The 69444-nt window shown below is 53.1% G+C and overlaps 3 protein-coding genes across 4 annotated transcripts; 1 reads left to right on the top strand and 2 right to left on the bottom strand.

Moving 5' to 3' along the window:
* Positions 1-16678: 16678 nt before the first annotated feature.
* Positions 16679-30327, top strand: EXTL1 (exostosin like glycosyltransferase 1). Its single transcript, XM_047082549.1, has 11 exons — positions 16679-17451; positions 23754-23844; positions 24132-24239; positions 25055-25174; positions 25754-25886; positions 26110-26216; positions 27201-27290; positions 28133-28219; positions 28606-28766; positions 29816-29987; positions 30157-30327. The coding sequence occupies exons 1-11, from the start codon at positions 16679-16681 to the stop codon at positions 30325-30327; spliced, it is 2013 nt and encodes a 670-aa protein (XP_046938505.1).
* Positions 30328-33872: 3545 nt separating this feature from the next.
* Positions 33873-40227, bottom strand: SLC30A2 (solute carrier family 30 member 2). 2 transcript variants are annotated; one of them, XM_047082230.1, is made up of 8 exons: positions 40178-40227; positions 39301-39521; positions 38381-38527; positions 37514-37667; positions 36612-36768; positions 35772-35877; positions 34500-34634; positions 33873-34018 (listed from the first exon to the last, which is right to left on the bottom strand). In XM_047082230.1, exons 1-8 carry the CDS (start codon positions 40225-40227, stop codon positions 33873-33875), a joined length of 1116 nt encoding a protein of 371 aa, XP_046938186.1. The 2 variants fall into 2 exon arrangements, with proteins under 2 accessions (XP_046938186.1, XP_046938187.1); XM_047082231.1 differs by lacking the exon at positions 38381-38527.
* A 14005-nt stretch (positions 40228-54232) lies between these two features.
* Positions 54233-65298, bottom strand: TRIM63 (tripartite motif containing 63). The gene is made up of 9 exons (XM_047084782.1): positions 64626-65298; positions 63709-63881; positions 60731-60899; positions 59867-59962; positions 59121-59354; positions 58349-58371; positions 57872-57996; positions 55253-55324; positions 54233-54288 (listed from the first exon to the last, which is right to left on the bottom strand). The coding sequence occupies exons 1-9, from the start codon at positions 64782-64784 to the stop codon at positions 54278-54280; spliced, it is 1062 nt and encodes a 353-aa protein (XP_046940738.1). The 5' UTR covers positions 64785-65298; the 3' UTR covers positions 54233-54277.
* Between the last annotated feature and the right edge of the window lie 4146 nt (positions 65299-69444).

Genomic DNA, 69444 nt, shown 5'->3' with positions numbered 1-69444 from the left:
CTCACTCCCGGCCACCTCACTCCCGACCTCCTGACTCCCGGCCACCTCACTCTCGGCCACCTCACTCTCTGCCAACTCACTCCCGACCTCCTCACTCTCGGCCACCTAACTCCTGGCCACCACACTCCCGGCCACCTCACTCTCGGCCACCTCACTCTGCCACCTCACTCCCGGCCACCCCACTCCCGACCTCCTCACTCTCGGCCACCTCACTCCCGACCTCCTCACTCTCGGCCACCTCACTCCCGACCTCCTCACTCTCGGCCACCTCACTCTCGGCCTCCTCACTATTGGCCACCTCACTCCCGGCCACCTCACTCCCGACCTCCTCACTACCGGCCACCTCACTCTCTGCCACCACACTCCCGGCCTCCTCAGTCCCGGCCACCTCACTCCCGGCCACCTCACTCTCGGCCACCTCACTCCCGACCTCCTCACTCTCAGCCAACTCACTCCCGACCTCCTCACTCCCGGCCACCTCACTCCCGACCTCCTCACTTCCGGCCACCTGACTCCTGGCCTTTTCACTCCCGACCTCCTCACTCTCGGCCACCTCACTCCCGGCCACCACACTCCCGGCCACCTCACTGTCGGCCACCTCACTCTCTGCCACCTCACTCCCGACCTCCTCACTCTCGGCCACCTCACTCACGGCCTCCTCACTCTCTGACACCTCACTCCCGACAACCTCATTCCCAACCTCCTCACTCTCGGCCACCTCACTCCCGGCCTCCTCACTATCGGCCACCTCCCTCCCGGCCACCTCACTCTCTGCCACCTCACTCACGACCTCCTCACTCACGGCCACCTCACTCCCGGCCTCCTCACTCTCGGCCACCTCACTCCCGGCCACCACACTCCCGGCCACCTCACTCTCTGCCACCTCACTCCCGGCCTCCTCACTCCCGACCTCCTCACTCACTGCCACCTCACTCTCTGCCACCACACTCCCGGCCTCCTCAGTCCCGGCCACCTCACTCTCGGCCACCTCACTCTCTGCCACCTCACTCCCGACCTCCTCACTCTCGGCCACCTCACTCCTGGCCACCACACTCCCGGCCACCTCACTCTCGGCCACCTCACTCTGCCACCTCACTCCCGGCCACCCCACTCCCGACCTCCTCACTCTCGGCCACCTCACTCCCACCTCCTCACTCTCGGCCACCTCACTCCCGACCTCCTCACTCTCGGCCACCTCACTCCCGGCCTCCTCACTATTGGCCACCTCACTCACGGCCACCTCACTCTCTGCCACCTCACTCTCGGCCTCCTCACTATTGGCCACCTCACTCTCGGCCACCTCACTCCCAGGCACCTCACTCCCGGCCACCTCACTCCCGGCCACCACACTCCCGACCTCCTCACTCTCGGCCACCTCACTCACGGCCTCCTCACTCCCGGCCACCTCACTCCTGGCCACCTCACTCCCGACCTCCTCACTCCCAGCCACCTGACTCCCGACCTCCTCAGTCCCGGCCACCTCACTCTCTGCCACCTCACTCCCGGCCTCCTCACTCTCGGCCACCTCACTGCCGGCCAACACACTCCCGGCCACCTCAGTCTCGGCCACCTCACTCTCTGCCACCTCACTCTCTGCCACCTCACTCCCGGCCACCTCACTCCCGACCTCCTGACTCCCGGCCACCTCACTCTCGGCCACCTCACTCTCTGCCACCTCACTCCCGGCCACCTCACTCCCGACCTCCTCACTCTCTGCCACCTCACTCCCGACCTCCTCACTCCCGGCCACCTCACTCCCGACCTCCTCACTTCCGGCCACCTCACCCCTGGCCTTTTCACTCCCGACCTCCTCACTCTCGGCCACCTCACTCCCGTCCACCACACTCCCGGCCACCTCACTGTCGGCCACCTCACTCTCTGACACCTCACTCCCGACCACCTCATTCCCGACCTCCTCACTCTCGGCCACCTCACTCCCGGCCTCCTCACTATCGGCCACCTCACTCCCGACCTCCTCACTCACGGCCACCTCACTCCCGACCTCCTCACTCACGGCCACCTCACTCCCCGCCACCTCATTCCCGACCTCCTAACTCACGGCCACCTCACTCCCGGCGTCCTCACTCTCGGCCACCTCACTCCCAGGCACCTCACTCCCGGCCACCTCACTGCCGGCCACCACACTCCCGGCCACCTCACTCTCGGCCTCCTCACTCTCGGCCACCTCACTCCCGGCCTCCTCACTCCCGGCCTCCTCACTACCGGCCACCTCACTCTCTGCCACCTCACTCCCGGCCTCCTCCCTCTCGACCTCCTCACTCCCGGCCACCTCACTCCCGACCTCCTCACTCTCGGCCACCTCACTCCCGACCTCCTCACTCCCGGCCACCTCACTCCCGACCTCCTCACTCTCGGCCACCTCACTCCCGACCTCCTCACTCATGGCCACCTCACTCCCGGCCAACTCATTCCCGACCTCCTCACTCCCGGCCACCTCACTCCCGGCCACCTCACTCTCTGCCACCTCACTCCCGGCCTCCCCACTCCCGGCCACCTCACTACCGGCCACCTCACTCCCGGCCACCTCACTCCCGACCTCCTCACTACCGGCCACCTCACTCTCTGCCACCTCACTCCCGGCCTCCTCACTCCCGGCCACCTCACTACCGGCTACCTCACTCCCGGCCCCCACACTCCCCGCCACCTCACTCCCGACCTCCTGACTCTCGGCCACCTCCCTCATGGCCACCTCACTCCCGGCCCCCTCACTCCCGGCCTCCTCACTCCCGGCCTCCTCACTACCGGCCACCTCACTCTCTGCCACCTCACTCCCGGCCTCCTCACTCCCGGCCACCTCACTACCGGCCACCTCACTCCCGGCCCCCTCACTCCCGGCCACCTCACTCCCGACCTCCTCACTCCCGACCTCCTCACTCCCGGCGACCTCACTCCCGGCCACCTCACTCCCGGCCTCCTCACTCTCGGCCTCCTCACTCACGGCCACCTCACTCACGGCCACCTCACTCCCGATCTCCTCACTCCCGACCTCCTCACTGCCGGCCACCTCACTCCCGGCCACCTCACTCCCGGCCACCTCACTCCCGGCCACCTCACTCCCGACCTCCTCACTCTCTGCCACCTCACTCCCGGCCACCTCACTCTCGGCCACCTCACTCTCTGCCACCTCACTCCCGGCCACCTCACTCTCGGCCACCTCACTCTCTGCCACCTCACTCACGGCCACCTCACTCCTGGCCTCCTCACTCTCGGCCACCTCACCCCCGGCCTCCTCACTCCCGGCCACCTCACTCCCGGCCACCTCACTCTCGGCCACCTCACTCCCAGGCACCTCACTCCCGGCCTCCTCACTCTCAGCCTCCTCACTCTCGGCCACCTCACTCTCGGCCACCTCACTCCCGGCCTCCTCACTCCGGCCACCTCACTCCCAGCCACCTCACTCTCTGCCACCTCACTCTCTGCCACCTCACTCACGGCCACCTCACTCCAGGCCACCTCACTCTCGGCCACCTCACTCACGGCCACCTCACTTCCGGCCACCTCACTCTCGGCCACCTCACTCCCAGGCACCTCACTCCCGGCCTCCTCACTCTCGGCCTCCTCACTCTCGGCCACCTCACTCTCGGCCACCTCACTCCCGGCCTCCTCACTCCCGGCCACCTCACTCTCTGCCACCTCACTCACGGCCACCTCACTCCAGGCCACCTCACTCTCGGCCACCTCACTCACGGCCACCTCACTCACGGCCACCTCACTCTCTGCCACCTCACTCCAGGCCACCTCACTCCCGGCCACCTCACTCCCGGCTACCTCATTCCCGGCCACCTCACTCTCTGCCACCTCACTCTCTGCCACCTCACTCACGGCCACCTCACTCCAGGCCACCTCACTCTCGGCCACCTCACTCACGGCCACCTCACTCACGGCCACCTCACTCTCTGCCACCTCACTCCAGGCCACCTCACTCTCGGCCACCTCACTCCAGGCCACCTCACTCCCGGCCACCTCACTCCCGGCTACCTCATTCCCGGCCACCTCACTCTCTGCCACCTCACTCTCTGCCACCTCACTCACGGCCACCTCACTCCAGGCCACCTCACTCTCGGCCACCTCACTCACGGCCACCTCACTCACGGCCACCTCACTCTCTGCCACCTCACTCCAGGCCACCTCACTCTCGGCCACCTCACTCCAGGCCACCTCACTCCCGGCCACCTCACTCCCGGCTACCTCATTCCCGGCCACCTCACTCTCTGCCACCTCACTCTCTGCCACCTCACTCACGGCCACCTCACTCCAGGCCACCTCACTCTCGGCCACCTCACTCACGGCCACCTCACTCACGGCCACCTCACTCTCTGCCACCTCACTCCAGGCCACCTCACTCCCGGCCACCTCATTCCCGGCCACCTCACTGCCGGCCACCTCACTCACGGCCACCTCACTCCAGGCCACGTCAGTCTCGGCCACCTCACTCCCAGCCACCTCATTCCCGGCCACGTCACTGCCGGCCACATCACTCCCGGCCACCTCACTGCAGGCCACCTCACTCTCGGCAACCTCACTCCCAGCCACCTCATTCCCGGCCACCTCACTGCCGGCCACCTCACTCTCGGCCACCTCACTCCAGGCTACCTCACTCTCGGCAACCTCACTCCCGGCCTCCTCTCTCCCGGCCACCTCACTCTCTGCCACCTCACTCCTGACGTCCTCACTCTCGGCCACCTCACTCCCGGTCACCTCACTTCTGGCCGCCTCACTCACGGTCACCTCATTCTCGGTCACCTCATTCCTAGCCACCTTTTGATCCAGGCACAGCCAACTGCTTGGGGACATAACATTCTCCAATCCTGCCAAGCCCTGTCACCCTCCTTGCCTTTTCAAGGCCGTGTCCTCTGCTGAAGCACAGGTTGAACCCACTGTGGGTCATCCCTGGGCCCTCCACCTGATGAACTCCAGCAGTGACAGGCCAGCACTGATAAGATTCTCGTTAGTGTTGGGGCCCTGGGTGACTCAGCCTGTGAAGCTTCCAACTTCAGCTCAGGTCGTGATCTTGTGATCTGGGAGTTCGAGCCCTGCATCGGGCTCTGTGCTGGCAGCTCAGAGCCTGGAGCCCGCTTGGAATTCTGTGCCTCCCTCTCTCTGCCCCTCCCCTGCTTGTGCACTCTCTCTCTCTCTCTCAAAAGTAAATAAACATTTTTAAAAATTTTTAAAAATCACGTTTGTGTCAAGGGCTCGGCATACAGTCTCTCATTCCACTGATACCAAAACTCTGTCAGACCTAAATCTACAGCTAAGGAGACGTCCCCCAAGGCGGTCACCAGAACACTGGGCTGAGAGGCACAGGGACTATAGAGCCCAGAGGAAGGAGGCTAGGCTGAGGGCGCTTCCTGCAAAGGAAGGGGCTGGGCCTCCGGCCCACCTCACCTGGGAGGGGAAAACTGGTGAAGGCATCACCCTTTCTACTTCCTGGCTCCTTCTCTGCCTTCAGGAGTGTACTTGGCCTTGGCAATGGCCTCCTTCCCAGAATTTCTCATCAAAAATGGTTCTCGGAGGCTAAGCCAGTTCAGGGATGCCCAGAGGCCAAGAAGGTCCTGAATTCCCACTTTCAATCTTTTCTTCCTGGCCCCCAGCCTTGTTATCATCAAGCCCATCAAATGTCTGGTAAAGGCTCGCCAGCCTGCAGAACATGAGCTGGCCTGGTGGGTACCAAGTTCTTGGCAGGTTTGGGGAAATGGGGTTGGGGAGGGGTGGAACCCTTACCAGCAATGCCTTGTCAGTCCTTTCTTAAAATCCTTTTAGGACGGCTTTTGGCCTCCTCAACTGAGCTCACGGCCCTCACCAGAAGCCCTTCATGATCTGAGTCAACGTCCTTCAGCCAGTCAGATTCACTCTTCCTTCTGCAAAGTGACGGCCTGGTCCCCAGACGTGCGTGTGCTCAGCCACCTGCGTGTATTTCCGCTGTTGCCATTTGTGTCCGCCGCACCATTCCTAGCTGCTTCCCGTCCCGTCTTCCAAACCCGGCAGAGATGTCACTTCCTCTGGGGAATCCTGGCTGAGTCCCCCTGTGCTCTGGGGTGCTCCCCTAACACACGCCGACATCCGTGTGACAGGTCTGCCTCCCCACACGGCCAGGGGCTCCTCGAGGACAAGGATGTGTCACATTCACCTCCGCGGGCCTAGCACCGTGCCTGGCACAGTGGGTGTTGGTTAAGGGAATGAGCGAATGCGTAAGGGACACCCAGAGCAGGGGTTAGAAACATGAATGCCTTTGGGGGTCCAAGCAACTCAAGCGAATTGGTGTCAGATGCTAGGGAGCGGGAAGGACGGTGGCAAAGGAATTTGAATTCGATGAGAGAAAACAGGTGAGTGAAATTCAGCCTCTGTTCACAACAACCACCACCACAACAACAGCAATAGCTAATTACGAACTTAATCTGCACCAGGAAAGAGGGTGCAGTGGTTCAGAGTGTGGACTCTGGAAATGGGCTGCCAGGTTTGGGGCCCAGCCCTCCTGACTGTTAGCTCTGAGACTTGGGTCATGCCACTTGACCTCTCTCTGAGCCTCGCTCACCTCGTTTGCAAAACGGAAATAATAATGACACCTACCTTACGGGGTTATTGTGAGGATCCAAAGAGCGAAGACATGGAAAGTACGTGGGGTGGTGCCTGGAACACAGAAAACACCCAGGAAGTGCTACTGTTATTATTCCGTGATGGCCAGTGTTCAGAAGAAGGCCTCTCCGGGGCGCCTGGGTGGCGCAGTCGGTTAAGCGTCCGACTTCAGCCAGGTCACGATCTCGCGGTCCGTGAGTTCGAGCCCCGCGTCGGGCTCTGGGCTGATGGCTCAGAGCCTGGAGCCTGTTTCCGATTCTGTGTCTCCCTCTCTCTCTGCCCCTCCCCCGTTCATGCTCTGTCTCTCTCTGTCCCAAAAATAAATAAACGTTGAAAAAAAAATCTAAAAAAAAAAAAAAAAAAAAAAAAAAAAAAAAAAAAAGAGAAAAAAAAAAAAGAAGGCCTCTCCATGAAGGCGACGTGTACACAGAGCCCTGGATGCTGGAACCCTTGCTGAGCTCTGGGAGAAGAATGTTCTAGGCAGAGGGAAGAGCCAGGGGGAAGATCCTAAGGTAGAAGTGGCTTTGCTGGGTCTGAGGAGTCGAGAGAAGGCAGTGAGCTGGAGTGCAGTGAGTCAGAGAGGGGGGCCGGAGACCGGGTCCTGCACGAGAGGCAGGGATTAGGTCACGTAGGGCCTTCGAGGCCACGGAAGGAAGCCTGGATTTTATTCTGTGTCACGCGAGCCACCGGAGGAGTTTGTTTTAAAACAGAGGTTTTAGGGGTGCCTGGGTGGCTCAATTGGTTAAGCGTCCGACTTCAGCTCAGGTCATGGTCTCATGGGCTCGTGAGTTCAAGCCCCTCGTCCGGCTCTGTGCTGGCAGCTCAGAGCCTGGAGCCTGTTTCAGATTCTGTGTCTCCCTCTCTCTCTGCCCCTCCCCTTGCTCGTGCTCTGTCTCTCTCTCTCTCAAAAATAAATAAACATTAAAAAAATTTTTTTAATAAAAAAGAGGTTTTATTATTTAGGTATGGCAAGGCCAACAGATCAGGAGACACCTAGGACTGAAGACACGGTTTGTTTTACTCACAGGTCCTAAGAGGAGGGGGAACACGTTGCTACAAGGGATCAGGAAGCAGAGGGAGCAAGGGAAGAAAACTGGGCAGGAGACTTTACTGTGGTTTCTGTGGGAGGAATAGATAAGGGAGGGGAAGGTGGTTTAGGATTGGCTAGTATGAATAATGCCCGCAGGCTCTGAGACATAGGGGCCATCTCCCGGTTGTGGTGGTTGTCGAGTACCTGGCCGTGGGGTGAATAGGGCAGGGGGATAGTGGCCCTGAGTGTGAGAGCCCTTGAGGAGGTGTCTGGGAGTATGGGCTCTGGATCTGTTGGCTTGCATTTGAAAGACAAGCTTGAGGGGCACCTGGGTGGCTCAGCTGGTTGAGTGTCAGACTGGCTCAGGTCATGATCTCTCGCTTGGAGAGTTCAGCCCTGCATCAGGCTCTGTGCTGATAGCTCAGAGCTTGGAGCCTGCTTTGGATTCTGTGTCTCCCTCGTCCTCTGCCCCTCCCCAACTCATGTTCTTTCTTTCTCTCTCTCTCTCTCTCTCTCTCTCTCTCTCTCTCTCAAAAATAAAAATAAACATTAGAAAATTTTTTTGAAAGGTAAGCTCGAGAGTGAGTTGTTTTTATCTCCAGGAATGGGCTAACCTTGGGAGGGGCAGCAAGGCCCCAATGTCAAAGCATCAAAATACAGAAAATAAGAAGACATGGTTAATATAGCCAAGGAGGGATGGGGTTTACACTTTAACAAGGTTCTCTGGCTGATGTGAGGAAATAGTATTTTAGTGAGACAAGAGGAAGGAGAGGCCAGAGCCTAATGCAATGATACACACACACACACAAGAAATTATGGTGGGCCTGGACTAGGTATGAGCAGGAGGTGGGAGCCAGGCTGTCAGGGTTTGTCAGGGACCTGATGGACATCTGATGAGGATGCTGTTTGGATTACAAGAGGCAACCTTCTAGGGGCCCATCCTGTCCTTCTTTCCAGGATTCACGCCTGCGTTTCCTCCCCCAGTTATGGTCTGTACTATCTCACTCTTCTGATGTTAATGAAGAGACTCTAGGAAATGGTACTTCCAGATTAGAGATTGAAATGTCCAACACAGTGCCTGCCACATAGTAGGTACTCAACAAATAGACAGTTTTTTCTTCCATCAGGGAGAGTATAAAGCCCAGCAGTCGGACAGATCATGGTTTGGTCCTGTCTCTACAATCTACTAGCTAGGTGACCCTAGACAAGTGATTTCATCTCTCTGCATCTCCTTTCCCTATTCTGGAAGCAGAGATTCGAGCACCTAGCTCTTCTGGGGGTTGCAGGGACTAAATGAGGCGATATAAGGGGCCCAGCCCTTGCATGCGCTCCCATCAATTACAGCGATAATTATCATGTCATAAGGAATGTCAGTGTGGGCCAGGCTTCGGAGGTGGGGCCAAGATTCCCAGAGAAATGGGACTGAGCCCCCTTCATTTCCTTCTTGAAGCCTGCCTCCGGGCCTAATTCCTGCCCTTAGCTCCTAGTCCTCTTCTGGGCACCTCCTCAAAGAGCCAATAGAAAGCTGTGTTTACTCTGCCAAGCTGAATCCCTGGGGAGGGAGGAGAGGAGAAATAAATCTTCCTGCCTTGGCTTTGAAAGGCAGCCTGTTAATTACCTAGGGTTCCAAGCAGCCTGACTGCTTTGTAAACACTTGCCAAGCTGGCCTGTCGATTAACCCCTTGGCACCCAGGACTGAGGTGGAGGAGTCTGGGTGTGGGTAGCTCTGGGTGTGGGTGGAGGGAATGAGGCAGCTGGGCATGGCTTTGGAGCCTTCAGAGAGGGACTAATTCAAGTGAACCACTCAGGAGGGTGGAGGGGCGCCTGGGTGGCTCAGTCCGTTAAGCCTCCAACTTTGGCTTAGGTCATGATCTCGCGATCTTGCAGTTCGTGAGTTCGAGCCCCATGTTGGGCTCTGTGTTGACAGCTCAGAGCCTGGAGCCTGCTTTGGATTCTGTGTCTCCCTCTCTCTCTCTTTCTCAGCCCCTCCCCTGCTCACACTCTGTCTTCTCTCAAAAATAAACAAACATCAAAAAAAAAATTTTAATAAATAAATAAAAACAGGAAAATGGAATGGAATGACTGTGACCAGGGTTTGATGTTTCCTTTTCTAGGCCTGTCCAGTCCTGGCCTGCCATCCCCCAGCTCCTACCCCAAGACCCCTGTCTCGGGAATACAAGCCCCAAAGGAGTGGCCAGGGCTGAAAACTCGGCCTGAAGTTTCAGGCAGGGACAGTGTCCTGTTTGTGAGAGGCTGGACCAGAATGCCTGCTCACCTCAATCCCCTGTGGCCTTCTCCAGCTAACAGACACCCACCCGAGGGAAGCAGAGACCCACCTCCCAGGAGGCAGAGGACCCAGACCCTGGGCTGTGTCCACGTGTGGCTGGTTAGAAGGTAGCCTTGGCTGATGAATTATTCTGTGAAGCAGGGGTTCAAATCTAGGCTGTTACTCACCAGTTGTGCAGCCTTGGGGCCATCACTTCACCTCTCTGACCTTCACTAACCTCACCTGTTCAATGGGGAGAACAGACGCCCATCCTAACAGTTTCACTATGAGGCTCAAATGAATTCATGGATCCAAAGAGCTCGGGTAGGGTCTGGCACATGGCAAGCAAATGTACCGGCCCCTCCCTTGAAGTTCCTTGAATTCCTCCCTTGAATTTTACAGAAGAGTAAAATGAAGTTCACTGAGCTACCAAATTAAAGTCTTCCAAGTGCTAAAAAAAAAAAAAAATGATCATACCAATGCATAGCGAGTGTATGTCAAAGTTGTATTTCACTTATTCGTAAGGAAACTATAGGATGAGAGGGCTGGTTCCAGCGACTTACTGAGGATCGGAGATGAAGCACAGAGAATGCTGGAAAAAGATTGCTAGTCAGATTCTAAACTGGCAAATACCCTGCAGGGCATGACTTATAACCTTTGGAATGATCTCTATTGGTCAGAAATCATTTGTTTCGCTATTTGTATTGTATTCGTATCTTACCTGTTTTCTACAACTTAGTGTCTTTGCTATCATGCTTATAAAATGTCTGGGTCCAGGGGCGCCTGGGTGGCTCAGTCGGTTAAGCGGCCAACTTCGGCTCAGGTCATGATCTCGCAGTCCGTGAGTTCGAGCCCCGGGTCGGGCTCTGTGCGGACAGCTCGGAGCCTGGAGCCTGTTTCAGATTCTGTGTCTCCCTCTCTCTGACCCTCCCCTGTTCATGCTCTGTCTCTCCCTGTCTCAAAAATAAATAAAACGTTAAAAAAATTAAAAAAATATATAAAATGTCTGGGTCCAGAGACATGACCTTTGGGGGCTTCTAGGATGATGTCCCAGGGGAACGATGATGGTTCATGCAGTCTCCTCATTGCCTCAGCTCCAGGTTTTGTATATGTTTCCTTACAAAGTCAAGTGTTCACCGGATGGGAATTCCAAACTGCCAGAATTACTTCTGAATAAGAATTCCAGATCTTTTTGCTCTAAACAGCTAGTCCTATTCCTATGTTAGGCTGTTAGGTAAGAAACTGAGGTCCGGGGGCGCCTGGGTGGCTCAGTCATTTAAGCATCCGACTTTAGTTCAGGTCATGGTCTCGCAGTTTGTGAGTTCAAGCCCCACGACGGGCTCTGTGCTGACAGCTTGGAACCTGGAGCCTGCTTCAGATTCTGTGTCTCCCTCTCTCTCTCTGCCCCTCCCCCACACGCACTCTCTCTCTGTCTGAAAGATAAACAAACACTAAAAAAGATTATACAAAAAATAAATAAAAAAGAAAAAAGAACAAGAAGAAATTGAGGTCCAGGGTGTGGACTTGTCCAAGGTCACGCAGCTATACCTGGGGGAGTGGCAGAGGCCAGCTCTCACTGACTCCCATCCCCAGTTCCCCTGGGCAGCTTCCCTGACCCTGCCCCAGGTCTGGGTTCCAGGTCTGAGTTCTCCACGATAGGCAGGAATTGACTGTATCCTGGTGGGGCCTGAGGGGGAAACCCACTTTAGCTGGAGCTGGATGGATATCATAGAGTCCTGAGGGGATTCACCATGGTTTGGGGGTTATCTGTGCTCAAGCAAGTGAGAGCTGGGACCCTAGAGCCTCTCGTGGCATCCATCCCCCAACACTTGTGAATTTTGCAGTGAGACACCCAGAAAGCTCAAGGCTGGAGGAAAAAACAGCAACAGACAAGAAGCAGCAGATGGGTTGCCATGGTGATCACCTCCTGGAGCTCCAAGTCTCTTTCTTTCTGAACAGAGATGGGGGCGCAGGGGAAGAACATGGGCACAGGAGAGAAAGCCCAAGTCCTGGCCCTGATCCACCCCGGAGGGACAGCTTGGTGTGTGCCAACTCACCTCCCGCTGGGTTGGAGGAGGACGGAGGAGACCATTTGTCAGCTGCCTGCTTTGTGCCAGGCATGGTGTGTGGAAGGTTGTCCATTCATGATCTCATTTAATCCTCTTCCCAGGAAGCCTTTGAGGAGTGTGCTATTATCAGCATTTTATAGAGAGGGAAACAGCAGCACAGGGAGGTGAAGCAACTTACACGGGAACGCACAGCTTGTTAAGAGCACCTGAGCCAATGCTCCAGACCCCTTCCTCTTGGAAGACTAGATACATCCCACCTAGAAATTTCAGGTCCGTTCCAGAGAAGGAAAGACGGGAGGGAGGCAGAAGCAGGGGGCAAAGAGGGAATGCTCCAGATCAAACAAGGTGGTGCTAGTCCCCACTTTCTGCCTGGGCACTTGGCCAGTATGTTACCTGGCACCTCGGGCAGGAAGCAAGCCCACGCTCAGGCAGCCCCCGGGCAGCGTGACACCACCATAGCTACAAAGCAAACACAGCAGTGCTCCAGCTCCGGGATGCCATCCAGAGCTCGCTTCGACTCCAATCCACATCAAGGTCTGCTTCAACCCTGCAGAAAACAAGACTTCTGCCTTCTCCCAGAAGCCTCCCCTCGCTGAACCAGAGCGCAGGCCTTCTCCCTCTCCTCCTCCTCACTGCTGTCCCTTCCCTCCTGCCCTGTCTCACCCCCCATCTCCCCAAAGTGTCGGCCACTGTGCCATTGACCAGAGCCCAGCTATGGGACAGGAGCTCCTGGTGGCTTCGATGAGCTCTGAAGAGCTTGGTGGAGGCCCCAGAGCTTTTGGAAGAGCCCAGCGGTATATTTTTAGCATGAGCCCAGCTCAGTCCTGCCTGCCAGGATGCCCTGCCTTCTCTTCCTCCATCCAAGCTGCAGGGCGACCATGTGAATCGCAGGCCAGACGAGCCCAGGGCCCAGCCAGTCTGCGAGCCTCCCTCGCAGGGCCGAAGGTAGGAGTCAGCTTGCGTGTGTTCGCAAGTGTGGACACAGGCAGAAGCCAGCCAGGGTGCCCGGGCGGGGGGAGCAGGAGCAGTCGTCCCCTACCGAGCCCCGCACCAGCCGGCCCTGACCTCCTAGCCCTGCCAGCTTTGTCCGCCCATCCATTCATTCACTCATTCAACAAGTATTTGTTGGACATTTATTACCTTAGTGCTGGGATGAGGAGCATGAGTGAGGCTAAAGCCTCAGAACTGAACTCCTGACCTTTTCCCCCAGATTGGCTCCCCACTCAACCTTCCCCATCCCCGTTGATGGCAGCTCCATCCTGCTCATGGCTCAGGCCAAATCTCACATCCAGTCCATCACCAAATCTGTCATTTTGCCCTAGCTCGAAATATGCCCAGAATCCAACTACTTCTCACCCCTGCCACCCTGGTTCCCAGCCACCGTCAGGGCTCCCCTGTGTGGCTCACCTGGGCCACCGGGGCTCCCCGCTCCTGTCTCTGTCCCGACGCCAGCTTCTTCCCTGAAGTCCGAGAGGTGTCACAGAGACAAGTCAGACCATGCCTCTCACGTAGCATGTACGCACCCCGCCCCCACCCCAGAACCTGTGCCCTGGCTTCTCCCCTGCTGCTGGAGTGACCTGACCTCGCACACGCTCTCCACTCACTCCCTCGCAGATGCCAGCTTTTCATCCAGCCTTCCCTGTTGGTCCCATGTAACTCTGCAGCCCCTCCCTTTCTCCATATTTGTTGCCAAATAACAGGAGATATTTCTTTTCGTTCATTGCCAATCTCCCCACCCTGGAATGTGAACTCCATGAGGGCAAGATTCTGTCTGCTTTGTTCCCTGCTTCTAGATCCTGCCTGGCCCGCAGCCAGGGCTCCTTAAGTAGTTGTGGAATGAGTGAATGAATGAACCATAAAAAAAACAAAAGTGGTCCCTGCCTCCACTCTTGCCGTTTCCTGTCTGTTCCCATAGGGGTAGCCACAGTGGTTTTTCTAAAAAAACATATTTTGTCTGTCAAGTCTTAGGGTAGGAGTCACTGCCTGAGATGACTTCTCTGACCCCGGCGTTTGGCAGCTCCTCTGTGCACTCCCTAAGTCCCCCCTCCCCTCGTTCTGTAATTGCCTGCATCCTGGTATTTCTCAGGGAAGGTGCAGTTCTGCAAGAATGGGGGTGTACCTGTCTCACTCAGGAGACGGGTACAATGGCTAAAGGAATGGACTGACTGGATCCAAAGCCTGGCTAAGATGTGGGAATTTAGGCACGTCACCTAACTGCCTGGGCCTCTGCATTCCCGTCTGTAAAATGGGGACAATAGCAGTACCTTCCTCAGAGCCCCCCTAGGAGAGGAATAAATGAGCTAACACACTTGCACTCAGAGTTGTGCGAGGTACAAAGTAAGCATAATATGAATGTTAGCCGTTATTGTTCTTTGCCTGGCACAAAACCTGGCCCATGTTTAGTAGTCATTAAGTATTTGTTCGATGAATGAATGAATGAATGAGTACAGGGATAGAAGGATGAAAAGCGGCATGAGAACCTAGAGTAATCAGACCAAGCCCCAGGAAAGTCAGGAGGTTTCCTGCAGGAGGGGAGCCTTTGGCTGATTCCTGTAGGATGAGATGGAGTTAGCTGAGTAAGGTGAATGGCAGGGGCAGCAGACAGCAAGAGCAAAGGCCTCTCTCCTGTGGCAAAGCCTGATGCGTGCAGGGAAAGTCAGTCCATCCCTAGGGACAGACACTGTGGGCAAAGAGGCCAGGTTTCCCCTGTGCTGGCCATTTTGGGGACATTCTTGGGTGAATGAACCGTGTTCTTCCCTCAGACCGGCTGCGCATGGTGGCTCTCCGGTCAGATCAGTGGCCCTCTCAGATCAAAGGAAGACCAGCAAGGAAAGGAGGCTGCCACTTGCGGAGGGACCCCATGGGATAGGCCTGGATTTAACCTGCCAACCATCTCATGGTGAAGATCCTTACTTTCATCTAGAGATAAGGGGACAGAGGCCCCGCCTCATCCAGCTGTTAAGAGGTAGAGGCAGAGTTCACTCCAAGTTGGCCAGTTCCCTGTGGCCTCCCTCCCAGAGGGTCAGCCTGGGGTTCCTGGCAGCCAGGGTCTGTGTCTCCCTCTTCGCCTCGGTGATTCTTCAGTGGGTGACATCACCCATTCCTGATTCCCCTTTCAGAGCACAGACGAAGAAACTGAGCAAGGGAACCCCTCAATGGCTGTGGACTAACAGACAGTCAAGTTCAACGTCAGGTAAAACTTACCATATGGACTGGAAGATGAGCACCAAGACCTCTCCTACAGAGCTCTAGACAAAGGCAGACCTGGGCACCTGTGAGAGGTGCCAGGAGTGGGCCCCAAAAGGCTGCAGCTAGATGAGATTGAGAGGTGGTGCTGAAGGAGGAGGGACCGATCCTGGGAATCCTTGAGAGCATCTTACCCAACAACACCCACCCCTCCCATCCTCCCCCTGCCTCCCCCCACCCCTTCCTGCTTCACTTTTCTCATCTGTTGACTTTCTCATCAGCTGATTTATAGACTTCCTGCAAACATACCCCCAGCTGGGGTGGCCAGGGGGAAGCTCTAAGGAGTAGGGTCAGGAGTTCAGGGTTCAAATCCCTGCTCTGCCACCTCTTAGTTTAGGAAGATACCACTCTCCTCTCTGAGCTTCACTTTTCTTCACCTGTAAAGAATGACAACCTCTTCGACCTCTTCCTTGGAGGGGGGATGTGTGAATTCAGAGACTCAGGCTGTGACAGCCTGAGGCAAACTGTGAGGTGTGGGTCCTGCTGCTGAGGATTATTGGCCATTGAGGAAACCGGTTTGGAAGGGGTTAAGCCGAGACCCTGCCTCCCAGGCAGGAGCGAATCCAGGCTGGCAGGGGAGGAGCCAGGCTGGGAAAGAGATCTAGTCGGGGCCAGATGCAACCCTGAGAGGGACCGGGAAAAGACACCGGCAGGGCTGCGGGGGGGCCACGGGACAGGGGCGTGGGGCAGGGTCCCTGGCCTCTGCACCAAGATAGCTCCAAGCCAGAGGGTGCAGGACCGGCTGCTAGGGGTGGGGGAGGAGGAGTCGAGCTCCCTGAGCTGGGGGGGACAGCGGCAGGGTGGGAGAAGACTAGGACCCAGAGCACTCCCGGCCCCCCAGGCGGAGGGCACTGCTTCAGTCGGCCTTGACCTCAGTTGACCCTGATAGCCCACATGGGGCGCAGGGTCTAATTTTAGCTCCAGCCACTAGGCCCACAGCCCAGAAGTGCCCGCCAGTGGGCACAGGGGCGGCCAGGGCTACTCAGGGGCCACTTGGGCAAGGGGAGGATTGGGGAGGCCAGCCTTGCATGCTGGCCAAGCCACCTCCTGTGAGAGCCCCCACGGGTCCCCCATGGCCTGGCAGACTGCCCGCCTCTCCTTTGAGGCCAAGGTCAGGGCGTGCAGCCAGGAGGACAGAAGGACACGGCCTTGCAGTGCGGTCAGGGTTGCATCAGCTGAGCAGTGCCCAGGGGCAGGGGGCCCTGCTGAGAGGGCAAAGGCTGGCTTGGCCGTCCGAAGGCCAACGAAGCAGATTCCTGACTGTAGGAAGGCAAGGCCAGAAAGCCGGGTCCTACCTGGGCTCCTTGTGCCTGGCTGGTGACCTGCTGTTTGACCTCACACAGGCAGCCTGCTCTCCATGGGCCTCAGTCTTCCCATCTACAACAATGAAGACGCTGAACTAGAAGGCTGATTCCAGCTCCACCCACAAGCCCCTGCTCCTGCTTTCCCCCAGCCCTGGCTGCGGGTGGCCACATGCAGTCGTGGAGAGGCAAGTCCCTCTGGCTGGCACTCTCGGCCTCTTGGCTCCTCGTCCTCCTGAGAGTCTTCCCCCTTCTCCGCCTGGCAGTGCCTGCCAGACCTTGGGCAAGTGCCCCCCAAGGCTGGCCCCGCTGGCTGGATACAGAGCTCCTGCCGAGTTTCTCCCAGCCTGGCGAACTCCCAGAAGATGCCCCTCAACCTCCTCAAGCACCCCGTGGTGGCGGCTGTGACTGGGGGGCTTGCTTTGACGCCTCGAAGTGCAGGACTGGTGGTCTCAAGGTATTTGTGCACCCGGTGGCTGGACCCATCTCTGCCGCTCACCGCAAGATCCTGGCTTCCATTGAGAGCTCCCGCTACCACACGGCCAGCCCTGAGGAGGCCTGCCTCCTCCTCTTCCTCAGCCTGGAAGTCCCAGCTGGAGAGTGCAGCCCAGTGCCCCAGCAATGGAATGGGGGAAGGAACCATCTGGTCCTCGATCTCCACCCAGCCCCCTGCTCCCAGACCTTCCAGCTGGGACGGGCGATGGTGGCCAAGGCCAGCCCCACAGTGGACACCTTCCGGCCTGGCTTTGACGTGGCCCTCCCGCTTCTCCCTGAAGCTCACCCATTGCGAGGTGGGGCACCTGGCCAGCTGCGACAGCACAGCCCCCACCCCGGGGTGCCCCTGCTAGCCCTGGCAGAGGAGAGGGGCGGGTGGCGCACAGCAGGCACTGACCCCTCTGCCTGTCCCTGGGATGGGCGCTGTGAGCAGGACCGTGGACCCGAGCAGTAAGTGGACCTTTACCCTTGGGGGCTGGGTGGGAAGGGTCTGCAGTGGGAATGAGCTCAGAGGGCAGGGTGGAGGGCAGGATTGAGATGGGATGGGAGAACCGGACTGGCCTCAGCTGTAACAGGAGGGGATCAGGTTAGACAGAGAGAAAACACCACCCAGAGGGTGCTTTGCCGTAAGGGGTGTCCGAAGTGGATTCTGGAGTCTCCCTTGGGGGAGTCTTTAAAAACAAAAACATGCCTCACTCCTACTTACTCTTTTTCTCTTACTCTGGTTCCTCCTTCCCTAATATTTTAACATACACATCTATAGTGGTCACTCTGTCCCAAGTTAGAAATAATAGTTACAATAAAATAATGCTAACTGCTGTCATTTGTTTGTGTACCAGATGCTAAGCTCAGAGAGGTTAAGTAACTTGTCTGAGGCCATCCAGACAACAAGAGCACAGCCAGTGTTTATATCCAGAGTTGCTTATTTCCAGAGCCTGAAGCATTAGAATTCGGAGTTTTAACCAAGAGTTTATGATCAACCCATCAAATGCCTCAGAGCCGTGGAGATTAAGAGCTGGTCACAGATGGAAGTTGCTCCTGTGTCTAACTTGGGGGATTAGCCTCTCAAGGAAACAGCTTTGGGTTACGACAAATATGAATGGGGTCAGACCTCCAGAAGAACTTGCCACCTGGAGACGTATAAGGGGCATTGTGGCCTATGGGACGTGGAGAGTTGTTCAGAAACTGCTCTCTCCCTGGGCTAGTTGGGGTGACACGCTTCAGGTGATGGGGCAGTTAACCCCTAAGCACCCTACCCCTCCTGCACCCCCAGGAGCCCAGCGGTGTCCAAAAGGCTGGTTGAGCAGGCAGGAACCAGAGCCCTTTGGAGGTTGTCCGGGGCCCCTGGGGCAGAGGGTTCCTTCTCCATCTCTGGGGCAGACCCGATTTGGAACCTGTCAGTCTGGTGTCCTTCTGTCGCTCCCTCCCTCAGGTATCTCCCTGTTCTCTGCTAGAACAACATGGGCTATTTTCGGCTCTACCTCCCTCCTAGGAATTCTTCACGTGGCCAAGCTCCATTTTCCCCTCTGCGTCTCAGGGGGTCTCATGGGAATGCAATCACTCTCCCTCCTGAAGGCACATGACCTCCAGGGAGCCCCACAGCCACCAGTAGGAATGGAATTGCCCTTCTGCCTGGACCCACCCCTAGCAGGCATCCTCAGCAGTGACCTGAAAAGTTGGGGATCCCCCCCCCCTCCAGGCACCTCAAACTCAGAGCTCAGACAGAGCTTACCTTCCATGAACAAGTTTCTCTTGCTCGCCAGGGCCCTGCCTCACTTTCTGATTAGGCACTTAGCTATTCTTGAGTAGAGGAAGTTGTAGCTGACTTTAGTTACTGCTGTATGCAGTTGCTGACTGGTGAATCTGAAAGCTCTTTCAGTCTGAGCTGTGTTGAGAAACCGACAGTAAAGGAGCTGCATTCAGTAGGTGAACCGTTGGCTCGCTGAATGTTTACCGATTGATCCAAAATTGGCCAGAACTGGTCAAGGCTTCCTAATCAGTGGGGGCCACCCTCTAAGTAGCATTGTTGATGAGCGCGTTCCCAAGGTGTGATGGCTGGCAGCCTCTGACTGCCCTCTGAACTTCCAGAAGTTCTCTCTTTGGCCTCAGCCCACCTGCAGGGGACGGGACTTATAACCTCCAGAGTAGCTGGAGCCTCAGTTTCCCTGAGGTGCCGCGCAGCTGCCTGAACCAGCCAGACAGTATAGGGACGGAATGAGAGAGGGAGGCCACCAGCCACGGGGCAGCCCTCGGAGGGTGGCCTGAATAAACAAGTACTGGCCAGAGAAAGAGGCAATTCATAGTCTCTGCCACCATCCCACGGCCACTGTCCCATATTCACTGGGCGGGGGAGGGGCGGAAGCCAACACGTGGGGAGAGCTTGCTCTGGGCCAGGTGCTGCGCCAGCCACTTTGCACAAGTCGTGCACACTCAAGTACCCTTCAAGGGAGGTATTATTATTCCCATTTCAGGGAAAAGGAAACTGAGGCTCCGAGAGGGGGAGGGAGCCAGCCGAGGCTCTTTGGTGACCAGCTCCTCGATTCACCACGGCCTCCCTCAGGTTTCTGATGGGACGGCTAGAGGGGCAGCGGCAGCGGTGGAGTCTGGGGTTAAACACTGCACTTCTGGCCACAAAGCCCACATTTTTCCACCTTCGCTGAACAGTCTTCTGTTCCTTTGGAATAAGCCTCCACCCATTTAAATTGTTACTTATTTATTTTTATGAATAGGGAATTCATTCACATGGTACCAAATTCCAAAGGCACAAAAGGGCATACAGCAAAACTCCCTCCCACCCCTGTCTCTGGCCACCCAGTTTTCCTTCCTGGAGCCAAACACCGTTTCTAGCTTCTCTTGTGTCTTTTCTGAGGTACTCTGTGTGTGCACAAACAACACGTATATGTGCTCTCCCCCATTTTTTTTTTTTTTTAACATAAATTCAATTCATGTTTTCAAGTCCCCTGGCCTTTCTCCTTGGATATAGGAGGCGCGGTGCCTAGGGCCCATGACACTTTTAGGGACCCGTGAAAACATTTTCATTTCTTTGAAAATCAGAAGGAAAAAATGAACTTTTAAATAGAAGAAAATGTTTTGGGGTGCATGGGTGGCTCAGTCAGTTGAGCGTCTGACTCTTGATTTCAACTCAGGTGGCTCAGTCGGTTAAGCGTCCAACTTCAGCTCAGGTCGTGATCTCCCAGGTTGTGAGTTCGAGCCCCACGATGGGCTCTGTGCTGCCAGCTCAGAGCCTGGAACCTGCTTTGGATTCTGGGTCTCCCTCTCTCTCTGCCCCTCCCCTACTTGCACTGTGTCTATCTCTTTCAAAAATAAATAAACATTTTTTAAAAATTAAAAAAAAACAACAACTCACGTCATGATCCCAGGGTCATGGGATCAAGCCCTGTGTCAGGCTCTGTGCTGAGCGTGGCGCCTATTTAAGATTCTCTCTCTCTGCTCATCTCCCCTGCTCATGCTCCCTCCCTCTCTAAAAGAAAAAAGAAAAAAAAATAATTTAAACAGAATAAAATGTTTTAATATATAATATTAATATTTCTTTTTTTAATTGTTTTTGAGAGAGAGAGAGCGTGTGTGTGGGCATGCACGCACCAACAAGCAGGGGAGGAGCAGAGGGGGGAGAGAGAGAATCTTTTTTTTTTTTTAACGTTTATTTATTTTTGAGACAGAGACAGAGCATGAACGGGGGAGGGGCAGAGAGAGAGGGAGACACAGAATCGGAAGCAGGCTCCAGGCTCTGAGCCATCAGCCCAGAGCCTGACGCGGGGCTCGAACTCACGGACCGCGAGATCGTGACCTGAGCTGAAGTCGGACGCTTAACCGACTGAGCCACCCAGGCGCCCCGAGAGAGAGAATCTTAATTAAGCAGGTTCCACGCCCAGCGTAGAACACACTGCAGGGTTCAATCTCATGATTGTGAGATCATGACTTCAGCTGAAATCAAGAGTCAGACGCTTAGGGGTGCCTGGGTGACTCATTAGATTGAGCATCTGACTTCGGCTCAGGTCATGATCTCACAGTTCATGACTTTGAGCCCCCCCATCAGGCTCTGTGGGGACAGCTCAGAGCCTGGAGCCTGCTTCGGATTCTGTGTCTCCCTCCCTCTCTGCCCCTCCCCCCCTCATGCTCTGTTGCTCTCTCTTTCCCTCAAAAATAAACGCAAATTTTTTTTTAAAAAAAGAGTCAGACGTTTAACTGACTGAGCCACCCAGGTGCCAGTTCTTTTTTAAGATTTATTTTTAAATAATCTCTACACCTGACATGGGCTTGAACATACAACCCCAATATCAAGAGTCACATGTTCCACCAACTGAACCAGCCAGGTACTCTGGTATTTTCATTTTTATACCAACAATGATCAAATGTAATTTATATAGAGAGAGATACAGATATAGATCATGACCTGAGCTGAAGTCAGATGTTTAACTGACTGAGCCACCCCCCCCTTTTTTTTTAATAGCAGAGGGGCCCCAAAGGCCAAAGCGCCTAGGACACATGGAGGTCACAACGTGGCCCTGGCTATAGCCAGGCCTCAATAGAGCCCAGTGGAGCCATGGGGCCGTGGTGGAGCCACACTGACTCCATCTTGGGCACTGAGACCCTGAGTCTGGGGCAAGTACCTTATATGGTCACAGGACCCTAAGACTTCCTTGGCAGTTACCATGAAGCCCCCTCCATAACACACTCACACACCCATTCAGGTGCTGATCCAGATCTGCTTGTTTACCTCTACCAATGGGGATCTCACCATCTCTCAAGGTCACCCACTCACTACTCTGCCAGATCCATTACTACAACTTGTGCTGAAAATGACCTTTTGGACATTTGGTCCCTGGTCCTGCGTCTATCCTTTATTGCACACTGAACGTTCATTCATTTAGCACCCATTACCTGTCCATTCTCTGCCAGGTGCTCTGCTAGGCCCTGGGGATGCTAAGGTGAGGAAGGCACGGCCCCTGTCCTTAAGTTGTTCGGTCTTATGGGAGAGACAGATAAGTCACTGGTTATGACACACATTGTTAAGCAGAGAGATGCTGTGCCAGCTACCTTGGTGTCTCCTCTACTTCAGAGCTATGTGACCTCTCTAGGCCTCGGTTTCCTCATCTGCAAACAGGGCACTAACAGCATGTACTTCCCATCTCTGAGGGAGTTGCCGTGAGAAGGAAGTGAGTTAATATGTGTAAAGCATGTAGTGCCTGAACAAAGTACATGCTCAGTAAAAGCTGGCATGGCTCATTACCACTGTGGTGCACACAGAAGCCGTGGGGGCAGAGAGGAGGGAGCCATCTCTGGAAAGATCAAGGAGGGCTTCCCAGAGGAGGCGAAGTTTGAGCTTAGACATTTAAGATCGAGTAGGAAGAATTCCTTGGGTTATAAGGCAGAGAGGGGTGTCCCAGGCACTCCCTCAGGAGAAGGACATACAGAGACACAGAGGAGAGGACAGTGGAGGTTTGTGAGGACTGAGGGTACAGTTTATTCAGAAAGCTCTTTGTCTCTGGGTTCTCTGAAGCCGTAAACTTACGGGTTTTCAGCCCCCAAGGGCTTTACTGGGGAGGGGAGGAGGGCTGTGGCTGGCTGGTGCTGTGGCACCAATGAGGTGGAGAATGTCCTGTTGTTTAATGTGTGGCTTCTCCCAGAAGAAGCCTGGTGGCCACCTGAGCAGTGGAGACAGAAGGCAGGAGGCAGAACCCCTGGGAGACCCCCTAAGCAGCAGCAGTGGGGTAGTTCAGATAACCCAGGGGCAGGAGTTAGCATACTTGATTCTAGTTCCAGCTCTGCTCCAACCCTTTCTGAGACCCTCAGCTAGTCCTTGGGTCTCTCTGAGATTCAGTCTCCCCATCTGTTCAGTGGGGGTTAGTCCAGAGGCTAAGCACTCCAAAGACTGCTTCTTGAAGGTTCAGACTCAGACCAGATAGGCTGTAGCTGAGGAGGGTCTGGGACCCTCGGGGCCATATTCATCAGTCCCATTCTGAGCAGGCGTGTGAGCCCAGGAGTTCTGCCCCTCCAGGCCCTCCCTGCACCTCCCAGTAGCTAGGTCATGAGCACTGCTTCCCTGGGTGGGCAGTTGCAGGGAGATGGCTCCTGCCCATCCCCCCACAAATACACACAGCCTGAGTGTGGCCCAGGGGGTGGGGGGAGAAGGTGGGAGGAACAGAGGAGGCCTGTCCTCTGGGCAAGGGGGCCTCTGGGCAGCAGCTTCCTGTGCGGTTCCAGGCTGGGGGCCCAGCCCACCTCCTGACAGAGGAGCCTTTCATGGGCCTGGGCTCTCGGGCTGGGGGGAAGGCTGGGCAAGGGGGCCAATCAGGTGAGGGCTGCCCCAGAATCTGCGTGTGGCAGAGCAGTGGGCTGGCAAACGTGTGCCTGTCCAAGTCAGACCAGGCCTTGGAAACAGCTGGTCCCACTACCTCCCATTTTGCAAATGAGGAAGCCGAGATCCAGAGAAGAGAAGGGGAGATGTGTAAGATCTCCAAGGGTAGAGGCAGAACTAGAACCCAGGGCTCCTGCCTCCTAGCCCAACCACGAGTGAGGGGCAAGTGTGAAGCTTGGTGTGTGTTAGTGTTCAGTGTGTGGCTGTGTGTGTGCATGAGGGTTAATGTATGAAGCACGGATGATGGGCTTGCATGTTCTGAATTTGCGAGTGTTCGTGTGGGGGGTTGGGGAACCATCCAGGGAGCCAGGTGGGGTGAGGGGCCCCTGTCTCAGGCCTCATATGTGTGGGACCCCTTCCTGTACCTCCTCAGGACCCACGCTGGGGGAACACTACCCAATGCCACCTTCTGCCTCATCCCCGGCCACCGTCCTGATGCCTTGCACTTCCTTCAAGCCCTGCAGGTACAACCCCAACTTAGGCATCCCCTGTCCCTGTCCCCCACACTCCGGAGCTGGCAGGGTACTTCTGGACTCAGGCCAACGGGAAGGGGCAGGGAGCAGCCCATTCCTTTACTCTGGGACTCAGGCGTGCCTACAGCCACACTCACCACACCCTCTGTAGAATAACCCACTTTTCTCTCTTCTTTGCCCCTTGCCCCCAACCAAATCAGCTGCTAATTTGGAACCAAGGGAGGGGGAATGTGTTAGGATATAGGACTGGGCTCCCCAGTGACTCCTGTTTCCCCCAGGCTGGCTGCATCCCTGTGCTTCTCAGCCCTCGGTGGGAGCTGCCCTTCTCCGAGGTCATCGACTGGACCAAGGCGGCCATTGTAGCTGATGAGAGGCTCCCATTTCAGGTAGCTCAGGGCCCTGCCTACAGGATGGGGACTGGCCCCCAGACTGATCTCAGTCCTCATTCCTATCCTCTTATGTGCATATTGATGATTTTGCCCCAAACCCCAAGCCTCTGGGGCTCCCAGAGGATCAGAACTCCTGAGGGTACTACGAGCAAGTTGTGAGCCTTTTCCAGCCTCAGTTCCCCCATCTGTACAATGGGATAGGTTAGATCAGATGATCTCCATGGGCCCAGCTCCACTGGTCCATGACTGGACTAACTTAAAGGAAAGCCACAGAAAATCCCAAATCTGGGTGCCTCCATGGAGGCTGGGGTGGGGAAAACAAAATGCACAGTGACTTTTCCAGCTGATGAAACTAACCTGCCTGGCTCTGAAAAACGTATGCATAAGCCTTGAATCCCCTGAGAAGTGAGAGCGGTATGGCAGTTAATAATAATAGCTACCAGTCGCTTAGTCTCTACTATCTGCTAAGCACTTACTGTGTATTATCTCATTTAATCCTCACAATTACCCTATGAGGCAGGTACCATTACCATCCCCTCTTTACAGATGAGGACAAAGACTCAGAGAGGTTAAGTAGTTTGTCTGCAGCCACACAGTTACTAAGTGGCATTTAGGCCCAGCTCTGTGTGACCCTTGAACTCTTGACTGCTAAGTCACCTGGGACTTGGCCAAGGGTAGCTGCAGCTAACCCACTTGAAAAACCGTGGGGAGAAGGCTTCTGGTTCCCAGACCTCCAACCTGGATTGTTCCCACCCCAGAGTCAGTCAAAGACAAGGCCCCGTGACTTCTCCTTTTCTCTCTCCATGCTTCAGGTCCTCGCTGCCCTCCAGGAGATGCCCCTCACGCGGGTCCTTGCCCTGCGTCAGCAGACCCAGTTTCTATGGGATGCCTACTTCTCCTCAGTGGAGAAGGTCATGCATACCACTCTGGAGGTGAGGGGCACTTACATGCTGGGGGCCATGGTGCTTGGCTCCTGCCTCTCCCCTGCTCCTTCTCCGCACCCCTCTCTCTGGACACTTCTGCCCCAGTATTTGGACGTCCCCCTTGAAGATGCCTCAGGATGAATCTGAGACTTGACTCTGAGCTCTTGGACAAGTGTCTTCTCCAGTCTTGGCCACAGTTTCCCCCTCTGTAGAAGGACAGCTCTGGTCAATAGATTTCAAAGCACGTGCCACCTTGCCAGGCCAGGTGATGGGCAGTGGCTGCCTGGGGTGCTGGGTTAAAAGGGATTCTGGGTCCACAAAGAATGTCACAACTTGCTAGCGATGTCTGCCATGAGTGAGGAAAGAAAGGGAGGGAGCAAGCACATCGTCATCCGCCAACTCCGGACACCATCACTGAGTGTCCCTACTCTGGATTTCTGCACCTGAACCCCTTGGTGACGCAGCTGCTGCCCTCCCTGGAGCCTGGAGGGGGAGGGGCGGGGCTCCGCCAGGGCCCCGGCCGCACTTCCCCAGACCCCGCCCACAGCCACGCGGCCACTGCCTCTGCACAGCCCTCTCATTTCACAGATTATTCAGGACCGGATCTTTGGAGCATCTGCTCACGCCTCGCTACTGTGGAACAGCCCCCCGGGTGCACTCCTGGCCTTGCCCACTTTTTCCACAAGCCCCTCGGACTTCCCCTTCTACCACCTACAACGGGGTACGCCCTGGGGGTGGGACAATGGGGTACGTCCTGGGGGTGGGACAACTTGAAGTCCCTTCACCAACTCTTTCCAAGTCTGTCCCAGCCTCAACCATACAGTCCCGCCAAGCCCTTCCCTGATTCTCCAACAGCTCTCCTGGCTCCCGGAGTCCCCAGCTCAGGTCACTCTTTAGGTGGTCCGGTCCCCTCCTACCCTAACAACCGTGTCTCATTCCCTCAGGCTCGCGCCCTGTGGGCAGGTTCAGCGCCCTGATCTGGGTGGGGGCCCCAGGTCAGCCCCCTCTGAAGCTCATCCAGGCGGTGGCAGGCTCCCAGAACTGTGCCCAGGTCTGTCCCCTTGCCCACTGGGGTCTTGGGATACAGGGTGGGGGGCCGGGACAAGGTCAGGGCCCTCGAAGACCATCTAGACCCCAAGCACAACCACACGTTTTGCGGGGAGGTACATCCCTGCCCTCCTATTTAAGTCCCAAGTTTCTTGTTCCTTTCCTCCCTCCTTCCCTCATGGAAATTGACAAAATCATCTAAAAAGCAGGTGCCCCTTGGGGAGGCTGGAGAAGTAAACATACATTCATGTGTTAACCCATCAGTCATTCTCTGAGTGTCTGGCCATGGGCTTGATGCTGGGGATGCAGAGAAAAAGCAGGAAAGGATTCTGCCCTGGATTCAGATTCAGTCAGCATTCCCTTCCCTGGCACACACTGTCAAATCTCACTTCCAGAGAAGCCACGTAGCCTTGAGAGGATTCACAGGGGAGGGAAGCACTTAACTCAGCCAGCAACAGAGCAGATCCACAGATGCGACATTTGAGCTGGGCTGAGAACGATAAAGGAGCAGAAGAGAATGAAAGCCTTTTGAGAGAAGATGGGGATGGGACATGGGGTCAGGGCCCAGGCTAGGGGTTACCACGACTGACTCTATCTCCTTTTTTAAATGTTTATTTCGTTTTGAGAAAGAGAGCATGCGCAGGGGAGGGGCAGAGAGAAAGGGAGACACAGAATCTGAAGTAGGCTCCAGGCTCTGAGCTGCCAGTCAGCACAGAGCCCGACGTGGGGCTCAAACTCATGAACCGCGAGATCATGACCTGAGCCGAAGCCAGACGCTTAACCGACAGCCATCCAGGTGCCCCGACAACTGACTCTCTTCAGTTCTAGTGCTATAGGTAGCTGCCTTCGCGTCACTGGAATTTCTGCCTTCCAGAACCCCAGAGGCAAAAACAGGGCAGCACTGAAAGACCTTGGCTCCAACTAAACTCTTGCCCAAATTCACAAACACAGCTGCTCTCCCTTCAGGAACACCCCCCTTTCCTCCTAGATCTTGGTTCTCTGGAGCAGTGAGAAACCACCCCCATCCAGGTGGCCTGAGACAGCAGTGCCCTTGACAGTCATGGATGGGCAGAGGAAGGTGAGGAGAGTTGCAGAGAGGGGCACAGGAAGGAGGGATTCTGCCCCTGCATGCTGGGAACTGGGGAGGGCACACACAGAGGACTCTATTTGGGCCTGAGCCAAATCTGGACTTCAAGTTAGGCCTGAAGCTGGTGAGGAAGTCCTCCCTTACTCCTCACTTAAGTATCTCTCCAGGCAGACTTTGTTCTCGTGCTGTGGCAGAGATGCTGCCACATCTCGTGCTGGAGCTGATGGTCTGATGTGGGTTTCAGCGGCAGACCTAATAGAAATGATTCGCTTCCATCCCTGGCCCTTCTGAATTGTGCTTCCAGAGAACGGGGGTTTTATGTAATGAAAGGAGGCAGAGGGAGTAATGTCGGCTGTCTTGGATGAGCTAGAAGAGAAACCTGGGACGTTAAGGAAATGGGGAGAGGTGGCAGCAAATTGGGCCAGAGGAGGGTGGCTTCTAAGAACCCCGGATGCTGTGAGCCACCTGTGTGCTATGTGCTTCTGGGCGAGGCCCTTCATCTCTCCGGACCCATTTCTTTCACATGAAAGATGTCTGACTACCCCTCGCAGGGTTGAAGTAAACATGCAATGTGACAAGAGAGGAATCTTGAGGTGTTGAAACCAGAAGGGCCCCTAGATACCAACTGCCCCATTTTACCAAAGGAGAGGTTGAAGTGCAGAGACGTCGAGTGAGTTCCAGGTCCTAAGTCCAGGAAGCCTTGCTGTTTGCACTGCCCTTCCTTCTACAGCACGTCCGCAGGGGCTCCTGCTTAGCAGATATGCAGACAGTCACCGTGGGAGCCTGGGGACGGTTCCCACGGCTGAGGTGGCCTCACCTCCCTCCCACTGCAGGTCAGTGACCGCTTCTTCCCGCACAGAGCCATCAGCACGGATGCCATCCTCAGCCTCGATGGGCACAGCAGTGTTACCACAAGTGAGGTGAGGGCTGGGCCCAAGAGGAGCCCGGTGCATAGGGGGGACAGAGCCTGAGGGCCCCGGAAGCCCCTCAGATTCCTGGAAGGGGGAGGAGCAGAGGACCAGAGCAGAGGTAAACCCTCCCACTTTTGAAACGATCCCAGGGAGCCAATCACCCTCGTGCTCCACAGACTCTTGAAAACAATTTTCGCCTCCCAACTGAAAAAGCATTGTTTCCAGCTCCCAGTTGGGACACCCCACCCCCACCCCCAAACACTCCTGGAGAATTTTATGCTCGCATCTCCTCTCCCCTGAGTCCCCCCAGCTAGGCCGGCCTTGCCTCCGTATCTCTGGATGTTCCCAGCCGGTCGGAAAGTCCCTCCTCAGACCTCACTTAACTATCTCGCCAGGTGGACTTTGCTTTTCTGGTATGGCAGAGCTTCCCCGAGCGGATGGTGGGCTTTCTGACGTGGAACCACTTCTGGGATGAGGCCCAGGGTGGCTGGGGCTACACTGCTGAGAGGGCCAACGAGTTCTCCATGGTTCTCACGTCAGCTGCCTTCTACCACAGGTAAAGATGGTGGCCCTGGCCCTGGGAGCAGAGGGCCAGAGACGCCCCTCTCTGAACCACAAGCAGGGTGGTGTGGGAGTGAACATAGCAGTCACTATGTGACCCTGGAGATCCAGGGTCAAGGCCCAGATCTGCCACATCCCAGTTGTGTGATGGGCAAGTCTCCTCACCTCTTGTAAGGCTCAGTTTTGTTATCCGGAAAATGTCTTCACCTCACAGGGCTGATGTGAAAATCAGGTAAGAAAGCCCTATGAAGGCCTTGGCACACAGATGGTCAACAAATGGTAGCTAGTGTTGTTTTAAGTAGACCTAAGTAGAGGGTATAGACAGTGTTTGGGTTTGGTGATGGTGGCGACAAGAGAAGGATCCTGAAGCTTTATAAATGTGTGTGTGATGGGTTGGGGACTGTCCCAGACCTTCGAGAAGTTGACCGAAGCACCTGTCTTTGGGGCAGGGACTGAATTCTAGAAGGCCCCTTTAGAGGGGTTCCTTAGACATGTTTAAACCAAGTATGTGTAACCTGGAACCTCTAGTAGATTCTGCAGGGAATTCTCAGCAGAGTAAAGAATACCCCTAAGGTCTGCAGGGTGGGCCTAGGTTGTCCTGTAGGAGGACTGTGTGAAGCAAGGCTCACCCAGAGCAACATCAGCCTGGTTAATCCACAGCCTTCCCGAAGCTGGTCTTTGGAGCTGCCATATTTAATGGCCTTGGAACCAGCTGATCCCCCACCTCATTCTGGCTGAGTTCAGACTTCAGAGCCCAGGGGTGGGGGCCCTAAGGAGCTGTAAGGGAGAAGGCAAGGAGTACACCATCTGCTGAGCACAGATGTCAGAACCACAGAGCACAGAACAGTAGAGAGAGGTTTGTATTTCTGGTGTGAGCTCTCTGAGATGGCCAGGGCTCAGAGAGGGGGGCAGAGGGTTCTCAAGAGCCTTGGGGATTGAGGTCAAAGGGAGAGTGAGGTCAGGAGGGAGGAGAATGGGGCCCGGTGGGGCGGGGTGGTGTGTGAATTTGGCTGCAGCCTCTGCCTGTCATTCCCCTTTGCCCAGGTATTACCACACCCTCTTCACCCACTCCCTGCCCAAGGCTCTGAGAACTCTGGCCGATGAAGCACCCACCTGTGTGGACATCCTGATGAACTTCCTGGTAGCAGCAGTCACCAAGCTGCCCCCTATCAAGGTGCCATATGGGAAGCAGCATCTTGAGGCCACACCTCCACTGGTGAGGAACAAGGGGGACAGGTTGGCACTGGGAGGGCACTGGCTGGGGAAGGGATTCCCTCTCACTGTCTAACCCAAATCCTCTTTGCTGCAGGGTTCGGGGGCTTTGGGGGGGGGGCGTGGTTCGGAAGGACAGAGGAGACCTCCAACGCATTTCTCCTCCTCTTTAGGTGCCTGGGGGTCCGGAGCCACAGCCGACAGCCCGAGACTGCATCAACCAGATGGCTGCGGGTTTCGGCTACATGCCCCTGGTTTCCTCTCGCCTGCGTCTGGACCCAGTGCTTTTCAAGGACCCGGTGTCCGTGCTGCGCAAGAAGTATCGCAGCCTGGAGAAGCCCTAGGAGCGGTCAGAGGAGACCCCAGCCCTGCTCCCACCGGGCGCCGCACCTGCTCAGGGCGGGGGAGGCGGTGCATCAGCTCCCTCCCTTGGAACAACTGGAGACCCAATCAAGGCAGCCAGTTAGCTAACACGTCAGACCTCTCTTGGCCAATCACAGCCCTAGCGTCCCAAGGCGCGGGGCCTCGCCCCACCCTCCAGCCCGGCTGCGAGTGGCAGGCCCCAGGTGCAAGGCGCTTGCCCTGCTGCGGCGCCTCTGCCATCGCTGACCCCTTGCCTGGAATGCCTTTCTCGGCTTCTGCGGAACTGACTTCTACTTGTCTTTCAGATCTTCGCCTTCTCCATGGATTTGACTGACCCCCATCCCTGACCCGGATCCTCTGAGCTTTCACAGCCGGGTGTTTCCCACACTGTTCGCGCGGCTTTGCAAGGTACACGGTCAGGCCCCAGGACTAGCCTGGGAGCCCCGGCCATGTCCTCTTCTCTCTGGCTTGGCAAGCGTTACACCAATATTTGACGAACAGATTAAAGAGACATCAACTGCGTGCCTGGCCCTGTGCCGTAGTTGGGAGTATGGACAGTGTGTTGAGTGAGACCAAACTCCGTCTCCCCCCCCCCCCCCCGCCCCCGCCCCTCCACCCGGCCCACGGGGTTCCCAGTCCGGCAGGAAGGCAGCTACCCGCAGATGCCTGTGTTGCCAGGCACGATCTTCGCACCCCAGCAGTGGAGCAAAGAGGAGCTGAGAAGCTAGTTTCGGGGCTTTCTTCCCGACCTGGCGGAGCATGGGGCCGGGGAGAAAGGGGCTGAGAACGCAGGAGGTCCGTCCCAACCAAGCCCGAGGGTGGCGGGGGGCAGTGGTACCCTCAGCTCAGGCCTGGCCGTGGCTCTGCACTACCAGCCATGACCACTAGAGGTCAGCGCCACACCGCGCTCCCTCTGGGAAAGCGCCCGGAGTTTTATCGCCCCTTGGGTCAGGGGACGTTGAGAGTTGGTGCAGTGCAGCCCAGGATCTGAAAACTGGGGGAGGCGGGGGGGGGGGGGGTTGAATTTGAAAAAAGAGACCCACTCCTTTGGCCCACACACTCAGGACTGAGAAGGAGCCATTTCTAGGTGGGCTGGGTGGGAGATGGGATTGTCCCGAGCACCCTGGCCGTGACAGTGGAGTGGGGGAAGGGACCCTGGTTTCTCCAGGGTTCATCCACCTGGAACTGGACTTATCACTTCCGAAATAAAGCGCGTGTCCTTGCCCCCTCATGCTCGGGCTATAAATACCCCTCCAGCAGCTGCGCGGGGGAGGGGGACTCAGGGCTCGCCTGGGACTGGGGCGACTGTAGAGAGGTGGGGGTGGTGGGTCCAGCCCAGGTCCAGGGTGTCAGGTGTTTTCCTGCTCTGATGGCCTCACAGCTTTGGAAACTCTCGTGATCAGCTCACCCTGGCCAGCGAGAACATGCTGTCCAAGGCTTCCCACCCCCATTCTCCAGTTTGACCTCTGGCCCTTCGATGATTCAGGTCCTCCCTGGAACCAGTCACAGCTGGGGTGCAGAGAGGGCTCTCCCTTGGGAGGCATGGGGCTGCCAGAGTATTGGGGGGGAGGGGGGTGCTGGGAGTTGAGGAGGGAAGGCATTCTGGCCCAGGGTCAAGAACAGTTGAAGGTGGGTGAGGGAGCACACAGCTGTGGCCCAGGCAGCCTTCCCAGGGCAGGGAGGGCTCTGAGTGCCAGGCCCAGCCAAGGGAAAGAGGCATCTTTCCCCTCCCCACTCACAGCTACAGCACCCAGACACTGAACTGGCTTGGCACAGCCTTACCCACGGAGGGCACTGCCAGGCCCAAGGGCTCACACTGTACCAACATGCAGCTCAGAACAGGCTTTCAGCTCCTGCTGTAAAGGGAGGCCTGGGTGACTGAGGTAGAAACCCCAGACCTGCTTTACACTGGCCATGGGCCTTCAGGCAAGTGACTCCACCTCTCTAGCTTTGGTTTTCCTTCCCATCTGTACAAGTGTAATACCACAAATACCCTCTCTTGAGAGGGCTGTAAGGATTTGACACCCAGTAGAGGTCAAGATCCAGGTTCCTGGGGCCTGCAGTGGCTGCAGGGAGAGGGGGTTTGCTTCTCCAGAGATTGGAGTAGAATAGAACACAGCCATCGGCAGTACCCACCCCCCACCACCACACTTCCGAGCCACATGACTTCCCATGGATTTTGAGGGGCTGAAGAACCTACTGACCTAGATCACAGGTAAGCCCGGATGGCCATACTTGAAAGGCACAAAGAGGTTATTTCACAGAGGGGAAGAAAGAGGGTCACAGGGGGAAGGCGGGTGACCAACCCCTCCTCTTCCAGTCCTGAATCCGGGCAGAGTCAAGATCAAGTCAGTACTGCCCCTGGGAAGCCCACCTGGCTCCCCGGCGAGTCAGCCTCATGCTACACTTTTCCAGCCTGATGATCAAAGTAACCGCTCTTCAAGGAACACCACGGGCTTAAAAGGCTTTGGCTCCAGTCCTGGCAACAACCCTGTGATGTAGGTTCATTCGTAGTCTCTTATTCTCGGATGAGACCCAAGGGCACTGGCTTGTAAAACCCAGGGCCACCATATGACCGGGTGTTCTGCCTTCCCTGGGAGACTGGGCACAGGTCTCCCCTCTTCGTCTCGGAAACACAAGCTGCCCCTGACTTGGGAGTCTGCATACACCTCAGGAAGCCACCATCTCCCATCCGTTGTCGTCCATGCTCAAGTTCTGAGCAGGGTAGGCTGGGCCAGCTTCAGAGCTGGCCCAGGGGCTGTGGGGCTATTAGGGCAGGACCCAAGCTGAAGCCCCTGCTGCCCCCCCCCACCAGTGGCAAAGGCATCATTGTGTTGGCACACATGCCCGAGCTGGAGGAATAAGGAAAGAAGAAAGCAGCCAGGTCCCTACCTGGTCAGAAGCCTCCTCCCTCCAGGAAAGAGACACATTTGGCTCACAGCTGAAGTGACGAAGGCACAGACAGGCCTCAGGTTCCCCCCGGTTTCCCCTTCTCAGGGGGGACATGTGTAAGCGTGCGGGGTGCTCTCAACTCCCAACCCCCAAGGTCTCCTTAAACCATATTGTTATAGGCAGAGGGACAGACTGTCCCGGGGCTTCTGCGTAGATCCATAAGGCAAAGGCCAGACAGACTGAAGGGGGGAATAAGACAGTGGGCAAGGGGACATTGAGGCCAGTCTCCCCTCTGTCACTCCTCGCTGTGCCTCACCACCTTTCCTGAGGCTGGTGGTAGGAAAGCTTTAGCTGAGGATTAGGCCCAAACCCAGCCCTGCCAGGCACCAATCCAGAAGCTGGAAGGGCTGGGTCATAGTAGCTTTACACTTGCCGTCTTCATCCTTAAACTGGCTGTAGTCAGATGGGGGAGGCAGGAAACAGTTCCTCCACACTGAACACAGAGCAGAGGTCAGGAGAGGGACCTGCTTTATAACATAGCCAGGATAGGCAGCGTTCTGGCTGGGCCTGGGGGACACTCCGCCCCCCCACCTGCAGGTCCTGGCCATGGCTCCGTTGGCACCTGGCCAGGCAGTCAGTCCGAGGGGCCTTGGCACGCCTGACAGTCCTTCATGTCCTCAGAGTAGTCTTCAATCTGGATGGTCATAGTGTGGAAGTGGAACTTTCCCTGCAGGCAGGTGCTGGCTGCCTTCAGCACGACCTGGGCGTCTGCATTCTGAGCTGGGGGCCAAGAGGACACCCCAGGGGAGGGACCAGAGAACATTTACTCACTCTTGGGCCCTTAGGAGCAATCGGGAGGCTATCACATTCCCTACCCCCAGCAGCACAGGATACAGGCATCAAGAAACCCCCAGAGGCCACTCCTGCATCGGGCAGCCTCCCGGTCCCCATACCTGGCGCAATCCTGCAAGAGCAGGGAAAGCACTGGCTTTATTTAAGGCTAAGAGTCTTTTCTCTGCCACCTGTTAGCTGTAAAAGCCCGGACAAGTGACTTGACCACCCCACCCCAGCCCCAGCCCCAGCCTCCTCATCTGTAAATGGGGTTGTGATGATCAAATGAAATCATGTCTATAAAGTACTCAGCATGGGGCCAGGTTCAAGGCACACCAGCAAACATCTGAGGTCGTTGGCTGCTTCGGGGATGGCCCCAGACCTCCGGCAGCCTCTCGCTCACCCTGCCCTGAGTATCCTGACCACTCACCGATGGCGATGTGGACAGACAGCACGGGCTGGGACACGGTCAGTGCCCAAATATGCAGGCTGTGCAAGGCTTCCACCCCTTCCACGGACAGCAGCAGATCCCGTACAGCTGTGAAGTCCACACCCTTGGGGGTCCCTGAGGGTGGCAGGGACAGGGGCTGAAGGAAACTGCTCCCCCACCCCCACCCCCACCCCCAGTGCTGTTTTCTGCTGTTCACATGTTGTCTCCTCAGAGACAACCGCTTTGGCCAGCAGATCTGATGTTGCCCCGCCTCCCAAATGATCTCCATCATATCATCCTTTTGTATTTTCTCTTCACACTTGACTCTGTCTGCAATTATCTTGTTCGCTTCCTGCCTGTGCCCCCCTCTAAAATGGAAACTCCATGAGAGCAGGACAGTCTGTTTTATTTACCACCATGTCCTCAGTGCCTAGAACAGTGCCTGGCCCATAACAGGTGCCCAGTGAAAACTGTTTTTGGAATGGAAGGAAGAAAGACACAAGGCAAACTGGGGACCCCTACACCCACATGAGGCATCAGCATTATCACTCGTATCTGGGTCAGTCACATTCTTGGAGAAAATGCTCTGACACGTAGCCAGATAACTCCTGCTGACTCCAAACCAGCATCCAACTTCAGACTGACCCTGGCCACGTGGACTGAGCCCCATGACCCAAGACCCTGGGGCACAAGAAAGCTGGTGAATGTGGAAACTCGGGGCAGACCATCGGTCAGCACTAAGGAAGCCCTTAGAGCCCGGCCATCCGCTCCCGAGGCAGAGGCCTCAGAAAGGAAGGCACTAAGCTGGAGTGGATTTGGTAGGCTTGTCCAACACCCACCACTTTTTTTTCTCAGCCTCAGTCAGTGTGCCTCCGCTGCAATGGAAGCAGAATCCTCGCCCCTTTCTCTGCCACGGGGAAGGTCAATGACTGAGGAGGTGCCTGAGGAAGGCTGTGGAGCACCAAGTGCTACAGACACCACTTAGAAGTTACCTGATTAGGCAGGGGGGACACATCCCAGCAGGGAGGGGACACCGTGGGGCTAGAGGGAAGGAAAGCACAGTCTGGTCCCAGGGACATTTCTAGGAACAGCCACACCTGAGGGCTCAGCTCGATGCCAAGACTGGCCTGGGGCCCCAGGAGGTGTTCCAGCCTGTGCCAGGCTCTAGACCCTGGCTCCCTGCCAATGTGCTGGGACTCCCCTGCCCTCTCCCCCCAAACCTGTTAGAGCTGGAGAGCCAAGAACAAAAGGGGAGCCCCACACCCAGGTTACCTTCCATCAGCACCAGGATCACATCTCTCAGGATGGTCAAGGTCGTCCCCAAGACCAGGATGGAGAAGAGGAAGGTGCAGATGGGGTCTACATACTTGTACTCTGGCTACAGAAAAAGGGGGAGGCGGAGCTTGGGCTCATCACTCAACACCTCAGCCTCCCTCTCCCTTCCCACCCAGTGCTGAGTCAGGGAGAGGGGTGCTCTCTGCGTGGTGGGCACAAGCGTCACCCTGGCTCTGCCTCCCAGTTCTCCACCTTTTATCCTGTGTCCAGAAGAAGGGACAGGACAGATCACAGCTCAGGATAAGGCACGGTCCCTTCCCACACTTCCTTACCTAAGGGACTGAGATGTGGACGGAACTAAAAGGAATCTTGATGCCAATGGCCCAACATCTCATTTTATAGATGGAAAAATTGAAGATCAGTTAGAGCAAAGGACTACATCACCCGGCTAGCAAAGGGTGGAGCCAGGCTTCAACCCCAATGCCTGGCTCTTTCCACTACATCACTCGGCCGCTATGTGGTGGACAATGCCCAGGCATTGGCAGCACGCAGGCCTGGGTTTGAATCTGGCTCCACAATTTCCCAGCTGTGTGACACCATCCAAGTCACTGAACCTTTCCGAGCTGCCGGAAACACCACCACCTGCTCTTCGGGATTGTTGTGAAGATCACTGACACTTGGAAGGCATTTGGGTGAATGTTCCTTCCCTCTCCCCACACAGCTGGGAGGGAGCTAGAACCTGGAAAGGGCCATGTGTAGACAGGAGCCCCCGGATAACTTACACTCCCCTGCCCACCCCAACCCCCCGGCCCACCTCCCTCTGTCCCCAGCTCTGACCTTGAAGTATAAAATATAGGCTGCCACCAAGATGCCTAAGCTCTGCAGAAAATCTCCAACCACATGGATAAAGGCAGCTCGGACACTGGGGTTCTCCTGTTGCTGGCTGGTGTCATGGCTGTGCCCGTGGCCAGACTGGTGAAGAGTCAGCCCCATTCTACAGAAGCAGAGACAAAGCCGAGGGGCTCGCTGACCTAGCAGGTAGAGGCCACCCATAGGGCCTTCCTGTGGGACAAAAATCCTCACCCCCAGACTGCTTGCTCCTTTTGCCTTGTGAGGAGCCCAACCCACTTGCCTTGGTCCAGAGCACCACAGGAGAATGGGCTCAGCTCCAGTGCCAGGCCGGATCTGGGCACAAAGATGCCAAATCTTGCAACAGGAGGACACCATGGAGGTCATCTAGTTCCCCCCATCCATGTCACAGATGGGGAAGTTGAGGCCCAGAGAGGGAAGTGGCTTGCCCAAGACCACTGAGCAACGGAGAGAAAGCCCAAACAAGACCCCCGTGCTCCACACACCCTGCTTCTCACCGAGACCAACTTCAGGCACACCAGCTTTGAAAAAGGACTTGGACCCCTAAGGGCCCTTAGGAAAATGTGCTCCTATAAGAACTAGACTCACCTTCCCCATTTCAGACATGAAGGTTCCCAGTTTATTCACTCACACATATGGGGGGAGGGGTTAGTGGTGGAGTTGATGCAGCCCCAGACTCAGAGCCCTCAGTGGCCTCAGCCTTGGCCTAAGGCAGGACTAAGGTGTCCCAGCTGCCAGAGCTCAGACCACCTGAGAAGTTCTGGTCCTGTGGCCCATCCGTGGCCTCCTTCCACTGAGAGCAGGCATGCAGATGTGTGTGTGAAAAGCACGAGGACGGGGGACTCATAGGGAACCGAGGTCACACTCACATGATATTCACAGCCACAGCACAGCCCGATGTGATCAGCATGGTGCCCCCCTCGACCTCATAGTCCCCAGAGATCAGTCGCTGCACTGCCAGGAACACCAGCACTCCAGTCACGACCCAGATGGATAGTACAGACAGCAGGGCTCCCAGGATCTCTGAGAAAGAACCCAAACCCCACCACCAATCTTAGCATGGGGCCCTAAGACTGAGGAGGCCTCCCCATCCCTCCATGATCCACCAGCCCCCTCCCTACAAAGTCAGGGCCTGGGTCCACCGGGACTCCGCTAAAGGTATGGCCGGCATGGTTGTACCTTACCTCACCACTCATACATCAGAGGATGTCAGAGCTAGAAGGACCTTAAGAAGTCATCTGGGTCAACCCCTTTTGTTTTACATGTAAAGAAACTGACTTACTACAATAGGTACCCATTGCTCAGCTGACAAACTGAGGCTTCGGAGGAGAGACTGGGCCATCTCCCACCAAGAGGAGAATGACAGTGCAGCCCAGAGATGAACTAAAGGGGGTTTAAAGCCTCTGTCTTCCAGAAGGCTTTGAGGACCTTTCCCTCCCCAGAGAGTTGACCCATGGAATTATGTGCAGCTTTAAGGCCATGGTCATTTGTTCTTGAAGTTTGACCATTTCATTTCTTAGGAAGGTGAGCTCTCCTTCCCTGCAGACTAGAAGTTCCAAGAGGACAGGGAACCAGGGCTCCCCCATTGGACCGGGAGCTACCAAAGGATAGAAGCCGAGACTGATATCCCCAACCCGTCACCTTCTTGGCCTCGCTCAGGGACCCACCCTACTGCAGCCACCAAAGAACCCACGTCTTGACTGGCTTCCTCTTGCAACCCCGACCAGGGTCCTCACCAGCTCGCTGCCAGCCGAAGTTCATGGTCTTGGTGGCCGGTCGGGAGGACGTCCAGAGAGAAAAGAGGCTGACGAGCATGCTGGCAAAGTCAGTGAGCAAGTGGGCTGCGTCGGTCATGACTGCCAAGCTATGTGCTAGATACCCACCTGCAAGGGCAGGACCAGGGACATGGGGGGTCCTTATCAGCTCCCCCATGAAGTCACCTTCCCAGACTGTGTGTGCAGCAGGGAAACCATGGACTCTGGAAAAAGACCGTGGATTTGGGACCTCTCCACCCATTAGCTGTTGAACCATAGGCAAGGGACTTACTTTCTCTGAGCTTCAACTTCTATCTGTGAAATGGGACGGACACGATCTACTTAGAGGGGGACTGTGAAAATCAAGTTCAAATATGCCCTGGAAAGCACAGTAGGCACTCCGTAAATGCTCTTGCCTTCTAGGCATTCAGGCCATCCCTTACACACAAGTTGTGCATGATCTTGGGCAAATTACTCAACCCTAATGTGCCTCAGTTTCATCATCTGTAAAATAAGAATATTAACACCCACGTGACAGTACAAAGTTGTGAGGACTGGATGAGATAACGTGTATATAAAAGACTCAGCATTATGAACGTTCAATAAATGGGGCTATTCGGTTTTTTTTTTTTTTTTTTTTTTTTAATTAAGTAGGCCCCACAGCCAACATGAGGCTTGAACTTGAGACCCTGAGGCTCCAGCCAGGGCTACCCTGGGGCCCTCCAGCTGCCGCTCTGGCTGCTCCGGCCCATCTGTGCCTTTGCATGTTCTACCAACTGAGCCAGCCAGCGCCCTGGGGCTATTAGTATTAATATTACTAGGAACATCCAGGAGAAAAGCTTCTCGGATCATCCAGACTACCCATGCTCCCAATTTCATTTAATTAGCACAAAAGTCCTTACCAATGACTTCCCCAATCATGAACACCAGGCAGATGGCAGAGGCCACATAAAGCTGTCGCCGGGCCTGCTCCTTCTTGGAGTCAAAGTGACTGCCAGGACCCTTCTGGGCATGACAGTAATGGTTGCTCTCAGCGGCTAGCTCAATAGCCTGCAAGTCCAGGCCAGGTGCGGGCAGAGGGATCCAGCCGGCCCCCTCCTGCCACAGAGATCCAGTGTAAGACCTGGCCAGGGAAGAAAAGAGAGGGGAGACTCAGCTCTGAGATGGGGGCAAGGAGGGCTGACTCCAGTCCTTGGCGTTCCCATGTGTCCAATTAAAAGAATAGTTATGGACACTCCAAGCTCGACAGTCTCTGAGGAGTAACCAGAAACTCGTGTTTGGAGTGGGGTGCTGGGGAAATGACCAGTCCAGGAGTCTTGGGGTCTTGGTCCACGGCGTTCCCTCCTCCCCCACCTCTCTCAGCGCCTGGAGGCGGCAAAGACCTTGGGAACTGGCCAAGGGGCGGGGCCGGTGCAATCAAGCACGGAGAAGGAAGGCAGTTCAGGCTCTGGAGAAGGGCAGACCCTCCTCTTGCGCACTTGGGGACACAGGGCCTCCCAGGGTGGGGCTGCCCGGGGGCAAAGTGTCGGGCCAGGGGCGGGGCTCCAGGCTTGCCACCGCACACTAGCGGGCGAGGGGTCAGGATCTGTGCTCAGCCGTGAGGGAGGGATGATCTCGTGCCCACGCTCGGTTTTCCCTTCCCTCGCTTCCCCCAACCTCCCGTCCCTTCTGTGTGGTCCCGTTTCAAGCCTCCCGCAAAACCATCCACTGGAAACTGCAAACCTGGAGATGCGTCCGATGCCGCTCAAATCCCCGCTCCTCCCCAGGCTCTCGCCTTACCGGGCTCCGGACCTGGCGTCCATCAGATGCTGCCTCTCCGTGGGCTCCATGCGGCCCCGCGCGCCCTGCGCTGGGCCCGGGAAGCCGCGCGCGGCCTCGGGGCCCAGGGCGCCCTGGAAGTTGCGCGCGGGACGCTGCGCAGCGCGCACCCACCTGCCGGGAGGGCCCCGCGCGCCGCTCCCGGGGCCCCTGCGCCCGCGCCTCTCGGCCGCCCGCTGCTTGGCGCGGCAGCTCCCGCCCGGGCCGCCCTGGGGCCGTTCGGCTGCAGCTCCGGCCGCTCCAGCCCGTCCGCGCCCGCCGCTGCGCCCCGCGCCCGCCCGCTTTATCCGGCCCCGGCCACCCCGTGTGAAACGGCCCGCGGCGCGTCGTGTGCAAAAGCCCGCGGGGAAGGGGGAGGGGTGACCGGCTGCAAAGAGTGCCCCGGCCCTGCCCCAGAGCACCCCGTCCCCGGCGCCCCTGGGGCCCGAGGAGCCGACAGGGCCTGACTCAGGACTGGGCGACGGCTGCGCGCACTCTTCCCCGCGCGCAGCTGGCCGCATCCCGCCGAGAAGTTCTCCGACCTCGGTTCGTGGAAATCTGCTTTGGGTCCCCTGAGAGCCAGAACGTGGCTCCTGAGGCTTGGTGTGTCTTCCCCTCGGACTGGAGACTCCTGCGGTCGGCTGCGTTCTTCCGCTCAGACTAGGGGTCTCCTGGGGGCGGGATATGCCTGCCCTGGGGCTGGGACAGGAGCCCTTCTTAGGACTGGCTGTGACTGACTGATCGGCCCATCCTAGCCACCGAAGCAGCGCCAGTTCCTGCCCTCCCGCGCGCCCCGATTAGAATCTGGAGTGGCTTTATCCCCACCCCTACGTAGAGCACTGTGGCCCTTCAGCAGCGGTCACCATGTGCGCCGAGTGGACACCACCACCATCCTCCCTTCCTTGCACTGCAACAGTTCACAGGAGCGCCAGGAAAGGTGCCATGCTAATGTCCCGCCTGAGAAGCCGGCCTGTTGGCTTGGTGCCTCACCCACTTTAAGCTTGGTCCTCTCACAGCGGTTTCTGGGGGGTAGGGACCTTATGGCCTGGCCTTATGGCTGGACTCTGATAGGGGCCCATTATATAGAAAGAACTTTGGACTGGTGACCTCCCTGGCCAATGACTCCATCATCCCCAGTGTCTTCAGTCTAGAGGACCATAGCTTGGCTATGTCCCTTCTCAGAGACGAGAGTCTAGGGTGCAAACCTCCTGCCCATACCACTGGGAACAAAGAGGGGTTCCTTCAGTCTCTCCTCGACAAGAGTAATATTATTTGGGGGCTAGGTGAAGGGAGTGAGGGTGGCAGGACCATGTCTGCCTAGATCAGGTCCCCGCTGAGTGCCTTTCTACCTTCTCTGGACTCTGAGTGAGAAAAACCTTTACCTTAACTTCCTAGCTTTCCTGGTATATAGTCCAAGAACCAGCAGGCCCAGCATTACCTGGAAAAGGTGTTAAAATGCAGGTTCAAATCAACTCAATCTGAATCTTATAACTTATTTGTTGGCAAAATGTTTATGCTTAAAAAGCATATTTTTAGGGGCACCTGGGTGGCGCAGTTGGTTAAATGTCAACTTCCACTCAGCTCATGATCTCGTGGTTGGTGGGTTTGAGCCCCATGTGAGGCTCTGTGCTGACAGCTCAGAGCCTGGAGCCTGCTTTGGATTCTGTGTCTCCCTCTCTCTGCCCCTCCCCTGCTCATGCTCGCTCTCTCTCTCTCAAAAGGAAATAAACTTAAAAAAAAGTGTTTTAAACACACATTTTTAAACATCCCTCTTGTTCCCTTCAGTGCAGAGCACATTGTAAATTTTCAATAAATGCAGATTTACAAATTGGACCCAGATGAATATATTCATTTTATTTTTAAAAATATGCCATATTTCTTTTCTTTTTTCTTTTTTCCGTTTTGTTTTTGAGAGAGTGTACACAGGGCAGAGGGAGGGGGGAAAGAGAGAGAGAGAAAGAGAGAGAGAGAGAGAGAGAGACAGAGAGAATCTTAAGCAGGCTCCGTGTTCAGTGCTCAGAGCAAAGCCCAACTCAAGGCTTGATCCCAGGATTCTGGGATCATGACCTGAGCCGAAATCAAGAGTCGGAAGCCCAACCGACTGAACTATCCAGGCTTCCCTGCCAGATTTCCTTTCAATTAAAACTTTCCAAGGGGCACCTGAGTGGCTCAGTTGGTTAAGGATCTGACTTCTGCTCAGGTCATGATCTCACGTTCGTAGGTTCAAGCCTCATGTTGGGCTCTGTGCTGATAGCTCAGAGCCTGGAGCCTGCTTCGGATTCTGTGTCTCATTCTCTCTCTGCCCCTCCCCCACTTGTGCTCTGTCTCTCAAAAATAAATAAACGTAAAAAAAATCTTTTTTAATTAAAACTTCCCAAGATGCCTTTTAATTGATTTGGAGAAGTTTGACCAGTCAAGACTTTGATATACTGCAGAAGCACTAGGCCCATTTGTATTATATACCTGGCTCCAGAAATCGCCAAGAAGGCCTATGTGAATGACATAGCAGTTCTCATACCTCAACCTGAGGAATGTTGTTTCAAAAATGTAGACTCCAGGGGTGCCTGGGTGGCTCAGTCGGTTAAGCGGCCGACTTTGGCTCAGGTCATGATCTCGCAGTTCGTGAGTTCGAGCCCCGTGTCGGGCTCTGTGCCGACAGCTCAGAGCCTGGAGCCTGTTTCAGATTCTGTGTCTCCCTCTCTCTGACCCTCCCCCGTTCATGCTCTGTCTCTCTCTGTCTCAAAAATAAATAAACGTTAAAAAAAAATTTTTTTTTAATTAAAAATAAATAAATAAATAAATAAATAAATAAATGTAGACTCCAGGGGTGCCTGGGTGGCTCAGTCAGTTAAATGTCTAACTTGGTCCCAGCTTAGGTCTCGATCTCAGGGTCACGAGTTCAAGCCCCACGTTGGGCTCCACCCTAGGCGTGGAGCCTACTTAATTTAAAAAAATGATATGTACACGGGGCGCCTGGGTGGCTCAGTCGGTTAAGCGCCTGACTTTGGCTCAGGTCATGATCTCACGGTTAGTGGGTTCAAGCCCCTCATCAGGCTCTGTGCTGACAACTCAAAGCCTGGAGCCTGCTTAGGATTCTGTGTCTCCCTCTCTCTCTCTGCCCCTCCCTCACTTGCACTGTCTCTCCCTCTCTCTCAAAAATAAATAAACATTAAAAAATTTTTTTTAATTATTAAACAAATAAACTTAACATATATATGTGTATATATATATATATATGTTCCCACGTTCCACAGCGAGTCTGACTGTAGGTCTGGGGAGGAATCTGAGAATCTATATGTTTAAAACCTCAGTGTTCGATGCTGTTGTGAAATTATTGTTCATTTTTTATGGTGTAGTCATTTGATTTTTTCAAGAACCTTTATCTAAACTATTGAAGGATAAAATGATACAATATCTGGGATTTGCCCCCAAATGACACCAGTGTAGGGAGTGGGTAATGATAGAGAAGAAACAAATGTCAATAACTGTTGAAACTGACTGATGGGTAGGTGATACTATTCCCTCTACTTTTCCATGTTTGAAATTTTCCAGAATTAGAGGTTTAGGGAAAAATAAACCTCTTCTGGTGGTTCTCATGCAGCAGCCTATGGAACCGTGTTGAAGATTCATTGGAATAACCCCTCAAAAGACTGTTTCCTCTCTTACAGCCTAATCTTAAAGGAATCTTTTGATCAAGAACCCTTCTTACCACCCTTAAGTGTTCTGGTTTGGAAGGATAAGCAGAGCACTTTGTGTGGCAAGGTAGAGATCTTCTCATTTGCAATCAAGAGATACCTCCCTAGAATTTAAACTTTGACTACTAGCCTTGACTGCCTTCTCTCCTCTCTCTGATAAATGATGAGATAGTGGACTGATATGCCTGTTTCTCACGTTATCAGTACCTGGAGAAGAAACCTGGGGGCAGAATATGGACAGGTTGTAATACTGATTCTTGTGATTTCAAAATGATGAAAACCTCTCTCTTTCTGGTTTCACATTCCTTTGGTCTTTTATAGGACGACACTTTAGGACTATAAAGAAAAGCAAGTGTGTGACTATCAAAAAGACAGGAGAGAGGCACCTGGATGACTCAGTTGATTGAGCAACTGACTTCAGCTCAGGTCATGATCTTGCCATTCCTGAGTTCGAGCCCCGTGTATGGCTGTGTGCTGGTACCTTGGAGCCTGGAGCCTGTTTTGGAATCTGTATCTCCTCTCTCTCTCTGCCCCTCCTCCACTTGTGCTATGTTTCTCTCTCTCTCTTTCTCTCTCTGTCTCAAAAATAAATAAAGATTAAAAAAAAAAACGACAGGACCATGGCTACCTCCAAGGAGGGGGCCACATGAGGGCTTCTATGGGCTGGCAGTGTTCTTTTTCTTGACTTGAACAGTAACAACACAAGATTTCATTATGGGATAGTTTATTAAACTCTACAGCTTGTTTTGTTTAGTTGTGCACAATATGTTACACCGTGTGTCTAGAGGCTGCCTTTAGGCAAACAGGTTTGAGTGACGAAATGTAGAAAGGGCCATGGCAACCACCTAGCTAAATACAGACAGGTCCATCAGGTGACCCACCTCAAATATCCATAGGCCCTAACCTGACCAATGAGCTACCTACAACTAGGCACAGCTATCAGAAAAGGGGAAGATTCCATATGTCACCATACCTCCTCACTTTTCCCCTTTAAAAACAGCCCCCACCCACTGCCTCCTTAAAGACAGCCTGTCCTCTGCTGTCCCAGCCACCACTTCCTTGCAGGTGTATTCAATAAACATCTATGACCTTTGTTCTGCCTCAGGTGAATTCTTGTCACCTTGTGGGCCACTGACATCCACCCAATCACTAACCCCACATTTGGGGACCCTCATCTGATCAGGAAAGACACCCCCATTTGGACACCACATTTGGTGGCTCGTACGGGGAGATTTTGTAGCGCCCTCGCACACATTTGGGGGAACACTGCACAAGGAGACTTTGCCAGTCTGAAACTCTCCCCGGATTCTCCAGGAATTTGTCAGGACTTTCCCTTGGTGGATCAACTCTAGCACTCCTTGGGGAACTGATGGACCTGGGCAGGGGTTACTGCTTGGTGAGGATCCAAAGCTGGGAGACAGAACCGGCTGGACTGCCCTTGTCTGAAACTGTGAGGGATTTCCCCCTCAGCTCTTTGGAGGGACCCTTCCTTCCCTTTCCTTTCTTTTTTCAGCCGTTGTAGCCTAACCCCAGTACCTCCCAGACAACCGAAGCCCTCTGGTTAGGGTGGCTTCCAGGTGTGGTCTGAAGGTGTGAGAGTGAACAGATCAGACTGCTCGTGTTGGTAAAGGCTAAGGACCCCTTTCCAATGCCTTCTCACTTTGTCCCCAAGGCCTGTTCCCAAAGTCAGGTGCAACTGGCTGCTCACTCAGAGCGAATCCACACACCTTATGGACTCAGGTGGGACCTTTTCCGACACTGGCTGACTCTCAGCCACCTCACTTCTCTCGGCCTGTCCCCCCTTTCCTGCGTTCCCACAGATCCAGCATCATCTTGATCTGAAGGCAAACATGCTCCTAGTCCAAGTGGTGAGCCCTCCCCCTCCTTTTTCCCACTCAGTCTGGACAAAACCGTGTCTGGCTCTACTTGTTACCAGGGGACACCCCAAAAGGAAGTACCATGCTGTTTGCTTCAACCCCTTTCCATGGTGGGACACCACCAGAAAGGTCAGTCCTCCTGTTATAGGTCCAGTCTGTTTTCAGGTCAGCAGGATGCCCTGAATGAAACTGTGACCACGAGTGGGAGCTCCATTCCCTCCAGCAGGTCACTCCTTTGAGAATTGGCAGCCAGTCTTTCCCACTATGCAACCTCCTCTCTTTCTTTGGACTCACCCTTGGGCTGTGTTCTGAAAAGCTGGAACAAATTTGACAAACTCCCAGGTCAAGAGGTATAGCCCTCTGACAGAACTGTTTCTTCTGATACTATTCTCCAGCTTGACCTCCTTTGCTGGAGCTCCAAATGGTCGGGAGTTCCATTTGGGTCTTGCTCGGTTTCATGGCCCTAAATCGGGACCTTGACCTAAGAGCCTCTTGCCGAATATGTTTGGCTGCTAACCAGTCACCTCTTGAGATACTGGATACTGACTCTCACTGTTCCTCCTTCCAATAGACCCAGGTTATTCTGGCTGTCTGTGGGGGCTTTTCCCTCATTCGTTTCCTGGGTTAACAGCTATGATAATTAGAGCCAACTGTGGTTAGTCTACTTAGGGAAGAGGACCCTAAGGAATATTCCCAAGCAGCTGCCGAAACTCCTTTTGTTTCAGGGAAGCTCCCTGTTCTCTCTGGCCTGAGAGGAACTGCCTATTCCTTCCTGTTGGTGAAAAAACATGGCGTCTGTTCATCTGTCTGACCTTATCTGCTCATCTGGCAAGTTTAGAATGGGGAACCCTCTTTCTCTCCCCTCTGGCAGCACTGTCACCTCTTCTTCCCTCTCCTCCTCCTGTTCCTGCACCACCGTGGGTGCAGCCTGACCAACTGGTTCGTATACCGTTTTTGGTGCTTATGGTGCCTTTGGCTCTTCCTTCAACCCTTGCTGTCAAGGAGCAAAGAGCACCCCCTTGGACTTACACCCGTCACTTCAGATTTCCCCACCAGTGCCCCAGGTAAAAACTGACAATGGAGAACAAATTGCTTAACTTTTAAGTGGACCAAAGTGGAACACAATTCAACATTTAAACTAACTGAAACTTATTCTACCAAGGTTTGCTGAAGATCAAATAAGCTCATGTTAACTCTGTTGCAGTTTGTCAGCAAAACGATGGCTTGTCTCTTTCAAAGTTTTCATGGGGAATTGTTAAAATCGTTTTTGGTAACCTGAAACTTTAAAGTTTTGCTTGGATATAGATTGGATTGAATTCATTGGACATCTAGGTCTTTTCCTAATAGAATGGAGTGCTAAAGCATTGATGACTGAAAGTAGGTTTGTGTTTTTCACTTCTCATTGCAGAGGAACTAAGGATATTTGAGTGTGTTGAAAAACATGCTTTGTGCTTAATTGATTCATAAATTTTCCATCTAAACAATTCTGGTGTAACAATTCACCATTGGTCACTACTTAGTTTTCACTGGAGACTAAGGTTCTTTTTTCTTTTTTAATATGAAATTTATTGTCAAATTTGTTTCCATAAGACTAAGGTTCTCTTAGTTCAAAATTCTGCTAAATGTATTTAAGACTGATGGAAATAAGGGGGAAAAAACTATGTAGGAAAGTAAGAAATGTGTAAGAAAGATGTAGGGAACGGTAATATATTTTTGTTGAAAGAAACGAAAGTAATTTTGTCATAAAATGAGACTGGTTGTTTGGAGAGAAATGGCTTGGGACAAAATCTGAATGCAAAAGAAAGTTGCACAGGGTTTGTGAAGGGAAATCTTTGGAACGGAATTCTACGTGTGGTCAGGATGGACTAAGATAAAAATGAGTGAATTTTAAAAGTACATCGGTATAAAGGGGCACCTGGGTGGCTCAATCAGTTTAGTGTTCGACTCTTGATTTGAGCTCAGGTCATGATCTCACTGTTCCTGGGATCACGTCCTGCATCAGGCTCTGTGCTGACAGCCTGGAGCCTGCTTGGGATTCTCTCTCTCCTTCTCTCTCTGCCCCTACCTTGCTCACACTCTCTCTCAAAATAAATAAATAAACATTAAAAAAAATGAAGTACACTGGCATAAGACTGAAATTCTGCTTTCTCTCTGTTAAAAAGACAGTTTTCAGGGTGCCCGGGTGGCTCAGTCGTTTAAGCACCTGACTCTTGATTTCAGCTCAAATCACTATCTCATGGTTCATGAGTTTGAGCCCCACATCAGGCTCCACGCTGGCGGTGCAGAGACTACTTGGGATTTTCTCCCTCTACCCCTCCCCTGCTCTCTTTCTCTCTCTCAAAAATATATAAGTAAACTCAAAAAAATAAAAAGACAAAGTTTTCTTGGATTGTTATCTGCTCTTGATAAGAAAATGTAAACAAAGGTGTTTTTTCTTTTCTTTGCCCAGAAAAACCAGTTTCTATGTTTTGTCTTTATCAGGTCTTTGATGATCTGTAATCCTATTTAGGCATGTGCTTTAAAACTTTCTAAGGTTTTTAACAACCCAGAGATTCAATGTGTCACAGAAATAACTGAATTTCCTTGTCAATTCCATCATAATAAACTCTCGTATCAGATTGTTAACAATGTCCATTTCGGAGTTCCTTGTATTTATAGTTATTGTTCTGATGCTCTTGAGAAACATGTTTCATCTTCTTCAAGGAGATTCATAAGAATGTTGACAAATATAGGTATTTGGTATCTTTAAGTTCATAAAATTTAAATGGTTAAGAACTTCCAGAACTAACTAAAAAGCTGCATTCAAACTGAACAAAAATTAGTAGCGTGGAACTAAATGAACTGAGGAAAATGATTATGGTTTTTGTGACTCTTGCTTAAAATATTGCTGGCTCTCTAATGTTTGCTCTTCCAGATTAAGGAAACTTTCTCATAAGATATCTATGACTCACAGAAATGTGATAAAGTATTCATTTGTGAAACAATTGAAGCCTTTAATTTTTCTGTCTCTACCTGAGCTCTCTGAAATTCAAAAAGTCTCAGTAAGTATTCTTTCATTCATGGCAAGCATAGTTATTTACATAAGTTCAATAAGAATCTTTTCTCCTTATAACAGGACACCATTGGAAACATTGGTTATTTTACAAGCTTCGACTAGAATTTCATATTTGAGAGAGACATACATAGTTCAGATATGACCAGACAGCTTTAAGGAACGAAGATTGACTTTATGAAACATGAATCCAATAAAGCCCCTTGGAACTAGGTTCTTTTTTTTTTTTAATGTTTATTTATTTTTGAGAGAGAGAGAGGGAGAGAGAGAGTGAGTGGGTAGGGTCAGAGAGAGAGGGAGACATAGAATACAAAGAGGCTCCAGGGTCCGAGCTGTCAGCACAGAGCCTGATGCAGGGCTCCAACTCACGAGCCATGAGATCATGACCTGAGCTGAAGTCAGCCGCTTAACTGAGGCACCCAGGTGCCCCTGGAGGCTTAATAAAGCCCTTTGGAAATGTTGGCCTGATACCTTGCTTACAGAGTTCCCAGGAGCCTTTAGCACGTGAGTAAAGAATGTCACTTCCGGCAGGTGCAGGAAGTTTGGGATATTTGGGGGACCTAGAGAAGAGGAATTCACCCAAATCTACAGGTATTGCAGGCATGTCTGATGGCAAGTATTTGGCTTGGCTTCTGGCCTGGAAAGTCTACTAAGAGTTCAATGGAGATTCCTTATGAAGAGTTCCAGCAAAGCAAATTTTGAAAGATCTTTATGATCAATCACTATTCTTGTTGAGTTTATGTAAATAATTAGGCCAAGTCTGTTAAAATTGGACTTGTTTTTTGGACAAACTAGTCTTGATTTGGCTATCTCAAGAAATAAGGGTGATTTTATTTTTTTATGTTTTTCAAGTTTATTTTGAGAGAGAGAGAGAGTGCAAGTGGAGGAGGGACAGAGGGACAGGAGGAGAGGCAGAGAGAGAATCCTTGGTGTCCAGCACAGAGCCCGATGCAGGGCTCAGTATCATGAACTGTGAGATCATGACCTGAGCCAAAACCAAGAGTCGGAAGCTTAACTGACCGAGCTGCCCAGGCACCCAAGGGTGATTTTAGAAAGAAAAATTACGTTTCAATAACACACCTTTATGGATGCTAAATTCTAGTTCTGATTGTCTTTGAACTTTTGTGTTTGTTGTTTGCCTAAGCTAGACAGCTTGAGGTAAACTTCAGAGAGAAATTACCACAATAGCTCATGATTAGACCGTCTTCGTGCTTGGTATTCTGTGGGGATTACAAGAAGACCCCATGGGCATATGATTTTTTTTTTAAGTTTATTTATTTTGAGAGAGAGAGTGTGTGCACATGAGCACAAGCAGGAGAGGGGGAGAGAGGGGAGAGAGAACCCCAACAGGCTTCACGCTGCCAGCTTGGAGCCCGACATAGGGCTCAATCTTGTGACTCTGGGATCATGACCTGAGCTGAAATCAAAAGTCCGACAGCTAACCAGCTGAGCCACTGGGGTGCCCTGACACATGATTATTTGAACAGCTGGAAAATGGAATGGCTTCCCCGACAACTGTGTAACTCACGTAGCACCTTGACCGATGCTGTGTGGCTGGGATGACAAAATCCCTCCTTAAAAGCCAGAGCATACCCACGGCATGGGGTTAACTATGGACTTAGGAAGATAATGGATGGCCCCACTTTCTTTACGATTGGATTGGATGATGCACTTGGGGAAGCCCATACCCCCAGATGAGCCTTCCCCCACTTGCCAGTGATTCCTCGTAATTAGGACATTGTTAAGGCTAGACCTCAAACAAAGAGCTCTTCTTGATGGTTTTATCCCTTAGCCATATTTGTCCCGGGAACTACCTCTATTGATAGAAAATTGCAAAGAGAACTTTAGCCAAGCATACAATGGCCATCTTTAACCAAGCCCAACTCACAGTTATCCACAAATTCAAAAGGTAGCCCTCCAAAACCAATGACCCTTGATATCCTCACTGCAGCTCAAGGAGGAACCTATGCTTTATTAAAACACAGTGTTATGTATGTACTCCAGATTACCGCAAAAGTATGACAGGGTTACTAACCGACATAAATACTCACATTGGCGCTTTAAACGATCTCTCTCTCTCTCTCTCTCTCTCTCTCTCCTTTAATGATTGGTTAAACTCCTGGGCTGGAGGAAGATTTTTGTCAACTATCAAAGGGCTCTTCGTTGGCCTTCTTTTTCTTTTTGTTATTCTAATTACACAGTATGTTATATCCCTAGGGCAAACTGTCCCCACCATTAATGACCATCAAAACCATTACAATCCAAAACCTGATCCCTCTTTCTCATATAACATACATCCAAAACTTACATCCAGGGATTGAGTGTATCATAAGACTCTTTGCAGGACAAAAAGCTACTCGCACCTGTCAGGACTGGAACCTGTTGAGTCCTCCTAAACACTCCAACAGTGGAAAAACTTCACGGCTTCTCCACGTGGATCCATCTTTCTAGAATCGAGAGTGCTCTAGCCCCAGATGAGGAACCCTTGGCTAAGTACAGCTCTAAGCTGGTTGGAGATCTACACCTGTTATTCAAACCAGACTCGGGTGATACACAGCCAGAGGCCTAGAAGCCCATGAATCCAGCCTATCGCCTCATTCAATCTCTCTCATTCAATCATTCTATATTGTCTTAGAAAAACTCCCTAAATACTTTCCTCCCAAAACTCTCACATGATTTCTCCTTCCCAATTCCAAGACTTCATTCTCAACCGTTTCTTTCAGGGTGTCCTTTCCAAATCTACTTGATCAGAAATCATAACTTACCTGGAGTTTCCCCCCAGCCTTGATGTCCTGCTCTCACAATACAATCCTCATCCCCTTTGGGGGCTAATTTTTGTCCTTCTTATCATAACCTTTTGGTTTCCACCTTCGGGGCCATGCATCCTAAGGATGGTTTTCCTGGAAAGAAATCTGTTCATGGCTATCCTAACTCCTTCCCTTCTTAGGACCCCTGGCCTCAACATTCCTACTCCAATTACTGGTCCCCCTCTCTTTAATCTCTTTATTAAATTTGCCTCTTCTAGAATCCAACAATTCCATATACAAATAATGCCTCGGAGCACCTGGGTGGCTTAGTCGGTTGAGCGTCCGCTCTTGATTTTTAGCTCAGGTCATGATACCAGGGTTGTGGGATAGAGCTATGTGCTGACTGTGGGGTCTGCTTGGGATTCTCTCTCTTTTCTCTGCCCCTCTCCTGCCCATTCGTGCACTCGCTCGCTCTCAGATAAAATATTTTAAATAATAATAATAATAAAAATAAAAATAAAATACTTTCGGGGTGCCTGGTTGGCTCAGTCGGTTAAGCGTCCGACTTCAGCTCAGGTCACGATCTCGCGGTCCGTGAGTTTGAGCCCCGCGTCGGGCTCTGGGCTGACGGCTCAGAGCCTGGAGCCTGCTTCTGATTCTGTGTCTCCCTCTCTCTCTGCCCCTCCCCCGTTCATGCTCTCTCTCTGTCTCAAACATAAATAAACATTAAAAAAAAAATTAAAAAAAAATAAAATAAATAAAATACTTTCTGTAAAGTGAGCTCCCCAGGACACTCGTTCTGGAGGATGTCACATGAATGAATAAGTTGGAAAATGCTGTGTTAGATATTTAATTTACAAAAAAAAAACAAAAGAAAAAAATGAAGAGGCAGTATTTCAAACACCATGAATCAGATGGACCAATCATCGTCTAGAGTTATAGTTTCCTTTATGGCAGGACTGCTCAGAGCCTTTAATTTGCTGCTGTGTTCTGAATGTCGTAAAAATGGGACCTCCTCGACAGCGTTCCTCAGATTTATAAGTTTGCAGGGCTTCAGACCCAATTAATGTGTCTCCTCAGATCCGCTCAGCTTCACCTCTCTCCTAGCCCTTGGGCCCCTCCGGCGGCGGGGGTGGGGGTGGCTACTTTGGCCTTGGTCATTACCTCATCCCCTAGCACTGGTGGCTGGCTGCCTTGGCCTTCCCCGGATGAAGTCTGGTGGGCTTCAGCAGAGCCACTGTTGTGCCCGCTGCGGTGGGACCAGCACCCGTGTCCAACCCAACTGGACCGCTGGGGCTCTGCTTACTCCACCACCTGTAGGCCCAGGGGTACCCGGCCTCCCCCGAAGCTGCCCCAAGGGGTCAAGTGGTGAAACCTGGAAGTTCAAGGGAATTAACCCTCTAGCAGGCCACTTCGATTCTGAGACAAGAGACGAAATTCCCTCGTTCTTCCCTCTGATGAACTGCTTTGAGCCGTATTGTGTTACGACCTGCTAGAAACATCTCACATGACTGAGCAAGGGGCGGGGGTGGGTGGGGGGTCCTCTTGGTGGAGCTGTGGCCAGCTCAGCTATGTGACACTCTGTATTTGCTTCCCTCCTTTCCTGCCTCATTTCTACTGGTTCTCATTCTGGCTGCCCTGGGATCGCTCCTAGACTAAAGCAATTTTTTCTAATGTTTGTTTATTTTTGAGAGAGAGAGAGAGCAAGCGGGAGGGGGCAGAGAGGGAGAGGGAGAGAACCCTAAGCAGACTCCGCGCCATCAGCACAGAGACTGATGCGGGCCTCGAACTCGCAAACCGTGAGATCATGACCTGAGCCGAAATCAAGAGTCAGACGCTTAACCGAATGAGCCACCCGGGCACCCCTAGACTAAAGCATCGAAGCTTTCTTTTGCTTCAGTCTCTGAAGAACCAGAGGACAAAGCAGTGAACCTGTTTCTCCGAGCGGATTTTCCACGAAGCTCCCGTTGGGAAATGCTAACTTAGAGATTTCCTTCTTTGTCGGGATGGACATCTAGCCTGGCCCTTACTGTCTGCCTCCTGCTGCACCTTTTCCATCCGTTCTTTTGTCCAGCCTCTCCGCGCTCCCCTCTCGGGAACAACGAGGCGAATGAAACCCCAGCTCTTACGATAATAACAGAAAGAGAGTGCTGTGCGTTTATTGAAACGACATATAACACAAACTCAGTTGCCGTCCCCTGTGTCAGGGACAGGCATCGACACCTGTACAGTACAGTATCCCTTTCTAGGCCTGCGAGTGCCACCCAGCCCTCCCTCCGAGGAAAGGAAGAGGGCAGCTGTGTCAGCCCGGCTCCCCTCCCCTCTTCCTAACAACAGCCAGGCCCGCGATGACCCGGCATTATCATACAAAAGTTCCTTTACAAAAAGCACCAGTTGGCATACATATACAAGTATATACAAAAATCACATTTAAAAAATGTACAAAATACTCCATTTTGCACCAACGTGGAAAAGTGTCCCGTGTGGTTGTTTCAAGCACGTTTCCAATTCTGGTTCAGTGGCTGCTGGACACTTTGGTGGGGGTCCTACTGCCAGTCCCTGCTCTCTGAGCAGAGAGAAGATACACCTTCCCATTGCCCCTCCAGGGGCCCCGACCCCTCCCACCCTGGGCCTGTCACCAAGGCAGCTGGGCCCATCCCCACCCTCCCCAGTCTCTCTGCATCTAGAAGGTCTCTCGCTCATCCAGCTCCTTACTGGTGTCCTGAAAGAAAAAGACCGGGAAACACAAGGTGAGACAGGGCACAGGGGGATCCGGGGCTTCCCAAGCCGCGGTGACAAAACGATCAGACTCCAATTCCGGCCTGGCCTCTTCTTTTTAAACCCAAACAGAATTTAGTTGTCAAAACACCGTGGATAGCCATCCAATGCAAAACTCCAGAAGAGTATCCCATATTGTTCAACTGGATTGGAATTTAGTTCCAATAGTAAATTGGCTTGAAAAATAATTTTAGCACACATGTGCTAATTAGCAAACATGTCCTTTCTAGGTGCCAGACATTGTGTTAAATGATCATCTAATTTACTCTCCACCATAGCCTTTTGAGGTCAGTAGTATTTTGTCCCCATGTACAGATGAGTAGCCCAAGACTCAGAACGTTGGGAACAGGTCAGGATTATACTGCCCAGTATGGGGCGCCTGGGTGGCTCAGTCGGTTGAGCGGCTGACTTCGGCTCAGCTCGTGATCTCGCAGTTCCCAAGCTCAAGCCCCGTGTCATGCTCTGTGCTGACACCTCGGATTCTGTGTCTTCCCCTCTCTCTGCCCCTCCCCTGCTCACACTCAGTCTCGCTCGCTCTCTCTCTCAGAAATAAATATTTTAAAAAATTTTTTTAAATTTCAGCATTCTGCTGGTCAAACAAAACACCTCAGTGCCAAGCCTGGTGTCTGTTACACTGTATTGCTCTCCACTCAGGAAGGTCATTTAGATATAAAATGGGAGCTTTTTATTATGATTAGGTTTTTGTTTTTTTTTTTTTTTTCTCTCTCTCTAAGGTTAAAGGGAACAGGACTTTGCCTTCACAAAGGCGTCAAACACGTATTGGCATCATCGCCCTATATTGGCATCATTCCCAGGGTCCCGCGTGGCGCTTTACACACCATCAGGACTTCATGTTGTTGAATGAATGAATTAATGAACGAATGAATGAAGGCAGATGGATTTCTTACCTTCTTCCTTTCCCTCTGTGGACTCTTCCTCTTCCTGATCTTCTTCGTCAATGAACTCTTCCTCTTCCTCATCTGTACGTGACAAAGAACAATCGTGTGAGGATGAGGCCGGTTCCTCAGAGAAGCCGCTCGAAGGGGCACCAGGCAGGAGACCGCACTTCTCCAAACCCCTCCCCATGCCCCCCGTTAGGGCCACATGGCCATGCAGTGACATCAGTGGCCCCAGAGGTGACGAGCCCGCCAAGCCTAAGCTGCAAAGAGCCCTGCTTCCTTCCTCCTTCCCCCGGCCTCCTCCTCGCTTCCCACAGCCCTCCAAGGGAGAGGGTTCAAGACGCTCCTTTGGTCCGGTAGCAACAGCGGCTCCTATCACTTGACCTACCAGTGACCAGAGGGGGACTTTGGGAAAGCACACCTTGTGCTTGGGCACATCTCTCAGTTAGACAGGTACGTATCACCTGGAGAGAATGGACAAAAAACTCGAATTCTCAGGGATCAGAGTCCTTGTCTTGAAGGAATTTGCTCAGCCTTTGAAATCTGCTTGCCTAGCACTCCCTGTCCGGGTTTCCTCATTCCACAGCCTACAGAGGGGTGGCTGTGTTGGTGGGGGACACTCCTGGGGCCATCCGCTCCAAAGCTCTCTGGAGCGAGCCCCAGACAGGCGGTGACTGAGCCGCAAAACCTGTGTCCTCACCTTCCCATTGCAGGACATTGCCTCCAAGCTCCACTAACAGGGGACATTTCTGTTCTCTACCCACCCCCGCCTGAGCCACTTCCTCGATGCTTTGGGGCCCTGAGGGGATCACCGCAGAGCCAGAGCATTTGTCCAGAGAGAGTGTGTAGGGAGAGGTTTGAAAGAGTTCATGCCTCCAACAGGTCAGCCCAATTTCCAGCTGCGTAGCTGGGGGTCTGTGCATAACCCAGGGGTTTCTGTTGGTTTTGCTGTTTATCACAATGTAACTACTCTTAGCAGCCTGTGCTGGGTGCATATTATGTGCCAAGTGCCATGTCAAGCCTAGATGCATTGTCTCAGAGAATCCTCACCAGGGTCTTGGGAGCCAGATGGCCCTTGGTGGAGTCCACAGGGCTACTTACTAGCCGTGTGGACTCCAGCAGATCACCGACCCTCCCTTGGCTTTATTTCCTTAACCACAAATGGAGATGACAACAGAAACTACCTCATGAAGTTCAATGACAGAATTTAGGTCACAGGCTTAGTGCCTGGGACATAGAAAGTGCTCGATAAATGCACTCCCCCATTTATACCCTCAGCATGAAAGACCTGAGCCTCAGGGCGATCGTGGAAGGCAGCGTGGGTCCCACAGTGTCGTGTTGTTCACAGAGTGCGATCCACTCGTGACTGTCTTAGCTTAAGGAGGGTAAGAGTGGAGCAGATGATCCACAGTCATGGACATGCCCAAGCCCCTTGGCATTTCAGCTTCGGGATGCATTTCGTCCTTACCCGTGAACGTGGTATTTTGGGGTTCTGAGCACAGATTCAACACTAGATTCTACAAGCTTGTGGGAGAGGTGCCAGCTCTGTCTTTCTCAGTTGGGTCAGCGGAGCATCACCTCTCAAATCAATACGACATTCAGCAAAATTGGATCCACTCTCTTTCTCTGTTGCTAAATAGCTACCTTGCAGTTGTGTGACCTTGAGCAAATTATTAAATCTTTGCTCTTTATCCGGTTTCCTCATTTTCCCTTATTATTTCTCCATTATTGTTACGATGATACTGCTACAATTATTATAGATACTCTATGACAGAGTAATTACAAACAGAAATGAGGATATAATACAGGTAAATTAAGGTGTGTGAGTATCAGAGATGTAGCATTAAGAAGCTGAAGCGAAGACCAGCTTTAGGCAATCTCTAGGACATGTCTAGTACCTGACAAGCTGCTCTGTGCTAATATCTTATTTGTTGCAACAGCACCATGATGTGGTCATTATTAGTAGGTCCGTGGCTTTTTTTTTTTTTTTTTAAAGTAGGCTCCATGCCCAACATGGGGCTTAAAGTCACAACCTTGAGATCAAGAGTCCCATGCTCCTCCAGTTGAGCCACCCAGGTGCCCCTCATAGGCCCATGTTCAACCTAATTTTGAAGTTAGAAAATGCAGCTCAGGGGCACCTGGCTGACTCAATGAGACGAGCATGCAACTCTTGATGTGGGGGTCATGAGTTTGAGCTCCACATTAGGTGTAGAGATTACTTAAAATAATAAAAATTTAAAAAGAAAGAAAGAAAGAAAAGAAAAGAAAAGAAAAGAAAAGAAAAAAAAGAAACTAAGAAAGAAAATGCAGCTCAGAGAGGTGGGGGGGCTCACCAAAGGTCACACAGGTAACAAGTGGTAGAACCAGGATTTGAACTTAATCTGCCAGACTGCAGTTGCCATGCTCTTTCTACTGCCCCATGCCTCCGTGCAGTGCATCCAGACATAATTTATCGAGCACCAATTATGGACCAGGCACTGTGCTAGGCTCTGGGCTCATCCAGAAGTTGGCTATATGAGTTTGACAGTTTGCTAGTGTATCTGCCTGCACACGGGGCTCAGTAGAAGGGAAGCAAGTTTCCAGGGGTCCAGCGGGAAAGTACATGCATGGCACAGCCACCTCCTTTACCTGTCCCAAAGTCGATGGCCCTCAGGGTGTCTGCTATGTGCTCTAAGTCCAAGGTAAAGTAGTCCATGTTTTCAAAGCCCTGTTCTGTCTTCCCCAGCTGGCAACCCTTGGAAGCTTCCACAATGCTGTGAGGGAGGAAGAGAGAAACGGGGCGGGGGCACAGGGTAAGATTGCTGGGCCTCAGTGAAAGAAGAGGGTGTCTCAGCTCCAACCCTCACCTGTGCACATCCTTGTGCCCACACCCAGGCCTGGCACCTAAAGCCTTCCCCTGGAGGGTGGAGTGTTTCCTCGCCAGTCACAAGCAGAATGGGTGGTCCAAGAAGACAGGGGATGCAAAGCCCAGGAAAGCTAGCCTGAGGTAGACCCTCCCAGTAGACCTAATGCAAAGGGGGAGACCCACTGGACAGAAGTGAGAGGCCCTGGTGGGAGCTAGGAGCTAGGTGGGAGCTAGGATCAGAGCTCTAGAGAGACACTGACCTTTTGATGAGTTGCTTAGCACTCTGTGGGAGGAAAGAGAGAGAGCAAAGGTTAGGACTGCAGAAGAAGTAGCCCCAAGAAGTCAGCAACACCAGTCACGGTGCCACAGATGGGCACTTGGTGCCCGTCCCTAGCCCCCTTGTGACCTGCTCCCTGCCCTGAGTTGAACAGAGCTTGTACCTTTTCCCTCTGTTCATGGTCCGCACAGGTGTCGGTCATCACCCTAGGACCCATCCACTGTCGTGGCAGGAAGCTTGGCTTTTAGGGGTATCATTCGAAACACTCTTAAACCCCCAAACCTCCAAGATGAGAATCATACCCTAGTCACCTTTTTATACCCAATGTCTTGTTTTCTACAGAAAAATTTCCTGTATTTCCTAAGCACATACTGTGGACCGGGCTTTGTGCCTTATAAGCTGATCCTTTTGTGTCTCCCCCAACAAGCTTTTCTTAGGGCAGGGCTGTGTCTCAGTCCTCTCTGTGGCTGGCCTACAGTTGGTGCTCAACAAATGGCCTCCACATGAATACCACATTTTGTAGCTTACAAAGCCATTTCACAAATACCCTCCTCTTTGATCTTTATAAAATCAGCTAAGAGGAAGGAAGGTAGGAATTGTTGCAGGCCCGTTTTACAGACGAGGACACTGAGGCTTAGAGCTTTAAAGTGGTTTGCCCAGGGGCACGTGGGTGACCAGTGATGGAGCATGGCTCACACCTTAGACAGAACTGGTGGGTTGAAGCGACTTGCCCACACCCTCCTAGTCCTGCTCACCAAGAGAAAGATGGCCCCACCAGGCTCGTCCAGGGACTGGATGGCTGTCTCCACCAGCTTAGTGGATTTGTCCAGTTGCTCCCGGTACTGCTGGATGAGGGCCTCGATGAAGCTGAGCTTCTCCTCCTGCTCCCGCGTGATCCGCTGCAGTAACTCGCTCTTCTTCTCGTCCAAGATGGCGTACAGTACGTCAAACTTCTGGCTCAGCTCTTCCTTCACCTGGTGGCTGTTGTCCTGGGGACAGAAATCTCAGAGTCACATCCTGTGGGGTCCTCCTCTCTATCCCCAGCACTTCCCTTCTGGGACGTTTGGAGGCTGGTGTCACGGAGAAAGCTAGCCCCTCCCTCAAAAATAGACTCCAGGGTCAAGTGGGATGATGGATTCTGGGCTTCCTGTGTGCTCCCAAGCCACTCTCCTCCCACCCCCCTCCTCCCCATTTTACAACCAGGACTGGATTTGGGAAGCTCTACAACTGCAGGGGCAGAGAAACAGTTCTTCCTCTAGTGGCCTCCTCACTGAGGCTCCCTGCTCTCATAGATGCTCCTGAAGTCAGGAACCTGAAACAGCCATGTTTCAGAAGCATTTGGTAAATGAGTGGATGAATGGATTAGTCGGTCCCTCCTCCACCATCCCTGCCTCCAGGCCCCAACCATTAGCCACAACCCACAGGGGAGCCTTCACCCCAGAGACCAGGCTGCACCAGGAGGCCTCAGACCCCCAGAGTCTGAAGTTCTTCTTCCCCTCACCTTGGTTACTCGACAGGAGTCCTCCAGCTGAGTGATGATGGTCTGTACTCGGTCGTTCCCCGCCACCAGCATGGAGATACAGTTACTCAGCTCCGTCTAGATGGGGGGAGGGGATGGGGGATCAGGGGAGGAGAGACAAAAATAGTCTCAGGGCCTGTCTTCTTGGGGGTGGCACCCTCACTCCCCTCTCTGCTAGAAAGAGCCTCTTGCTGAGGTGCAGCTCAGGGCCAGAGCAGAGAGCATCAGAGAAATACCGCATCCCTTATTTTGCAGATGAGGCCCAGAAAGGGGAAATGAGGAAAAAGCACAGCAACATTCTGGCAGAGGAAGGGCTTGTTTCTAGGAAAGAAGGGATGCAGGAAAGAAACAGAGTTGGAGAGTTCTAGAAGGGAGAGATCAAGAGAAGGGTGGGAGGCAGGGAAGAAGTGTCCGGAAAGAGGGGCCACAGCTTACTGCATGGACAGGATGATAGGGCTCCCACAGGCCTGGAGGCCAAGGGAGAGGGCTCCCAGCCACCCCCTGCTTAGGAGAGGTCACCAGCACAGGAAGAGGTATCTGGGCCCAAAGCACACTGGGATGCAAAGGCCGTGGCCTGAGAGGACCCTGGTGGCCTGGCCCAGGGGTCCGGTCTCTCCCCTGTGGCCACACCCAGATGCTCTCAAGTGGCTCTAAGTATAACCCATGAGCTCAGCCACCTCTCCCAGGAAGGCAGAGCTGCTGTCCCTGTGGCCTGGGAAGTCCCTCCAGAGGGACTATTCCTGAAAGGCCGGCTCAGCAGATCTACAGAGATCACATCCACATCCTGAATCATCTGGCCATGCCTGGCAGACCCAGGCTGGGGGTAGAAGTGGCACCAGCCAGTACCTTTTGTCCCTGGAAGACGCTCTGCAGCGGGGCCACCTCACAGGCCTTGTGAGCCCCAAACACCTTGCACATGGAGCACGTGGGCATCTCGCACGTGAGACAGTAGATGTTGATTTTCTCATCTTCGTGCTCCTTGCACATGGGGTGGTTGCCCTTCTGTAGGGGCCGACTGCAGTGGAGAAGAGTCCCAAGTCACACGGTGAGCGTTCCGAGTCCCTGCCTCCTCCCCAGCTCCAGGGGGCCACCCCCAGATCTATGGCCTGAGCTCTCAGTGATTGGCCGTTCCCAACCCTTTTCATTTTCTGGGGACCCAGAACCAGGAAAGCCAGGGACACCAAGGCTGTCCTCAGATCCTTGGCCCCAAACTCTGGGTGATGGAGTTGCCATAGGACCCTGCCAGTGCAGGACATGGGAAAGGTTGTAGAATCCCAGAGTCAGAACCGGGGACATTTTTGAGAAGAGGAAACTGAACCCCAGAAAGGTGAATTGACTTGCCCAAGGTCACCCATCAAGTCAGGGCAGGGGAGGCAAGAGTGCATTGATCTAATTATAGTCCCCGTAGCTCTTGGTTACTACAGGCCTGACCTGAGCAAAGCAATTTATACTCATGGCCTCACTGAATTCTATATTTAATCCACCAGACTGTAACCTCCACCACAGCAGGGAAACCTGTCTATTCTCTTCACCCCGGAATTTGCAGGGTACGGTACGTGTCTTGGAGGAGGTGGTAATTCAACAGGTGGAGAGAATCTATCAGTAAGTATGCCGTGAGCGTGTCATCGGGCTCAGAGAAGGAAGAAATGTGTATGCCCCAAGTCACACAATCAGAAAAAGGGCAGCCCAGGGATGACCAACAGCCCAGCCTGAGCCTTGGCTTACAATCCAGAAAGTCTCTCCAGCGTCCAGTTTTCTCCTTCCCAAACACACATTCTTTCTCCCTCGGTCGTTTTCTTTACTTAGGGACTCTGGCATCTTATCTGTGCTTCTCTTGGGGTATCGGTTACTTCCTACCCGAGGTTCAGTTTTTTTGGGTCTAGCTCCTATTTCCCCAGCTAGACTACACCCATTTAGATTCAACACCATGTCTACACCACCTCTGCTTTCCCAGCCCCTACCACAGCAAGCATCTCATAAATGTCAAATGGCGACTGTCCCCCGTCCCTGCCAGGGCCTCACCCCTGAACAGCTTTGGACAACGGATCACACCCCCAGACATTATTGTCTCCGCTGGTTCTTAAATCAACCCCTCTCCAGACTTGTCTTTTTCCGTCTTTTAACCCAGCGCCCTCCCCACCCAATGCCGGCAGGGGTCACTCTCTACCCACCCACCCAGGGAATCGAGCTCTGGAATGGCTGTAGCGGCAGAGGTGAGGGAAGACACTGAGGGTCTGGTGCCCGTGCCCACTGCCATCCCAGATGCCCATTCTTCCAACCCCAGGCATCAGCATCTGGGTTCAAATCCAGACTGTTCCTCCATTCACTCATTTTGTGACCTTGGGCAAGTGATTTCACCTCTCTGAGGCTTGGTTTTATCCCAGAGCCACTGGGATCATGGCAGTTGTCTGCAATGAGCGTGTAGAGCCTGGCACAGAGCAGACCCCCCAAAAAGGGCGGCTATCATTGCCATTCAACGATGTGGAAAGGCCTTGAAGGGTTCAAACATAACATGCTCTTCATAGGTCGACACTGGGGGGTGGGGAGGCTACTGTTTAGATGCAATATTGATTTCGTTATTATGATAATGATCAGTAATGTATATGCACTTTTGCAGTGCTGAACTCCAGCAACACGAGAGGCAACAGCAGTCAGGAGTGTTCACCATGGAGTCAGACAGGCTCTCTCTCCGCTTCACACTTGCTGAGGAGCCTTAGACAAACCTCTGACCCTCTCTGAGCTTCCATTTCCTCATTGGAAAATGCGGCTAAGAATGCCGTATGGATTACTGTGAGAATTAAATAGGGATCATGCATGGAAGATGCTTAGTACCGTGCCTGGACACGGGAAGTGCTCAATAAATATTTGATATTTTTAACATTTCCCATCAAAGCCCTATTTGACAGCCACAGTAACAAACCTCACTGTCCCCTTCTGCAGACAGGGGAAATGAAGGCTCAAAGACTCACCGGAGATTCCCACAGTAGATTAGTGACAGAGTCAGGGCTTTTTCTCACTGACATTGGTCTGTCACCTCTCCTTAGGCAGGACACTGCCAGCAGGCAGGCACCTGGTGACGGTTTAGGACCAAAGGATGCGAGGGCAGCAGCCTGGGAGTCTTGTCAGGTGTCTGGATTTGTAAAGATCTCCCTGGTGGCCGTCTCTCTCTGTCTCTCTGTCTCTGTCTCTCTGTCTCTCTGTCTCTCTGTCTCTCTCTGCCTGAGACAGAGCTGCTGTTTTACAAACAGGGAGACCTGGGGCCAGATCTGCAGGGCCCGTTCCCAGCCCATTCCACTCCCCAGCTGGGAAAGCTTAGGTAATTGACTTCGCCTCTTTGAGCCTCAGCTTCCTCATCCGTGGAATGGGGATGATAAAAATCATGCCTGATCCACGGGATTATTGTGCAGCAGCAGGAGAAAGCGTCCCCGGGGCCTGGGATGGTAGCTGTTGCCTTCACTATGGAGAAACTGGCCGCGTTCTCTCTGGGCCCTTTTCTCTGCCTGTCACAGCCACTAGCTGGCCCCAGGGTCTTCCTCTCCCTCTCACAACTCGGCCTTCCCCTGGTTCCTGTCTCAGTCTCTCCCAGGAGGGCAGCCTGTTGTCTGGGCCCCTTCCCATTCACTGAGTGACACCGAGAGCCAGTGTTGGAGATGGGAATGAGCCTCTGTTCTGCCTGAGGAAGCCGGACATGGCTCTCTGGACTGACTAGTGTGTCTCTTCCAGCCAGGGCACTGGATCCTGGGCCGATGGGAAGGAGCCTGGGAGAGCTGGGCACTGGCCATCTAGGGAGGAAGGACGGGCCCCCAGCAGCAAAGCACACTGACCTGGAACACTCCTGCTTGTAGATATCAATGATGTTCTCCACCAGCAGATTCCTCTGCAGGCCATACACTCCATGACGATCCATGATCACCTCGTGGCGGCAGGAGGGGCAGCGGAAACGGCCCCCAGACATGGACACAGACCCGACCCGATTGGTCCAGAAGGGATTGGCGGCCTGCGGGCGGCAAGGGCAGAGGTGAGGCCTGGGACGATCTCCCATCGTCCTTCTTCCTGCTTCCCTCAACCGTTCTTGTCAAACCATTCGACCTGGAGCTCCCCATCCTGAGATGGGCAAGCAACCTTCTCACTCTTAAGCCTCCGTTTACCCATTCATGCAGTGGGCATTATCTCTACAGCCAACTATGTAGGCCTCTACTTGAAAGATAGAAGAGTAAGAGAACATTTTGTAAAGGGCTGCTTCCCAGCCAGGATGCCCCTCCCATTCCTTTGTTAAGAAGATGGATCCCTTCCAGCCCCTTATTACCGGCAACAGACTTGAAAGGGAAGGTGCCTCTATTGCCCAGTGCCTCCTGGCCACCCTCCTCCTAAAGCTCTGGGCCCCCTGCCACCAGGGAGCTGGCTCCAGCCTCAGGGGTCTGGTTTCTCTCTCCTGCCTCTCCCACTTATCGCTTGAGGCATTTGACTCCTGATTGGAGAGTCAACTGCGGGCTCAGGGCAGCGGTGGGGGCTGCGGGCAGGGTGGGGAGGGGAAACACGCGTCATGGAGAAGGAATGGGGCAGCCAGAGCCGCCTCCGAGCCCCCCGCCCCCAGCCCAGAGGCCTCTGCAGGGGCTTCGCTCTAGACGGGAGAAAACCAGCCCTGGTTTAGAAGTCCTAGACTAAGCGAGAACGGCTTTCACCACAGGAACACTGAGCGGCCACCTGGGGCCCCAGGACGGGGCTGTGCCCAAGCACTGACCTGGAAGATGTCATTGGCACACTTCCGGCAGAGGTTGTGCTGACACGGCAAGATGACCACCGGCTTGGTAAACATCTCCAGGCAGATGGGACAGATCAGCTGCTTCTCCAGGTTCTCCATGGGGTTCCCATCCTGGATCAGGCTTGACTTATAATCCATATTGTCAGGAGGTCTGGGGGTTCACCTGGCTGCCTCCTTCACCTGCCTCACTCTAAGTGGACCTGGGGTCTTGCCTTTGTCACAAAGTACCCAGTCAGAGCCTCTTTGCCTTCTTCTCCTGGCGCCCGAATTCTGTCTTGGTCTGCGGCCCCTCTGATATTTATAGCTGGGTCCTGGTCACATGAGCCCCAGGAGGGGACCAGCTGAACATTCCGATGCCAAGTGGCTGGCTGGGGCTTGAGTTTCCTCCAGGCCTGAAAGACCGGCCCTCTCAAATCACATGTAGGGATGAGCAATCACTGTTCTCCTGGGAGGAGGGTCGTAAACAAGAACAGCCTGTTCATGGGCAGGCGTGGGGGGAGGAGTGGGTACCAGAATTTCCTGCAGAAACTAGTCTTCCTCCCATACCAGCCTGGTAAGCCAGCTATGGGACCCAAGGAGTGGGCTACTGGGATTTGCAGGGTTAATAGCCAGTGATCCCTCACTGCCCTAAATCCCCTCCTCTAGAGTACTGACTACCTCCCAAGTACTCAAGAAGAGGAGTCTGGGCAGTCCCTCTCTCTGACCCCATCCCTGAGCACAGCATGTTGCTAGAGACCTTCAGACCCCACCCCAGCTAGCCCATCCCTCCTGCGTCCACTGACCACTAAGTTCACTTTAATGATGAAAGGGCTTCCTTGAGACATAGTGCAGAACCCTTGTTTTATAGATTTTGGCACTGAGGTCTAGGGAAAGAAAGGGCCTTATTCAAAGTCACTTAGAAAGTCAGTGGCAAAGCCACGAATCCTTTTCATTCATCAGACATTTTTCTGAGTACTAACTATACAGCAGACACCAGGGTGACAAATGGGTCAGTAATGCTTTTCCTGCCCTGAGAAGCTCACAGCCTAGGGAGGGAGACAAGCAGAAATAGCCATCACGTGGGGCCACAAAACCCTACCTGGACACGTAGAGGTTATCCGGATGCTCCCCTCTCCTCTCTGCACAAATTTAAATTTTTCTCTATGTTTTTCTGGACATCTTCTGTGGTGGCAGATGGAAGTCATTAGAGCAGTTCCAATGACTATTTTTAAGGGAGAATCTCATGCAAAGGGATATGGGGCCAGCCAGTGTCAGGGGCCGGGACGAGAGTGGGAGCAGTGACAGCAGGCCTCAGGATAAGCCTAAAAGGCTGTAGAACATACAGCAGTGTCCAGGGTCTCATGAAAAAAGGGCGATAGGAGGGTAGGTTGGATCACCTCAGCCTGGAGAAGAGCCTTGGAACCTTGAGACAAGGTCCAGTGAGTGGTGAGGGCAGAGGATCCAACCAACTTTGGGAAGGGAAGAAAATGGGAGTGAGAAGAAGAGGAGTAACCAGTCACAGAAGAAGGAGAGGCCCAGAGGACAGGAGGACGAGATTTGTTGGAGATCTCTGCTGTGATGTTCCAACAGCACCTCAAACTCATTATACCCCCCAAGCAGAGCACCTAGCTTTTTTTTTTTTCAAGAATCTTTTTTTAAGTAATCTCTACAGCCAACGTGAGGCTCAAACTCACAACTCCGAGATCAAGAGTCACGCTTTCCACCTACTGAGCCAGCCAGGCACCCCATGAGGCCGGAGAATTTTAAGGAGAGGGTGGTCCCCCCCAAAATATTAATGGCTAGCTTTTGCTGAGCATTTACCAAGTGCCAGGCACTGTGTTAAGCACTTCGCATGCATTGTTTCATTTCAGCACCCCAACAGCCAACAACGTAAGAACTGTTCTATTCCCATTCCGCAGATAAGGAAACTCCAGGACAAACAATAAAATAACTGATATGAAGTAACACAGATTGGAAGAAATGGCTCTAGGATATGAATCCAGATGTGCTTGACTCTACTGAACTGCAGGTCAACACTGCCAAGTCAGCTATGGGTTGGAAGAAGGGGGAGGGTTGAAAAGAGGCCATCTCTTTTTCCTTGCTCACACAGCCTTGTTCAGATATCAGCACCGTTCTCCAGGGAGGTGAACTTCTCCAAGGCCCCAGGAGACTAAGCCTTAAACCTGTCAACATAATCCCATTCTCCTTTGCCTAAGTGACACAGTTATGGCCTCGGAGACCCAAGGACTCACGGAAGTGGGCTAAAGATGAAGGATCCTCCTCCCCCCACCCAGATGAAAAATGAAATTCCAAAGGAAAGCTTCATTCTTGCCTTGAATGGGGCTGTAAGAGGGTAGGGCAGCTATCCTGCAACCAAGATGGCGGGCAAATCTCAGGAAGACATCCACTCCCTGAAAACAGCAAAAAAGTACTATAGATAACGCCCTGGTCATTGATGACATCACTGTGCTACCAGTTTACCTGCCCCTGGAGCTGTCCCCCACCCCTGACTATTTTGGATGTGAGATAACAAAGGGCATCATAGTGTAATTACTCTTGTTACTTGCAGCAGAGATCACTCTGTATACATTCAAGACTCCATCTCGATGTGCCAATGATCCTCAGATCTCTAATTCTAGTTCAGATCTCTCTCTCCCCTAAGCTGAAGATTTGTTGGAGATCTCTGCTGTGATGTTCCAATAGCACCTCAAACTCATCAGACCCCCAAGCAGAGCACCTAGCTCCTCCTTGTGTTTTCCTAGTCTCTTGTCTCTGTGAACACCACCACCGTTCACCTATTTGTGCAGACCAGAAAGCTGAGAGCTATCCTTGGGCTCCCCTGCCCCCCACTGCACACCTCGTCAATCTCTGCATCAAGCATGGTCGATCTTTGCACCCCACTTGTTATCTTACCATTATATGGTTGTGAGTATGATTCTCCCTCTGGACCTTGAAGACTTTGAGGATAAAGACTGTCTCTGTGGATTCTGTACCCCCAGTGACACAGTAGGTACTCAACAAATATTTCTTAAATGAGTGGACTAGTGAATGAATGAGTTAATTTTTTTTTTAATGTTTATCTATTTTTGAGAGAGAGAGAAAGAGACAGAGTGTGAGTTAGGAAGTGGCAGAGAGAGAGGGAGACACAGAATCTGAAGCAGGCTCCAGGCTCCAAGCTGTCAGCCCGGAGCCAGATTCAGGGCTCAAACTCACCAACCATGAGATCATGACCTGAGCTGAAGTCAGATACTTAACCAACTGAGCCACCCACTGAATGAGTGAGTTAAGTAAGGGAACAACAGGATCACTGTTAGACTTGGGAAAGATTAAGGTATTTAAGCATTTTTTATTTGTTTTGACTGACACATTGGAAAGAAAGTACTGGAAGATTGGGAGGAGGGTGACGGAGCAAATGCTACAGCCTTGGAAGAGAAGTACACTCTTTGTCTTTAGTTGGGAGGATAGGAAAGAGGAGAGGATGGAACTGAGAATCCAGTTCTGGGAAGTGGAGAGAAAGGTGCTCATATTGATGACCTCAGTCAAGAAGGAGTTGAGATCAACTTCTGAGGGGGAAGCAGGGGGAAGGGTAGCATGAGTGGGTGGCCCAGCCAGTGCGAAGCACAAGAGGAAGTCCCCCAGAGAGGGATAGAAGGGCTGTGCAAGGGCAGAAGAGCCTCGCTGGTGTTTCATAACCCGGCTTTGCTATTTGCGAGGAGCCATTCACATGGTTCTGTTGACTTTCCCCAGCCACAGTTGGCAGTCCAGGTGCAAAAACCACGCAAATGGACAGTGGGATCGACTCCAGCCTGGGCCTTGGCCAGGCCAGCACTGCTGAAAGTCAAGGGGTGAGGAAGGGGAATTCCCACGTGGGCCATGCTGGGCATCAAAACACATCTTGCCATTTAATCCTCACAACAGATCTGCAAGGGAGGTATTATGATCCTCGTTTTCCCAGGAGGAAACAAGATTCAGAGAATTAATTGGCTTGGCCAAAGTCACACAGCCACAAGTGGCTCAGCAGAGCTGGGTTCACATCCAAGTTAGCCTGACTCCTAAACCTGTGCTCCTCACACCAAAGCATTTATTGAGTGCTTACTGCATGCCAGGCATTGTGCTAAGCCCTTCCCATCCACGCTCCCTTGTTCAGTCCTCAAAATAACTCAGTGAGGCACTGATCATGATTTTCCCAAAAGCAGCTGAGCAAAGAGACTCAGAGAGGTTAAGTCACTTGGCAAAGTACCCCAGCTAGTGAGTGGCAGAGCCAGGATCAGAACCAGGAAGTTATAAACCAGTACCATTACCAGTTACTGGAACATACTAGAAAGTTATGGCCTGACAGATGAAAAGACAAACACAGAATATCAGTGGTGCATCTGAGCCCAGAGCTTTTGACGACTACATTTTACTGCTTCCCTCCCTTCATGTCTCCTTGCTTATTTATTTTTACTTTTTATTGATTGATTGATTGATTGATTGGTTTTTTTCACACCCAACATGAAGCCCAACATGGGGCCTGAACTCACAACCCAGAGATCAAGACCTGAGCTGAGATGAAGAGTTGGACACCCAACCGACTAAGCCACCCAGGTGCCTCTGTTTATGCTTTTATTTTTTATTTTTACTGTTTATTAATGAAAAATTTAAACACACAGAAGTAGAGAGAATAGTATAATGAACCCATATAACCAAACTCAGTTTCAACTGTTACCAACAGTTCCCCAATCTTACTTCATCTAATACCCCACACACTTCTTTTGTCTGAAATATTTTAAAGCAGACCTTAGACATCAAGCAATTTTATCCACAAATACTTCAGTAA

Source organism: Lynx rufus, unplaced genomic scaffold, assembly GCF_022079265.1.
Source record: "Lynx rufus isolate CCGP_SWC_20201006 ecotype Redwood Valley unplaced genomic scaffold, mLynRuf1.p SCAF_2, whole genome shotgun sequence".
NCBI classification, from domain to species: domain Eukaryota; kingdom Metazoa; phylum Chordata; class Mammalia; order Carnivora; family Felidae; genus Lynx; species Lynx rufus.
Note: the sequence above shows the minus strand (reverse complement) of the source record. Positions and strands in the feature narration are given on the sequence as shown.

Bases quoted from the DNA above. Each gene is read 5' to 3' on its own strand.
- EXTL1 (XM_047082549.1), top strand. From the start codon at position 16,679: ATGCAGTCGTGGAGAGGCAAGTCCCTCTGGCTGGCACTCTCGGCCTCT. The intron at 24,240-25,054 runs GTAGCTCAGGGC...TCCATGCTTCAG, and splicing joins ATGAGAGGCTCCCATTTCAG to GTCCTCGCTGCCCTCCAGGA. The intron at 27,291-28,132 runs GTGAGGAGAGTT...CTCCCACTGCAG, and splicing joins TCATGGATGGGCAGAGGAAG to GTCAGTGACCGCTTCTTCCC.
- SLC30A2 (XM_047082230.1), bottom strand. From the start codon at position 40,227: ATGGAGCCCACGGAGAGGCAGCATCTGATGGACGCCAGGTCCGGAGCC. The intron at 36,769-37,513 runs GTGAGTGTGACC...CTGCTTCTGTAG, and splicing joins GCTGTGGCTGTGAATATCAT to AATGGGGCTGACTCTTCACC. The intron at 35,878-36,611 runs GTCAGAGCTGGG...CTTTTTCTGTAG, and splicing joins CCTATATTTTATACTTCAAG to CCAGAGTACAAGTATGTAGA.
- TRIM63 (XM_047084782.1), bottom strand. From the start codon at position 64,784: ATGGATTATAAGTCAAGCCTGATCCAGGATGGGAACCCCATGGAGAAC. The intron at 63,882-64,625 runs GTCAGTGCTTGG...TGCCGCCCGCAG, and splicing joins GTGCCAATGACATCTTCCAG to GCCGCCAATCCCTTCTGGAC. The intron at 60,900-63,708 runs GTCAGTGTGCTT...TCTCCACTGCAG, and splicing joins TACAAGCAGGAGTGTTCCAG to TCGGCCCCTACAGAAGGGCA.